At 42.9% G+C, this 60,948-nt stretch overlaps 1 protein-coding gene across 1 annotated transcript; it reads right to left on the minus strand.

Moving 5' to 3' along the window:
- Positions 1 to 33,743: 33,743 nt before the first annotated feature.
- CDK5RAP1 (CDK5 regulatory subunit associated protein 1) lies at positions 33,744 to 59,216 on the minus strand. The gene is made up of 14 exons (XM_063456237.1): positions 59,160 to 59,216; positions 55,580 to 55,837; positions 51,257 to 51,360; positions 41,682 to 41,716; positions 40,703 to 40,803; positions 40,330 to 40,540; positions 39,809 to 39,929; positions 38,825 to 39,055; positions 38,347 to 38,444; positions 37,322 to 37,377; positions 36,512 to 36,642; positions 36,257 to 36,406; positions 34,422 to 34,547; positions 33,744 to 34,003 (listed from the first exon to the last, which is right to left on the minus strand). The coding sequence occupies exons 2-14, from the start codon at positions 55,830 to 55,832 to the stop codon at positions 33,917 to 33,919; spliced, it is 1,704 nt and encodes a 567-aa protein (XP_063312307.1). The 5' UTR covers positions 55,833 to 55,837; positions 59,160 to 59,216; the 3' UTR covers positions 33,744 to 33,916.
- Positions 59,217 to 60,948: the final 1,732 nt, after the last annotated feature.

Raw genomic sequence — 60,948 nt, forward strand, 5'->3', positions numbered from 1 at the left:
CAGAAGATAATGGTTTCTTACCATTCAGTGGGAGTTTATAAACAGATTTTGAAATGTTTACTGCTTGCCATTTTCAATGTCTGAAATGTCATTAAGAAATAGAAGTTAATAAGAGATGTTGAAGTAAAAGCATGATCTGGTAAATTAAGAAAAATCTCCAACGCAATTTTTTGCAGTAATTGAAAGAACTCATAGGTCGATATCTTGCTAGCATCGGAGTCGTGAGATGGTGGAGCACTCTGCAGTGATGCTTGCACAAACAGGAATTGTTTATGGACACAATCTTGCGATCTCATCACAAAACTCAACATCTGAAGTATGCAACACGACACAGATAAACAAAAAGGTATTCTCATACCAAGTGTTGTGGTTTAATGAAGTAAAAATGTAGTTCTTTTGCAACAATCATGAAAGGTACAATTGGCCAACAGTTAAGCTTAAGGTTGATCAGTTGGGACATTAAATAATATAAACACAGAATGAATAATATATTCTACTAATATTAACAACTCCTGGAAAAGTTTTCCACAATCAATGAAGAAACTTAAGGTGTTGGAAAACAAGACAATGATCCAAAATATACCTCAAACCAACGAGGAACTACTTCATTAAATTTGGAATGGTCTCCACAGCTCACAGACTATTATATATTAATATTACTATATCTGAGTTTATCTAAAATATACAGTTGCTGTAGCGAAAGCCACTTCGCCACTGTGTTTTGGAGGGGGCTGCTTGCCCGCCTCTTACCCTGTGACTACGGTCCCTGGGCGATTTGGCCCTTTATGCACGGTATTTGGGCATATTTGGGCTGCCCCAGGATTATGGGCCCTCTCATCAGCCCATACGAAACTTAAACCCCATGGCGTTTGAACTGTGTTTGTGGCATCTGAGCGCTGTTTGGATATGTTGAGCGCTCAGATCCAAGCCATCTGGGGATGGGTTGAATGTGGGGGTTCTGTTTAGGAGTTATGTATTTTTATGTCTTTTGGTGGTTGCTGGTAACATGTGCTTAATGGAGGCTGTGTTTGTCCCTGGATATAATTAAATCAGCTTCTCCATTGTCTCCAGGATAGAGGATTCTGGGGAACTAGTTTGAGCTGGAAAAACCATGCTTCCAGAAGGTCAAATGCACATTTGTACTAACTTTTGAACCCCTGGTCTGACCCATGTCATTTTTTAATATGTTGTTCCCCTGAATGGATTGATTGTGGATATGTAATTTTGTGTGAATGTGATGTATGGTTTTGAAGTTATAAATATTGTGTAAAAAGTATATTTTAAACTATATGAATAATGGGATTATGTGTCACACTAAGGGGAGGGGATGTGTGGGAGGTAACATCTATGTCATTGGTTATTTTATGTCTCCCCCTGGGTGTGGCCTGTATGTGTACTCTTGTAATAAAAGCCAGGCTGGATGTGCCAGTCCAGAGTTCCTGTTTTACCCTCAAAGTGAAGTGTCGTCTCATTATTGGGGGAGGATTTATTGTATGCTGTTCCAGTTTGACTGCTAGGATTGAAAACCTATTCGTATGGTTCCTATTCAACTGTCTACAGCATTCAGAGGCTTGAGAGGATTCATATGCTTCTCTGGTTTGGTGATTGTGGTGTCGGCTAGAGTGCTTGGAGGCCTCAGGAAGCGCTAGGAGCATCCTTTAACGGAGGTGCCCAGTTGGGGTGCCAGGCGATCCGTTACAGTTGCATAACAGATAACCTACAAATATTTCTGAACCTTGATGTATTTTGTAATGAGACAAACCTTCTATAGAAAGAAAACAAAGATTGTTAAACACCAAAAAGGTAAAAGAAAACAAAACATTTTGAGAATATCATAATAAGATAAAATGTTTATGAAATGCTTATAAAGGCTTTGTTAGAATTTCATTGAACCTCTAACGGTTGATAGAGATCATAAGGCAAAATAGGAACTGTCCTATCTAATCTGACAAAAGCTGTCAGATCTATCAATGGCCGCGCGAATAAGAGATAATATCTATAGAGGCTCCCATGGTGTCGCAAGATCCTTCATAGACATCGGTCTTGTACTTAAGCACTTGTGTGAAGACTGAAGATGGTAGCACATGTTTGGGACAGAATCAGGTAAGTCTAAGTCAGGAAGTGACAATGTAACATTGGGAGTCTTTGCAAAATATGCAAAGAACTCAGGAGGTGACAAAGTTACTTTAAGAGGCTACAAGAATTTGGATGCTATGATTTTTGCAAAAGTCCTAAACCTTTACTCATGCTACATTTGCCGTTTTATATTTTTCAATCAGGTACAATTATCAATTAAATAGTAGCTATTAGTGTTGTCGCGAACCCGGAATTTTCGGTTCGCGAATGGCGAACGTGAACTTCCGCAAATGTTCGCGAACCGGCGAACCGCGCGAACCGCCATTGACTTCAATGGGCAGGCGAATTTTAAAAACAACAGGGACTCTTTCTGGCCACAATAGTGATGGAAAAGTTGTTTCAAGGGGACTAACACCTGGACTGTGGCATGCCAGAGGGGGATCCATGGCAAAACTCCCATGGAAAATTGCACAGTTGATGCAGAGTCTGCTTTTAATCCATAAAGGGCAGAAATCACCTAACATTGACACCTGTCCTCAAAGCCCAGCCCTGAAACACACTGACACAGAGCAGAATAGAGACTGTTCCCCCTACATAGGGTCACTTGGCAGATATGGATTGACACCTGTCCTCAAAACCCCTGATACACACTGACACAGAGCAGAATAGGGACTGTTCCCCCTACATAGGGTCACTTGGCAGATATGGATTGACACCTGTCCTCAAAACCCCTGATACACACTGACACAGAGCAGAATAGGGACTGTTCCCCCTACATAGGGTCACTTGGCAGATATGGATTGACACCTGTCCTCAAAACCCCTGATACACACTGACACAGAGCAGAATAGAGACTGTTCACCGTCCACAGAGACCATGATACACACTGACAAAGCACGCTGGCACAGGTCTGCAGAGCACACGCTGAAGTAGGCCTGACACCAAGATGCTTGCAGACAACTAACTGATCTTCTATTACAGTGAAAAAAAATTATTTCTTTTAAATCTAAAGCTTAACCAATTGTTAAAACAGATATGAGTGGTGGCACTGGGCAAATAGGCACAGTATCCAATGTGAACCTCACACAGAAGCTGGCAGGCAGGCAACTGCTCTTCTATTACAGTGGAAACAAAATTTTGGTTGTAAAAGCACGCTATAGAGACACCAGATATGATTGGCAACTGTCAAAGCCCGCTGGCACAGGTCTGCAGAGCACACGCTGAAGTAGGCCTGAAACACAGACGCTTGCAGACAATTAACTGCTCTTCTATTACAGTGAAAAAAAAATATTTATTTTAAATGTAAAGCTTAACCTATTGTTAAAACAGATATGAGTGGTGGCACTGGGCAAATAGGCACAGTATCCAATGTGAACCTCACACAGAAGCTGGCAGGCAGGCAACTGCTCTTCTATTACAGTGAAAAAAAAAAATTTATTTTAAATGTAAAGCTTAACCTATTGTTAAAACAGATATGAGTGGTGGCACTGGGCAAATAGGCACAGTATCCAATGTGAACCTCACACAGAAGCTGGCAGGCAGGCAACTGCTCTTCTATTACAGTGAAAAAATTTTTTTATTTTAAATGTAAAGCTTAACCCCTTAACGCCGTTACGACGTGCTATGCCGTCACGGATTAAGTGGGCTTTAAAGCCGTTGTGACGGCATAGCACGCCGTAACGGCTGAAGCCCCTGGAGCGCCCGGTATACTCACCTTACCGGCGCTCCGCTTCGGGAGGACTGCCTCACAGCCCAGGCAGCCCTCCCACTGCAAATCAGGCCCCCAGGGGCCATGTGATCGCTCTCAAAGAGCGATCACATGGCCCCCTATAGCTGGCTGTGGATCTGCCAGCAGGGGGACCGTCTAAAATATTAGACAGTCCCCCTGCTGGTAGGAGGTGTAAAAAAAAAAAAATAGAGAGTTTATAAAATAAATTAAATGCATTTATATATATAATATATGTATATTGTGGCGGAACCCACCTCGCCACTGGACATTGGAGGGGCCTGGCTGCCTGCCTCTTACCCGCTGACTATGGCCCCTGGAGAACTGGTACATTTAAAGATTTATATTTGGGCTTGTTATACTGTATATTCCTGCTACTGGCCCTTTTAACAGCATCTATGGACACATTGGGACTTTTGGGACTACTGTCCCTTTAAGACTGTGAAGCATATTCGAGTGTACTGCCTGTAATATTATATATGTATTTATAGATGTGTTAAGTTTATCCTGGGTGATTTGTATGCAGCATTCATTTGATTGTTCGGTAGAATCACTCCATTCAGTATATTGAGTGAAACTACCGAACAACCAGAGTGTGCCTCCAATTACCATTTGCAACAATGTTGCAAACAGGTAATTGGCAATCAGTGCAGTGTGGTCTGTGTCCTCTGGGTGGCCGCCATTCGGGAGCCGAACACGTGGCGGCGGCCATCTTAAACTACCGAACAGCGGTGTTTTGCCGTCGAGCGTCTGGAACTAAAATCGGACACTCGACTAGGCAAACACCGCTGAGACCTCCAGACTTCCAGGATTTCGTATAGAAACTACCGAATGGCCCGCCGTTCGGTAGAAAGAACCCCTCAAACAAGGGAATTCATTCAAACCCTCTCCAGGCTCTATAACACAGGCAATTCGCCTGTTTTCATTCCCTTGTTTGTGACCGACCGACCGCAGGGCCAAAATGCATGGAACTGTTTTCGGATACTTTACCCATGCGGTCGGTCAAAACTTGGCCTGCTCATGACTCCCGAACCCCTGGTCCGATCTGGGTGATTTTTGAGTATGTTGCTCACCCAGATCAGGGCTATCAGGGGATACCTGTTTTAGGGGTGTATCATATGTATTTGGGGTACATCCAGGAATTGGGGAAAAGTGTGTACTGTATAATTGGATTAAGTGTTAATCTAAGGGGAGGAAAGGTGTGGGAGGTACATCCATGTGATTGGTCAATTTCATCCTCCCCCTGGGAGTGTCCTGTATGTACCTGTTTGTGAATAAAAGCCGGGCTGGATGAGCCAGTCCAGAGTTCCTGTTTTACCCTCAAAGTGATGTGTCGTCTCATTATTGGGGGAAGGATTTATTGCATGCTGTTCCAGTTGACTGCTAGGAGTACAAGCCTATTCGTATGGTTCCTATTCAATGGTATACAGCATTCATATGCTTGGGAGAATTTAAAAGGTTTCTCGGATTCGGTGATTGTGGTGTCTGCCAGAGTGCTTGGAGTCCTCAGGAAGCACTAGGAGCATCCATTAACGGAGGTACCAAGTCGGGGTGCCAGGTGATCCGTTACATATATATATATATATATTATATATATATATAATATATATGTATATTATATATATTTAACGTCATACAAAGTGTATTTTAATACTAATATAAGTATATATATTAGTATTAAAATACACTTAGAATGACGTTACATATATATATAATATACATATATTATATATATAATAGATATATACACATATATTATATATAAATACGTATAATTACAATAATAATAAATAAATAAATAAAATAATAAAATTAATAAATAAAATATTGAAACAAAATTTTATATAAATTATATATACATATGTAATTTCATTCTAACTGTATTTTGTTATTAATATATATATATATATTGGTAACAAAATACACTTAGAATGACATATATATATCTATCTATATATAAAATGCAAATAACCGCAAATATATATATATAGATAAATACATATAATTACATAAAAGATTACATTAGTATACACGTAGAATTTAAATACCGATAAATGCATATATATTAAAATTCTACGTGTATATTTAAGTAATCTTTTAACATAATTAGGTGATTTGATTAATTAAAATTTGATTGACATACCTGACAACACAGGGAGAAAGTGCTGAGAATTTAATTTGCAAGCACTATATTTGACCCTGTAACTCTCCAAAACAACATAAAACCTGTACATGGGGGGTACTGTTTTACTCGGGAGACTTCGCTGAACTCAAATATTAGTGTTTCAAATTGGTAAATTGTATTACAACGATGATATTTTAAGTAAAAGTGAAATTTTTTGCATTTTTTACAAACGAACGGCACTTTTATGGACTATATTATTGTTGTAATATGTTTTACTGTTTTAAAAACACTAATATTTGTGTTTAGTGAAGTCTCCCGAAAATAACAGTACCCCCCATGTACAGGTTTCATGGTGTTTTGGAAAGTTAGAGAGTCACATATAAGGCTTGCATTTCATTTTTTTGACATTGAAATTTGCCAGATTGGTTATGTTGCCTTTGAGAGCGTATGGTAGCCCAGGAATGAGAATTACCCCCATGATGGCATACCATTTGCAAAAGTAGACAACCAGAGGTATTGCAAGTGGGGTATGTCCAGTCTTTCTTAGTAGCCACTTAGTCACAAACACTGGCCAAATATTCGTTTTTTTGCTTTTTTAACACAAAAACAAATATGAACGCTAACTTTGGCCAGTGTTTGTGGCTAAGTGGCTACTAAAAAAGACTAAACATACCCCACTTTCAATACCTTTGGTTGTCTACTTTTTCAAATGGTATGCCATTATGGGGGTAATTCTCATTGTTGGGCTACCACACCGTCTCAAAGGTAACATTACCAATCTGGCAAATTTCTATTTGAAAATGGAACGTTCTATATTTGACCCTGTAACTTTCCAAAACACCATAAAACCTGTTAATGGGGGGTGCTGTTGTACTCGTGAGACTTTGCTGATTACAAATAAGTGCATTTTTTTGCAGTAAAAGCTAACAGTATTATGACATTCACAGCTAAAATGTCAGACGGAAATACAAATTTTAAAAAATATCTTATTTTCTCACATATTTTTTAAATTTTATTCATAATGAATTATGTTCCATATATGAATAGTTAATGATAAATTAAAGCCCTGTTTCTCCTGAACAAAATGATATATAATAAGTGTGGGTGCATATAATATGAAAGAGGGGAACTACGGGTGAACAGACATATAGCGCAAATTCCAGTTTTTGTTTACGTTTTGTTTTGATCAGAACGTGCACTATTGACTCCGTCCTGAAGGGGTTAACCTATTGTTAAAACAGATATGAGTGGTGGCACTGGGCAAATAGGCACAGTATCCAGGGCCGGATTAAGAGCACAGTGGGCCTGGTGCTGACAATTATGATGGGCCTAACTACGGAATCTTATCGACCAAAAACACTAAAACAGTCATACCTCCCAAGCGTCATGTATCTGATGGAGATGGTGCTATAAGAAAACACATACTCTATGCTAATCTCTCGCTAATTTATGTTTTCATCTGTCAAGTAAATCCATAACCCCTAACAGCAGTGTCCAGTGAAGCAGGAAGTCAATGGGTGGGGTAAAAGGGTGGGCCACTGGTGCGAATCACGTAACCTGCCAAAAGGGGAGAACATGCCCAAAAAGGGGGCATGTCTGTCCAAAGAATTGGAAGGCCAGCCTGGCATGAATGCATGTCAGGCTACCTGCCAATCCTGCAGGCTGTCCAACTAAGGGCATACTATGCAAGCAGCACCCTGAGCTTGACATAAATGCGTCTAAAGATGCGCTCACTCCATGCTTTCTAAGGACTGTCCCCTAGCACTCGCTGGTCCACTTGTCTCCTCACCTTCTTACTAGCAGGCAGAAGTTCCTGGTCTAATGATGCGCTCACTCCAGGCTTTCTAAGGACTGTCCCCTAGCACCCGCTGGTCCTCTCGCTGGTCCACCTGTCTCTGAGACAGAGAAAAGGTGTATGTAGTGAGTGTAGAAGAAAGGGGACATGCCACAGTGTTAGAGAGACCAACGTCTGCATTACCTAAACTAATTTTATTGTCAGCCAGTCCACACATGTTTTGTTCCCATACATCCCTCATCACCAGAACAACTACAGCTTATTGTTTTTGTTCTGGTAAGTAGAATCATTCCATTCAGGCTTTTTGCAGTAAACACTGTCTTTTCAGAGAAAATAACTCCACTGGCCACTCCTTAGATGGCTGCTAGAGGTGCTTCCTGGGGCAGTACTGCCTAATGTGCAGCACTGCCATTCTGTGTTTCCACCCTCTGCATGCAGACACTGAACTTTCCTCATAGAGATGCGTTGATTCAATTTATCTTTATGAGGAGATGCTGATTGGCCAGGGCTATATTGGACTTGTGCTGGCTCTGCCCCTGATCTGCCTAGTTGACAGTCTCAGCCAATCCTATGGGGAAGTATTGTAATTTGCTCAGACCACCACTTCTGATGATGTCAGCAGACAGTCAGTTCAGAGGCAGAGCCAGCAGCTGCAGACTTGAATACAAGTAATATTTTACTATATGTAGGGAGGCAAGAAGGGGCCAGGGTGGTGGTTTTAACATAATAGGGTCAGAAATACATGATTGTGTTCCTGACCCTATAGGGCTCCTTTAAGCAAGATTATGTGAAGAGTAGTTAGGGTTGCCACCTTTCTTGGAAAAAAATACCAGTCTTAATCATTTTTATAATTAATTAGTTATGCGTGACATCACATGATGTAAATCACAAGGAGTGATATCAGAGAAAATTCTGTAAAATCACCAACAAACTACTCACAGTTTGATTCTGCTGTATAGATGGTTTGCTCCCAGTGTCTCCCTGTGTCTCAGTCTTGCAAGTCACCCAGTGTCTCAGTGTCAGTGTCCCCATGTCGCCCAGTCCCTAGTCTCCCAGTGTCTCAGTGTCGCCATTTCTCCCAGTGTCCCAATGTCTCAGTGTGTCCCCATGTCACTAGGATACTGGGGACACAGTGAGACATGGGGACACTGAGAGACATGGGGACACTGAGAGACATGGGGACACTGAGAGACATGGGGACACTGAGAGACATGGGGACACTGAGAGACATGGGGACACTGAGAGAAATGGGGACATTGAGAGACCCGGGGACACAGAGACATGAGGACACAGAGACATGAGGACACAGAGAAATGGGGACACAGAGACATGGGGACACAGAGACATGGGGACACAGAGACATGGGGACACAGAGACATGGGGACACTGAAACATTTGGGGACACTGAAACATTTGGGGACACAGACACTAGGGACACAGAGACATGGGAACACAGACACTGGGAGACTAGGGGACATAGACATGGGGACACTGGGACATATAGGGACACATGGGGACACTAGGCACACTGAGAGACATGGGACACAGACACTGGGGACACTGGGAGACATGGGGACATAGTGTCTCCGTGTCCCAATGTCTCAGTGTCTCCCAATGTCCCTATGTCTCACAGCGTCCCCATGTGTCTCAGTGTTCCCAGGTCTCCCAGTGTCTGTGTCCCAATGTGTGTCTGTGTCCCCATGTGTCCCCTAGTGTCTGTGTCCCCTAGTGTCTCAGTGTTCCCATATGTTCCCTAGTGTCTCAGTGTCCCTGCTGCCTTTCCCCACATCACTCTCTTACCTGAGCTGTAGAGCTGCTGTCTGGACTCTGTGCTGTGTTGCTGCTCCCCCACGGATCAGTGAGTAGTAGAGAGAGGCAGGGATTTGCTGTGTAACTTCCTATCCCTGCCTCTCTCCACACACAGTGACCCCTACTGGCTGGTGCTGGTATTGCAGAGTAATCTCCATTTATTCTGAGAAAAAAACCTGCATTTGTATTGCCGGTATTACTGCAATACCGGCATGGCCAGGCAGCCTCAAATACCAGCTGTGCCAGTAAAATACCAGTCAGGTGGCAAACTAAGAGTAGTATGTAAAAAAAAAAAATTATTATAATTTTTTTTTTTTTTTTTTTTAAATGGGCCTATTCCATGGGCCTGGGCCTGGAGCTGCAGCTCCATCAGCCCCTATGTTAATCCGGCCCTGACAGTATCCAATGTGAACCTCACACAGAAGCTGGCAGGCAGGCAACTGCTCTTCTATTACAGTGAAAAAAAAATATTTATTTTAAATGTAAAGCTTAACCTATTGTTAAAACAGATATGAGTGGTGGCACTGGGCAAATAGGCACAGTATCCAATGTGAACCTCACACAGAAGCTGGCAGGCAGGCACCTGCAATTACATTACACAGGGAAAAAAAAAAAAAAAAGCAGCCTGATGTTATAGCCCTAAAAAGGGCTTTTTGGGGTGCTGTCCTTACAGCAGAGATCAGATGAGTCCTTCAGGATTGTAGTGGACACTGAATACCCTAGCCTAGCTATCAATTTCCCTATCTAATCAGCAGCAGCTAAACTTTCCCTCCTCTCACTAAGCATGCATCTTCCGAATGAATCGAAAATGGATGCTGGGAGGGAGGTTGGAGGGTGTGGAAGGGAGGGAGTGCTGCTGATTGGCTGGAATGTGTCTGCTGACCGAGAGGCACAGGGTCAAAGTTTGCCCAATGATGACGAATAGGGGGCGGATCGAACTGCGCATGTGTCCGCCCGCCGCGGCGAACGCGAACACGCTAAGTTCGCCGGCGGACAGTTCGGTACATCACTAGTAGCTATGCGTTATATGTTTAGCTGTTTTTTCATTGGAAAGTGAGAGAGTTAACTTCTTATATTCACTTACAGAATAGACACAACATATTTTGTCAAGGTATTTTATCACATTTTCAATGCTTTTTATACCAATCAGTAAAGTCTGATACAAACAGGAAGATTAAAAAAAAATGAACATGCATTTCTAAGCAGTGGTGCTGCTGTTAAGACTAAAATCTATGCAAAGACCAGATTCATCTTGGGGCTGAGCATCCCACCCATAATTATGGGCACCACTTTGGAGGTGACCACTGGAAAGCATTACATTGAGGAGTCTCTGGAAACAGTACAAGCTGTAAGTATTTCAAGTGGGGTACTGTGACGTAGTGGTGGGCTTAACACAATATGGCCATATGGTGGAACTTAAAGCACAAACATCTGAACCTCTGAAGGTTTCATTATTACAGTGGAACCCCGGTTCTGGAACGCTCCCGTACTCAAACAATTTGATATTCAAACGAAATGTTTGAGAAAAAAAAATGTCTCGGTACAAGAACAAAACTCGGTATTAGAACAAAATCACACAGCCTTAACCTCAATGGTACCACTTTGGAACCTCGTTGGTGAGACGCACCGGCCTCCTCGCACTAGACAAAGTTAACAGAGCTCCATTCTGTCAGCGAACAGAGCTCCATTCTGTCAGCGAACAGAGCTCCATTCTGTCAGCAAACAGAGCTGACAGGTAAAGTGAAGTTACATTTTCCCTTCATTTACATTGTGTTTATATGTTTTCTGTATGATTTTATTTAGGGTATTATTAAATTGTAAAATGTGTGTTAAAATGCTGTAATTTGGGGGGTCTGGAACGGATTAATCTAATTGACATTAATTCTTGTGGAAATTCTTGATTTGGTTTTCGAACAACTCGGTTCTCAAACAGCCTTCTGGAATGGATTAAGTTCAAGTTCCGAGGTTCCACTGTACTTGCAGCAAAAATTAATATGTGTGTTCTTTCTTCAACCAGGAAATGCCAAGATCACTCAGCCAATCAAGCTCTTCTAATGAAAGTAAGGGGCAATTCATTTCAGGTAAGAGCAATAGAATTCATATAATAATTATATTGCCAATGTTTTCACTATTTCAGCAGCATTTAAGTTGGTTTTAAATACATTGTTACACAATAATGTAACAGCTAGAAAACAATAGACCACCCATATTACTGCATTTAACCCGGATCTTTGTCCCCAAAACAATGAGAACACCTGCATGTTTGTTTATTTTAGACATCGCGGTGCAGGTTTGAGATTGTGAGGTTAGGGATCTGTGCTGTCCTAAATTACTCAGATTTGGACTATCCGATCTTGCTGCAACGGGAATATAAATACAACATGGGCTACTGGTGGCCCTTGAGCACTGGTTTGAGAAAAAAAACACAAGTTAATCAATCCATTATTCTCCAAAGAAGGCAACTCAAACTCTGCTCCTTCAGATGTTTCGAACTACAACCTCTCTGAATAAAGAATTCTGGGAGTTGAAGGTCATGAATATATTGGAGGGAGGGCACATGTGGTGGTAGAGTTTGAGACCCCTTCTCTGATGCTTCTTTGTAACAGAAATGTCTCACCTGGATCTGTTTGACAGTTCCTGAAGATCTCAGTATTCCAGAGCTTCATTCCTTGGCAGCAACTGAAAACAGGATTGAGAAATACCCCCTATTTATACACTTCAACTTCAAGTTAGCATATTGATCAATCCCCCTGGGGCCTTTTGTGCATCAACACAAGCTAATGGGTCAAGTCATTTACAGTTCAGTGCAGTATTTATGAATTTCCTCCGTAACGAATGGACGTTTGCAGAGATGGATGTAGAAAGGAGCAAAACCATAGCCGATATTTACATCATGATATAAACCAATTTGCAGCATTTACGTAAAAAGTGATGTACAGTTATGTCATTATTTATTTATTTTATCAGTTCTGCCATTAAACATTTATTCAATTATTCCCTATAAATGAATAAGCCTTCATCTAATTTAAGTCAAGAGGGACACTTTCATTTTAGGTATGTTGATGGGGTTGTGGCCTGGAGTGGGGCTATTCAAAGACATTTTAGGAGACTGCATAACCAACTTATCAACTTTTATGGAACTAATAATGTGATTTAGAACAATAACAATTTATCTTATTTACTAAACACATTTATTGTAGTTTAAAGACACATTACTGGGAGTATTATTGCTGTGGAGCTCTGTTATACACACAGACACATTAATGGGAGTATTATTACTGTGGAGCTCTGTTATACACTCAGAAACATTACTGGGAGTATTATTGATGTGGAGCTCTGTTATACACTCAGAAACATTACTGGGAGTATTATTGATGTGGAGCTCTGTTATACACTCAGACACATTACTGGGAGTATTATTGATGTGGAGCTCTGTTATACACTCAGACACATTACTGGGAGTATTATTGCGGAGGAGCTCTGTCATACACTCAGACACACCAACAATACGGAGCTCCTAGTACACAGGGAGGTTAGGATAGAAAAGAGGGACAGTGGTATGTGAGCACAAATAAGGACTGTCGTTCGTAAATAGGGACACTTTGGAAGTTTTGCCATCATAGGAAATAATGCCTTAACACACAAAATACAAAGCAAGCTGCCCGTGTTTCATTATGTTATAAAATCACACGTTCTAAAGTCTCTATTTCCAAGAATTCTGGAGTAAGCCATCAAAACCTGGTGGCGAGAGTTTTAGATCCAGGATCTAAAGAACAGCTGTTATAATTCGTACATTTGATATACAAATGTTTAGACAGCAATTGAATGAATACTGCAAAAACATAATATTCAAGGATATAATGTTTAATTAGTGGGGTAATAGCTTCTTGATCCAAGGAGATATATGACTGCCATTCTGGGGTCAAGAAGAAAGTTTTTCTGAGTTTGTTGCAAAATTGGAAGTGCTTAAGACTGTTTTTTTTTGTAGGTGGGTGGGGAGGGGGGGGGGGGGGGGTTTGATCAATAGCAAAAACAAATGTGAGAAAGGCTGGACTTGAATGAACTATGTCTTTTTTCAGACTGCAATTATGTAACTTAATTCTGCATAATTATTGGGTATATAAGTCTTTGCACAATGGAAAGAGCTTACACTTCCATACTGATTTTTGGTATAACTTTAGATCAGCCAATATGTTTACAATACTTGGTATGGCATCATTATATTGTCCACACCACACAATGATTGACAGCGAGCTAAGATAAGAAGAGGTAGGTGGTGAAATAGGACTTCCATGTTAGGAGGTGGGTTTGGAAGCCTGTTAGCACAAGGGAAGCTTTAAATCATAAATTGGGACATTGGAACAAAAAATTACCCTTTTTCTAGTATAAATGGTTTACTGGTGTCAGGATGTACGAAAATGGGACCAGTAGCAAGTGATGATTTAAGATGTTCAAAAGCTTTATTGCCTCTTGAGGTCACACTTGATTGTTCACACCCTTACGTGTATTATTAAGAAAACCCCTTGATAAATCCATGGTAGTAGTTTGCGAACGCAATAAACCTCTGAATAGCTTTTAAACTGTTGGGTAGTGGCAATTGTAAGACAACTTCACCTTTATGTAGGTCCACCTTGAACCCAGATGCAGAAATAATGTATCCCAAGAACTGCACCTCTGTTTGATCAAACAAACATTTTCCCAGTTTATTATATAAAAGGTTCCTGATTTATGTTTGTAGAACTTGCTTGACATGTATATGCTGTGTGGTCAAATCCGGTGAGTATATCGTCAAGATATACAGAAATATAGAGTATATTTAGTATCTTAAAACATAATTTATGAGTTCCTGGAAAACAGCTGTAGCATTGCAGAACCCAAATGGCATAACTAAATATTCATAGTGGCCACTTCTGGTGTTAAACATTGTTTTCCACTCATGCCCTTCCTTGATTCTTACTAAATGATAAGCGCTCCTCAGGTCAAGTTCTGTAAGTACCATAGCACCTTGTAGTCTGTCAAATTATTCTGAAATAAGTAGTATCAGGTAAGAATTTCTTAGGGTGATTTTGTTAAGAAAGCTGTAATCAATACAATCACCCTCTTTTTAGACACAAAGTAAAATCCAGCTGAAACTGGAGAGGACGGTCTGTGTATGTGACCCTTGGATAGAGCATCCTGTATGTACTCCTCTATAATTTTGCTCTCCTGAGGAGATACAATGTACACTCTACAATTAGGAGGCATCGTACCAGGCAATAGTTCTATGGCACAACCATATGATCTGTGTGGAGGCAAAGTATCAGAATGAACTTTAATGAAAACCTCTTTAAGTCCCATATATTGAGAAGTAGTAGATAGAGGAGGAGGTACATATGTAAAGTAAGCAGTGGGTACATTAATTGTGCCCAATTGTTTTGTAATTGGTAAAAGACAATCTTGTCTACACTTCTCTCCCCATGCCAATATCTCCCCTTTCTCACAATCTATAAGAGCATTGTATTTCACCAACCAACAAAAAACTTGAGTAATCAGACAAGGAGGTGAGGAAATAACCTGGAAAGTGATGAGTTCCTTGTGTAAAGCTCCTACAGACAAAAAATAAATAGATAGGAAATGTCTCCTATGTAATACGAGGCTTCTGAAGAGGTCTACCAATGATGGCCTTACGAGGTATTTAAAGTAATGTTTGATGTACAAATCGAGTGGTAACATAATATTCTGCAGTTCTTGAATCAACTATAAGTGACGTAATCATATAACACTTCGTGTAATTCCATGGCTGCTGTCTCATCCAAAAGAGCTTTAAATAACACCTCAGAAAATGTAGACACTTAATGAACTATTGGTCTAGTCGTCTTCAGATACAAGAGTACAAAACACATTAATTGGACACAGAACGACTGCCTTGCTTAATGCACATCAATGCCTTAGCTGCTGCTATTTTCTCTTTACCCAGGGGTTCAAAGGGTCTCTTGAACTCAGTGAGAAATTAGGTGTAGTTATAAGCAATAGATCCTCTGTTCTTCCATAACGGATTGACCCAAGCTAGACCTTTTCCTGTTAATTGGTTCACCACGTAACCAAATTTTAGCCCTATCAGAAGGTAAGGACTCATGAGAAGCATCAAAATAATATTCTATTAGATGAATAAATGCCAATTTAACGCATCATCTCCAAAACGACGAGGAGGTGACAAGGTTGTGAACAACAGGTATAGAACATGCAATAATATGTTGAGGGTTAACTGATTGACGGGTTTCAGGTTACAATTGAATAGTGCAACAGAGTTTGAGCGAACTGATCCATCCATCCAATCATGTTAGTGTGTGTGTGTCTGTCAGTGAGTGTGTGTCTGTTAGTGAGTGTTAGGACATACTTGAAAATTAGAGAAATCTCAATGTATCTTTCCTGGTAAAATGTTTTAAACCTTCTGACATCTATCACATTCCTACACAATCACATTAATCTCATCCTGAAATTGGCAATGCCACCTCTGCCAGGCAGCCAATTAATGTATGTCCTGTAAAAAAAAATACATTTAATAGCAATATTCTATGGTTCAACAATGAATTATATGCCCTGGGCGTGACATTTACTAAGAGAATACTGATTTTGATGGATATTTGCACTATTTTTTTTTTTGGTTGATAATTTTAAATAAAATAAATAAAAATATAATGGAATATACACATGTAAAAAAATGAAAAACTCAAGCTTTTATTAAATCCATATTAAATTAGTATATCAGTAAAAAATGCAATTTTGAATCTTTTTCCTGTTTTTCATTTGCATCCACAATATAAATGGTTTCAATCCCAAACCTAGAGAGAGCTGGAGATATCTGTCTAAGATCAGTTGCTTTTTGGGGGGTAGAAGTTGCACAATGTTTCCAGAGGCAATGAGTAGTGTACATCTGCTATCACTGACAAGATAAAGGAATTTTCTTTAACAAATACCTGCAGTCTGCCCCCTTCTCCACCCCTCTCTCTCTGGACTTGTTACATTGTCTGCATCTCCCAGCCAATCCAATGAGTGTTTGAAAAGGTGATCCCAGTAAATAAATGGTTTTAAGCAGTCAGTCCGACTGAGAATAGAGAGAGAGAGTACAGAGAAAGAGAGAAAAATTATTGCCAACAACATATAGCGGAGTAAGCGTCTGGGTAAGTCACAAAAATGAATAATTAAAGTAAATTGCTTAATTGTTGGAGGTGATACGTTCATGCTTGTTTAAGGTATGCTTACACTACATACATTTAAGCAGCTCTGTCACCGCCTGAGGTCACTGCTCGGTGTCCAATGGCCGTCTGCAGAGAAAACTGAGTTTTTCTTTCCTGAACCTGATTAACATAGGGGCTGATGGAGCCGAAGCTGCAGGCCCATTGATAATGCCATAGTATTACCATTGATAATACCGTAGTCTTCCTGTTGTATTATTACTATTTATAAAGCGCCAACAGGTTCCACAGCGCTGTACATTGTACACTTGTCGCATGTGAGAGATTATTGAGATCTCATGGAGGTCAATGTGCGCATTTCCTAAAAAAATATATTTTTTTCTTTATGAATTAATCATTTTGTGGTGGAGAGGGGGGTGGGTAAGGGGGTAACAGAGTTACTTCTAGTACAGATCAATGCAGGAACAGCTTCATTGTTCCATTAACTCATTACTCAGTTGAAAACATGTCAGAGGACATAATTAATGTATGTAATCAAGGTAAAGGCATACAAAGAAGGATCTTCTGTAGAGGGACAACGTTACTAAGTACCATGCCCACGGAGTATTCAGATGTTTTGGTTTTGTATGTTGTGTCCCCAATCTGTATTCTCATGATTTTCCCTTGTTGAGTGTGTTTTTTCCCATGTATTGGTTATGTATTTCGTGTGATTTCCCTATATGTTTGGGATGTATATTTAATAGTTTATGTTTTATGTTTTATGATCTGCAACTCTAGTGCCTGGGGGTTAATTGGGTTAAGCAAATGTCTCTTTTTGATATGGCATTGCATCAAGGGTTTCCTGTTTCTAGAGGGCCTGATCATTACCATATCATGTTAGTGTGACTTCCCACACTTTACAGAATAGCTCTGCTGGAGTCCAAGCTTCAAAGAGGGATTGGGGTTGGAAGCCTGGACATTCCATGCAATCCAATTAACCCATCTTGAAATTGGAAATGTACCTTTGAGGAGTTTATGTGTTTTAATGTGGGTACCTGTATGTGCTCTTGGTATCCCCCAGAGTGGGAGATGGTTATGTCACGGCTTACCTTGGTTGGGAGTCTGTAGCACAGATATATGCTCACCCAATTAAACACAGGCCACGGTGGTCAGGGAAGAACTCACCTGGCCTGTGAGTCTGTGCACGGGGGCTGTGCAGGATGATGCTCCAAATCGCAGTACAGATACGGACATAAACAGGAGAATTGTCGTGGGTAACCCAAAAGGTCAGTGGGTGCCAGAAATCAGGATAAACGAGTAGAGAGCCGAGGTCAGAGGATGCCAGAAGTCAGGATACACGAAATAACAAGCCAAGGTCAGGAATCAACAGGAGAACATTGGAACACGAAACAGTAATACAGGAACCAGAGTCAATGAACTGACCCTGCCCTCAGGGAGAGGCAGTGTCTTATACCTGTCTAATCAGTGATCAGACACAGGTGAACCACGAGTGACAGGAGCAGTCTCAGGTAAATTCCAACCCCCAGTGCTGGATACAAGGCAAGATCCAAACTTCAGGCTATTACGTGAGCTGTATGGTGGCTCAGAGGAGAAACAGCAGGCCCGGGACCGCAAAGTTCCCAGGTTCAAATCCTTTATTGGCCACTTTAGGGGTAACCTCGTCTGCATGTCGTGGTGAGAACTGTGACAGGTTATCTGTAACCCAGCCCCCTCCTGCCTGGGATTGTGTTGTACTGAGTGGAGACCCCCTGTGGGGGTCTGGGCATAAAAGAAGACTGTGTTCAATAAAGATGATCAGAAGACAATGTGGCTGAGTCTGGTGCTTAAACCTCCAGAAGTGTGTGTCGTCCTTTTACTGGAGGGAGGGAAGATTTAACACCTGTGTCTGCTGTTCCAGCTTGCAGGGGATTTAGAAGATTTACCCCTGTGTCTGCTGTTCTAGCTTGCAGGGGATGTGTCAGGGTACCTGAAGTCTCTACCTCTGAGAGAGGTAGAGACTTAGAAGTTTATCCGTCCGGACGGCATGTCTCCTCGGTCCCTCGCGGTTCACCCGGTCTTGCAAACGCCGGCCGCGAGGGAGTCACCTCCTTTTCTAGCATGACGTCCGGAAGCCGACGTCATGACGCCAACCCGGAACGACCTGTCACTCAATTCTTTGGAAACGAATCAGGACTCGTCAGAGGCGTGTCCTCTCCCCCAAACCAGGGTATTTAACAGTGTTTCTCTCATTTACTCATTGCCCTGTCGTGGTTCTAGCCAGTCTAGTCTCGCAGTGCTCTTGTATTCTTGTTATCCTTTTGGTTTTGACCCGGCTTGTTTGTACTATTCTGATTTATCTGTATTCCTTTGACCCGGCTTGTTCCTCGCTTACCTGTCTTCTCGTTCCCCCGACCTCGGCTTGTCTCTGACCATTCTCTACTCTTTCTGTGCGTTAGTCCGGCCATTCTAAGGTCCGGTATACGTACCTTTCTACTGTTTGTACTCTGCGTGTTGGATCCCTGTCCCGATCCTGACATTACGACAGGGCCAATGGATCCTGCAGGTACAAGCAGTCAGCTTGGTCCTTCCAATCCTAGGTTTGACGCCATGGAACACAGAATGGACCAGATGGCCTTAGCACTACAGGCATTATTGTCTCGTGCCAATAACCCACCAGAGGAGACACGTACTACTACTATTTCTCCGGTGACTTCGGGGTTAGAGGTAGCCACTGTAGGTGCCTCTTCCCGTATTACCCCACCAGTACGTTATGCTGGCTCCCCAGAGAAGTGTCGTGGTTTTTTAAACCAGATCAGTATTCACTTCGAATTACAACCCCGCTCCTATCCTACTGATAGGGCGAAGGTTGGATTTATTATTACATTACTCATTGAGAAGGCTCTGAGATGGGCCAATCCCTTATGGGAGAATGATAACCCGTTGGTATATAATTATAATGCCTTTGTAGCTGCCTTTAGAAGAACTTTTGACCCTCCTGGTAGAAAGGTCAATGCAGCCAGATTACTATTGCGCCTGAGACAGGAGAACCGAACACTGGTGGATTATGCACTAGAGTTCAGGTCTCTGGCGGCAGAAGTCAAGTGGAATGAGCAGGCTTATATAGATGTATTTTTGAACAGGTTATCAGATGTAATCCTTGACGAGGTTGCTACTAGAGAGCTCCCTGAGAATTTGGAGGATTTAATTTCGTTCATTTCCCGTATTGATGAGCGTTTAAGAGAGAGACAGAACACTCGAGAGAGGAACCTTAGACCTGCCTTTAATAAAGCTCCTGCATTTCAAAGTCCTGAGTCCAATACCTCACTATTTCCTGAACCTATGCAGATAGGCAATACTCGCCTCTCAGAAGAGGAGAGACAGTACAGGAGAAGGGAGGGATTATGTATGTATTGTGGAGTTCGAGGTCACTTACGCCTGAGTTGCCCTAATCGCTCGGGAAACGCTCGCACCTAAGTTTCTCTAGAGGACAGGCCTTGGGTGTTTCTATTTTGTCCTCTACTCATAATTATAAAGATCACAGGCTTCTGCTACCAGTTTCTTTAACTTGGGAGAAGGGAGTAGTAAAGACCATGGCCTTGATAGATTCCGGAGCTGCTGAGAATTTTATCGATCAAGCCTTTGCTACTGAACACACTATCCCATCCCAGTTAAGGGAGACACCCTTAGCCGTTGAGGCCATAGATGGTAGACCTTTACTTGAGCCTGTCATTTCTCGTGAGACTATACCCATTAACTTAACTGTTGGTATCCTACACGAGGAAAGATTATCACTTATGCTCATTTCGTCTCCTTCTGTTCTCATAGTCCTGGGGTACCCATGGTTAAAGAGACATAACCCTATTATCGATTGGGAGTTAGGGGAGATACTCTCATGGGGTCAGGGTTGTCAGGAGAGGTGTTTACGCAGGGTTTCTCCATTGGCTGTAATTAACACACCAGGTAGTTCTGCCCAGTCTACAGAGATACAGATACCCCCTCTGTACCTGGACTTAAAGGCAGTGTTCGACAAGAAGAACACTGATACACTACCCCCACACAGGACCTTTGATTGTAAAATTAATCTACTGCCTGGCACCATGCCTCCCAGGGGCAATGTATATCCTCTATCCACTAAAGAGAATTCTGTTCTGGAGGAGTATATTCGGGAGAATTTAGACAAGGGATTCATTAGGAGATCTTCTTCTCCTGCCGGGGCTGGATTTTTTTTTGTTAAAAAGAAATATGGTTCACTAAGACCTTGTATTGATTATCGAGGTTTGAATAAAATAACCATCAGAAATGCCTATCCGATCCCCTTGATTACCGAGCTCTTTGATCGGCTAAAGGGCTCTAAAATTTTCACCAAGTTGGACCTCAGAGGGGCATATAACTTGGTGAGAATCCAGCAAGGACACGAGTGGAAGACTGCGTTCAATGCCCATTATGGGCATTATGAGTACACAGTCATGCCTTTTGGTCTTTGTAACGCCCCGGCAGTATTTCAGGATTTGATTAATGAGGTTCTTAGGGAATTTCAACATGATTGTGTTATTGTGTACCTGGATGACATACTCATACACTCTAGAGAGATTGAGACCCACCATAGACAAGTCAGAAAAGTATTACACAAACTTCTGCAACATGGTTTATACTGTAAATTGGAGAAATGCAGTTTTGACCAGACCCAGATAGACTTTCTTGGGTATGTGATTTCTGGGGAGGGCTTTAAGATGGATCCTGACAAACTCCAGTCTATTTTGGATTGGCCATTACCTAAGGGACTCAAGGCTATTCAGAGGTTTATTGGTTTCTCCAATTATTATAAGCGCTTCATTAAGGGTTACTCTTCTATTATTGCGCCCATTACTAGTATGACCAAACAGGGTGCCGACACTAAGACTTGGTCTACTGAAGCTCTCATTGCTTTCAAGAATCTCAAAGAACGTTTTGCTTCTGCCCCAATTTTAGTCCACCCTGACACGACTCTGCCGTTCCTACTCGAGGTCGATGCCTCTGAGACAGGAGTAGGTGCTGTTCTGTCACAAAGGTTAGGGGTGGATAAACCGTTACATCCTTGTGGTTTTTTTTCTAAGAAACTTTCTGGGCCTGAAAGCAGATATGACATCGGGGACAGGGAACTGTTAGCGGTCATTATGGCCTTAAAGGAGTGGAGACATTTATTGGAGGGGACCTTACATCCTGTTGCTATTTTGACGGATCACAAAAACTTGTCCTATATTGGGGAGGCTAAGCGTTTGTCCTCCAGGCAAGCCCGTTGGTCCTTATTCCTTACTCACTTCAATTATGTGCTTACTTACAGACCTGGTTCCAAGAACTCTAAGGCCGATGCTTTGTCTCGCCAATATGAGCCGTCTACTATATCTGAACCGGTTCTTTCTTCTATAGTTCCGAAATGCAATATTATTGCTAATACGAATCTCAGGATTCATTCTCCGTTACTGGCCAAGATCATAAAGATGCAACATCTAGCACCTAAACAGACTCCTGGGGGTCGATATTACGTTCCTCCTGCTCTTCAACTGGAGTTATTACAGTGTTTCCACAACAGCAAGGTGGCGGGCCATCCTGGTATTCGCAAGACGTATGCTTTGATCTCTAAAGACTTCTGGTGGTCTGCTTTACGTAGGGAGACTAAAGATTTCATCGCTGCGTGTGAGGTTTGTACTAAGACCAAGCAACCTCATACGCTTCCATGTGGATTTCTGCATCCCCTAGAGGTTCCAGAGAAGCCATGGTCCTGTTTGGCTATGGACTTTATTGTCGATCTACCTACCTATCTATCTCTAAAAAACAGACTGTTATCCTCACCGTGGTTGACAGATTCACCAAGATGGCTCACTTCATTCCTCTGCCTAAACTTCCATCTTCTCCCGAATTGGCAGAGATATTCGCAAGGGAGATTTTTTGTTTACATGGGATACCCTCCCAAATTGTATCTGACAGAGGTTCCCAATTTGTTTCCCGTTTTTGGAGGTCCTTCTGCTCTCAACTGGGTATCAAATTAAATTTTTCTTCTGCCTATCATCCTCAGTCTAACGGAGCTGCTGAACGTACCAACCAAAAGATTGAACAGTATTTACGCTGTTTTGTTTCCGAACACCAGGACGATTGGTGGGCGGGGGGCGGGGTAAGGCTTATAAAGCCATGCCCCACCCTGCAATTAGGCTAAGAACACTCTGATTGGTTGGTTTAAGCCAATCAGTGTGCTCTTTTTCATAACACTCTGATTGGTTGGCTTGAAATCTAACCAATAAGAGTATTATGAGTCAAATTAAATTTTTTAACCCCCCTACCGACTCCACTACATCTAACTGACCCCTTAGTCACCCCCAAATGCCCCTAAGCCCCCCATATTACCTATTTTTAAATCTTTATTTTCTGCCCCGATATATATATATATTCTGGGCACCGCCATCTTTGTGTGGGTAGATGTAGTCACTGTGGGACACGTCATCTGCCCACACTAGATAGCGCTGTGAGATTCCTGCACATGCCCAGATAAACACCTGGGCATGTGAACGGGAATTTCATCTATTCATTCATTCGTCAGAAAGACGAATGAATGACTGGAAATTTCAGACGAACAAACAAACACCAAATATCAGTGTTCGTTTGTTCGTTCAGTTTATTACAAGGAGGGAGCTACCGGCGCGCAGCTCCCTCCTTGTAATGTGTAAAGATAGAAGTGGCAGGGATCAGTGCTCCCCGCCACTTCCTAAGCCCCCCATGTTCTCCCTCACTCTATGGGGGTCAACATGACCCCCATAATAGCATAAGGGAGATTAAAATCTCCCGAATGCCCAACTCGCTATACCGCGAGTAGGGGCATGTCTACTAAACAGTGAGCAGCATGTGGCTGCTCACTGTAAAAAAAAAACAAAGCCCTGTAATCCCCCCGGCTCCCACCCCTGCATCGCGGGTGGGGGCCATTAATAACAATAAGGGATTAAGCACAACAGTTCCCTAATTTGGTATGCTTAAATATGGTAATCCCAATTAGGGGTAAGAATTTGATGTATTTACAAGAATGAATTAATGAACGAATTTGCGCATGCAACCACCAACTTAGTACTTCTAGTAAACATATTCATGACATACCTAAAATGTGCTATTCTGGTACTTTTGGCTTTTTGGGACCAGGCGCCATCTTGGTATTCCCAGAGAATTACTTCTTTAGACTTCTAGAAAGTGCCATCTTGATAAGAACCTTCTTGGGATATTGACATGATTCTCCCTCATGTAAACCCATTGCAAACTCTCTGTGAATACCCCTCTCAGAGTCGATGTCAAGCACTTCTTGTTTAACCACTTGGCACATTAAAAGGAGTCAACAAGAAGTCATCCACAGAAAGCTGTGGATAAACATTTTGGCCACCTATGGCCTTAACCCATTGGCTGTCAAATCACGATAGGAGTTGTAGTACCACCACATCTGTAGATCTGTTTTTATGGTAATCCCTGTCTTAATCCCTATTGACCCCTGCATTCCAGTTAGCCCTCATTCAACCTCTTCACAATCTGACTACCATTTAATTTTACTCAGCTAGAGTAACAGGGTTTCACTAAACATCAGATTTTATATAGATGGACAGAACCTGATGAAAATGCCAACATGATACTTTGTATAGGATTCTGATTCGTAAGCACCAATTTTAATTCGGACACAGAATGCATCCGGGCAATGGCTGCAGATTTGCTCGGGGAGACCGAATTCTGTTTGCATTTGGCTTTAATAAATGTGAGAACAGCCAATGTGATCAGAATTCGGTCTAACTGAGTTTGGACCAAGTTACGGTTTGGAGGAATCGCAAAGCACCAATTTTAACCAAATTTGTGACTGAATGCATCTGGCAGGATGCATGTTTGCAAATTATAATTCACTTGCTTTCATGTAGGTGAATGATAATATGAAGAACTATTGGCCCGTGAGCATCAATTATGTGGTGGCTGGCCAGCGCTTGCTAGGCAGCCAACACATTAAGAAAGTAAAAAAATAAATACAATTAATAAATTAAAAGCGACCCCCATATCACTGCAAGGGAGGCTTTAAACCACCATATGCCTGTGACAGGTGGAAGCATATCTAGTAAGCTGTTAAAACTATAGAATGGGATGGGGCACAGGGAATTTTAAAAAAGAAATGGGGGTGGACAAATTACTGTCCACCCCACTGCTCCCCTACCCGTAGTATAGGTGGGGGCTTGTGGCAGAACACGCCCCGCCACTTGTGCCTGGAGAGGACTGCTTGCCAGCCTCTTGCCCTGTGACTATGGCCCTGGGATGTATTGCCCTTCTAGGAACTGATTTGGGCATATTGTATTTTATTATGCTGCTGCTGGCCCTTTAAGAACCCTCTGGGGACATACTGTGGAGTTACTGGGTGGCCACCATTTCATGTATCAGAGGCACATGGTGAGAACAATGGATGAAGCACATGGTGAGAACAATGGATGGTGGCCATTTTAACTCACGGACACTGTTTGGACTTTTCTACACGGTGCCATCTCGCCGGTATTTGGTGTACAAAGATCATGCAGTAGTTTTAAACTATCCAACAGGGGACACATTATACAGTAATTATTTTTCATATAATCTGCATTAAACTGTACCTTCCAAACTACTAAACGGATCTGGGTGAATTTTGGATATGTGGTTCACCCAGATTCCCCGGTTCTGAGGATATACTTTTTATGGGGTTATTGCATGTTTTGGGGTCCCTGCCTGTGATATTATATAACCCATTGTGTTCAGTAATCATATCACAGGCAGAGGGGAGGATTTTGTGTGGGAGTATCTGTGTGTATTGTACGGATTGATTGGTTGTATTTCAAAACCCTGTGGGCAGTACTATGTTTGTGGATTGTGAATAAAAGAGGCTGTATGTGCCAGTACAGTCAGTTCTGCTTGACCTCAAAACGAACTGTCGTCTCGTTTTTGGGGAAATTTGATTGTATGCTGATTGCCAGGAGTGTAAGCTGATTGCATGCTTTTCCTGTTCAGCTGTTTACAGCATTCAATGCTTGAGAGCATTCGTATGCTTCTCCGGTTCGGTGGTTGTGGTGTCTGCTGCAGTGCTTGGAGTCCTCAGGAAGCGCTAGGAGCATCCTTCAATGGAGGTACCCAGTCGGGGTGCCAGGTGATCCGTTACAGGGCTATTATACATTTCAGTATCCAGTGGTCCCCCTGGTAACCACCCATTGGTAGTGGATGAGGGCCCTTATAATACTATTAAGGTGGGATTACCTAATATAATGAGTGGTGGCCAGGTTGGAGGACTTTAGGACCTCCCACTTTAATAGTAATATTAAGGTCTACCCCCATCACCAATGGGTGGGTACCAGGGGGACCACTAGGTACTGAATATTATAATAGCCCACACCCTCTAACCACGGTTGGGGGCAGGGTGGACATAAGGTTGTCTCCCTCCTTAATTTATCAAAAATTCACCCACTGGCCATTTCTTATTTGTTTTGTTTTTTGTTTTTTTTTGTTTATTTTTTTCTTTTTTTTAGTGTGTGGAGCTATTCAAACTTGAATACATTACCTGGAGATTGATAGAAGCAATTTCAGTACGGATGGTGTATTCTAAGCCCTGGCATCTCCTGTCATTAAATAACCAGGAAAGTCCATTTTATAACATGATCACTAAAGGTCTGATTGTTATGGAGATATAGACTGCTGTTGGTTTTGTTAATAACTATATTACCAAAGAGCACTTACATTTAATTTTGGTCCGCTGGGACCAAACTCTGAAAGTGCTAAGTATCCCTGGCTGATCGGAATAAAGCATATTTTACAGACTAATAACACCATGTGTACTGAAAAGCTATTAAACATAAAGTAGATAGACATCATTTAACAGTGTGGCAATAAATAAGATAAAACACGGATTCCTCTCCCATTATGCTTAGTATGCTGTGTCCATCACGCAGAATTCCTTTAAGTGCTTTTCACGTTATCCTGCTCCGCGTGAGCAACAGAAACCACTTCATTAAACCCTTTGATAGGTTAACCCATTAAGGGACACATGGTACTCTTTGCATTCAGGCGTAATAAACTATAGAAATTTAACGTTTGAAAATAGTGGCCTAAATTTCGGAATTCAATATGAGATTACTTTAGCGAATAGAGAAACAAGTATATTCCTGTTTACAATTAGGGATTTGCTGATATGTTACGCCAGCATTTTTCATCCTCTGCATTTTATATGGGGTCTGTTCATAATATGTTACATTATTGAACATTATATAATGCTTTATGAATCGCTCACAAGGTGACAATATGGCTGCATACTATGTTAGTGCCTCCTGTGGCCAAATGTGGAATTGCACACAGGACTGGGTCTCCCATTAGGTAGAGTAGACATCTGTGCATGGCCCGTTATCAGACTGAACACAGCGATCTGTGCATGGCCCCACCCCCTTAGACTGAACACAGCGATCTGTGCATGGCCCCACCCCCTCAGACTGAACACAGCGATCTGTGCATAGCACCGCCCCCTCAGACTTAACACAGCGATCTGTCCATGGCCCTGCCCCCTCAGACTGAACACAGCGATCTGTGTCTGGCCCAACCCCTTCAGACTGAACACAGTGATCTGTGCCTGACCCCGCCCCCTCAGACTGAACACAGCGATCTGTGCCTGGCCCCACCCCTTCAGACGGAACACAGCGATCTGTGCATGGCCCCACTCCCTCAGACTGAACACAGTGATCTGTGCATGGCCCTGCCCCCTCAGACTGAACACAGTGATCTGTGCATGGCCCCGCCCCCTTAGACTGAACATAGTGATCTGTGCATGGCCCCGCCCCTTAGACAGAACACAGTGATCTGTGCATGGCCCCGCCCCCTCAGACTGAACATAGTGATCTGTGCATGGCTCCGCCCCCTCAGACTGCACACACTGATCTCCTGGAAGGATAGGACAGACCAGGAGAAGGGAAAACAAACTCAGAAATGACCGGAAATGACCGGTATACAAGCTCTCTATGCACCCTTACTGTTGCCTGTACCCGTACTGCTATCCCGCTTTTGCAGGACTTCGTGCGGTTGCCTCCCCCTATCCGACTCCTGCCTACCAATAAATCCTTAAAAAATTCCTAAAACATGCACTTCTTCAGAATGGCCTATGCATTCCAAGGGTAACCTCCTTTACTCTTCTTAATGAGTGAGTCCATTCTCCGCTTCACCCTCACCTTCCAGCTCTGCTACTGTTTCATGCTATCACTTGGTTCCATTCTGTCCCGCTGACTTCCTATTGTGTTTTTATACCTCACTTCCTCTAGATGTAAACTTGTTTGGGAAGGGTCTTCATCAGTATATTGTTCCTGACAAAATCTGTAATAGTTTATCTCATTTGTTGTTAAAGACCCTTTAATAATATTGTAAAGCTCTGCAAAATATGTTGACGCTATATAATTGCAAAAGATAATACTATAACCCAGACTGTGCACACATACACAAACACACACACACACACACAAACATACATACTGTTACCCACACTGATACAAACACATACTGGTATGTACACAGTGGCAAAACTAAGGTAGAGAGGGAATTGTTGTGCTCCCCTCTCTCGCCCCTAATGCAAGAGTGGGCAAAAATTAGATTCCCATCTGTTGTACATTTCCCACGATGCATTGCCAGACAGGGATCTACCATTTATCAACCCTTGCAGATTTTTTGTTTGTGGGCAGTGTTTGTATGCTAGTATGGTTTTTGTATGGAGTATGCATGTGTGAGTGTAGGGTTCTATCCGTGTGTAGTGTTGGCATTTGAATGCAGCTGTGTGTTTGGATGTAATGTTGCCATTTAAAAGCAGTGACATACTTGTGTGTAGTGTATTGGAATGCAGGGGTGTGTTTGTATGTAGTGTCGATGTTTGCAACATATTTGCATGTATTGTTAGTGTTTGATTGCATGTAGTATTAACGTTTGATTGGAGGGGTGTTTTTGTATGTATTGTTGATGTCTGAGTGTGAATGTTGGGATCTACAAACATATATACATATGCAGCCACTCACATACAGATACACATATACCCATACTGACACACATACACACACACACAGATACACATATCCCCATACTGACACACACCCACAGATACACATATACCCATACTGACACACACAGATACCCATATACTCACACTGACACACACAGATACACACATATACCCAAACTGACACGCACACACAGATACACACATATACCCATACTGACACACACACACACACAGATACACACATATACCCATACTGACACACACAGATACCCATATACTCACACTGACACACACAGTTACACACTAAGGATGATGGGAGGCTGTCTGCAGTGCTCTCCCTTCTCCTCTCTGTGCCTCATCTGTCCTACGAGTCCACATGGTCTGTAAGCTGTGAGGAAGAAACAGGTAATCACTTCCTCATAACACTGGTTGCTAATATTAAAGGGCATGCTGCTAGAGGGCCACAGCATCTAACTAGACCCCTGATCTGGCCGCCCTGTCTTTCAGGTTTGCCCTAAGTGCAATCACTTTTTTTTTTTTTTTTATAGCTATGGGACAATTTCCCTGTCCATGAAATACTAGCCTTCCTATGCTACCATATTCAACTCTATCTTGATGATAAATTTACAGCTTTAACGTTTTGAAGTTAAAACCACTAGATATCTCTCAAATAACTGAGACAATTCCTATGTCTTCCAGGGTTTCACCATGAGGACAGACAGTGTGATCATCCAATACACGGTCTTCGCGTTACAGATCGTCACTTGTGTCGTTGGACTATTGGGTAATACGGCTGTCATATGCGTCAGCAGCTGTATATTGAAGAAAACAAAATCTAAGATTTGGTTCCTGAATTTGGCCGTAGCAGATCTAATCTTTCTCTTGTTCCTACCACTAAATACGGTTACATTGTTTAACGGAAACTGGTCTTTTGGGCTCCATTTATGTAAAATACATAACTTTATTTCTATGTGTAATTTGTATGCCAGTATTTTCATCATTACAGCCCTAAATATCGACCGGACCCTGTCGGTGGCCAAACCCATTTGGCATCACAAGTTTATCACCAAAAACATTCATTACACTGTGTGTGCTCTCATTTGGACAGTGACAATACTAGCCAGTCTTCCTGTAATATTTGTTAGCGTTGAATATAATAACGAAGGGAAAACTGAATGTAGACTGTACGATATCGGACATTTTAATAGTAATGACATTAGACAAACACAGAGCACATTTAATGTAAGTGATAGATTTAACCCAAATTTATGGATTCTGGTAAAAAATGTCACCGAACCGGGCCTGAGTCAGACAATGAACCCAAATATAACCAAGGATAATAATTTCCTATATGAAGATTTGCCAGAAACACATTTTAAAATGGAAGAAAGCTGGTTTAAGGAAAATTATTCATCAGTTTCTATTCTTTCAAACCGCTCTTATATTGTCATCCCACAAATGCCGTATTACAATGCACCATCTATTCTCATTGGTTATTTGATGGTCAATGAGACACTCGAGTTATGGAATAAGATGATACATTTGACGGAGAGCATTATTATCCCACTCCTTATAATTGGTTACATTGTCCCACTGAGCGTCATCCTATGTTCCAATGTAATTATCATTCTGAGTGTTAGAAAATCGCAAGCAGTGAAGACTTTGAGAATGTACAGAATTATTGTTACAGTGGTTGTGGTTTATTTTCTAACTTGGACTCCGCTAGTTGTAGGAAAAGTTATTATATTGATATCTGCTCGTAAAATGAACTTTGAGCTAATGAAGAATGTGATTGACACTTTACCTCTCCTGTACACTATAGCCTACACGAACAGCTGTTTAAACCCCATTATTTACGTGTTGGTGGGCACCAGGGTACGGGAAACAGTGACAGAATTCTTTAGCACTATCAGGCAGACCATGTCACGTTTTTTATTAAGTATTCCAAAACGCCATGTAAACAATAACAAATATACAGGCTCATCACGCACAGAATAAAACATTTATTTGACTGTCTGACAGTCTGTGTGCTGGTGTGAAACATTTTTGTTTATAGACTTTTGGACATTTCCTCCATAATTCTCAAGCGCCAGTTACCATCCTCACAATACCATGCTCATGCAGGCTCAAGGCACAATGGGATATCCGTGATAAGAGGTGAACCTAGATTACATGTCACCTGGGGCATAAATGTAGTTTGGCACCCTCCAGAACTTTATGTTGTGTATCACTATGCAACCCTCCTCCAACCCCCTTTTGTTTGGGAAATCACATGCAGATACTCATTCATACTCACACATACTGACATTCATATACACATAAACATAGACTCATACACTAACAACCATTCGTACACAAAGACACCCACAAACATAGGTTCATACACAGAGGGGTAACTAGAAACCACCGGGTTCCGGTGCAAAAATTACCCATGTGTCTCATTCTCCCCCCTCCCCCACCCCCCAGCTCCTCCATATGTCTCTTTTCCCCAAGCTTCTCCATGTCTTATTCCCGGATGTGTCTATTGTCCCGTTAGCACTTCCATGTGTCAAAGTCTCCCCCCCTCAGTTCCTCCATGTGTCTCACACTCCCCAGCTCCTCCATGTGTCTCATTCTTCACTTCCAGCTCCCCCATGTGCCTCATTCCCGCTAGGCGCCTCCATATGTCTCCCTTTTCTCCCCCAACCCCTCCATGTGTCTATATCCACCCAGCCCCTCCAAGTGTCACATTTGTTCCCCACAGCCCCCCCAATGTCCATCCTTGCCCCAATGTGTTTCCTTTCCTCCCCCAGTGCCTCCAGCGTTGTGCACTGTGGAACCCCCTGACGTCTGTCACCCTGTCCGGATTGCCTGCCAGAACTCCAGTAAGTACACTACTTTCAGTGATTTACATAAGATGCCATCCTTTCTACTTGAATGCCTCTCAGATACCTTATGACCTTATTGGGCCAATCCTCTAGACATCACTTGTTGGTAAACAGTGTAGTTTTGCACAACTCAGAAAGCAACTTAAAGTAAAAATATATATATATATTCTGCTTTAGTACTCTATCCCACCATTTTTGGACTGTGTTGTCTAGACCAGTGGTTCCCAACCCAGTCCTCAAGTACCCCCTAACTGTTCAGGATTTAGGGATTACCCTGTTGTGTCTAAAGTGATTTCCCCCCCTTTCTTTCTAAAAACACCTTAGACACAACTGGGTAATCCCTAAATCCGGGAGAGTTAGGGGGTACTTGAGGACTGCGTTGGGAACCCCTGGTCTAGATGGTTATTCGAACTATCAATATATATATATATATTTTTTTTTTTAGATAATCTTTAGTTTAACACCACACACAAAAAATACCAAAACTCAACACACAGGCCCTTACATTCTTTAATAATATATATATATATATATATTTTCACATTTTTCCAAACCCCCCCTTTTTAAAAGTTTCACTCTACTAGGAAAGTGCAAGAGGGTCAGACTCCAGCTGCCTCCAATGATAAGGCTACTATTGATCGTAGTTCTTTTCAGCCTTTGCAAGTACTTCTATCGATATGTCCGATTCACCACCTTGTAGGCCAATCTCTTGGTCTCTGCCTTTTCTGGTGCACTGGTGAAATAATTCAGTCAATGGTAGCAAGCAGTAGTGCAGCAAGCCCAGCACCACTAGAAGTTTCTGTGGGAAACCTGCAGGGTCCTTTTAGGGTAGCACTAGGGCTACTTAAAAGACCACTAGTAGCCCAGTGACTAAGAAAAAGCAAGGTGTGCCCCCAGTTTCTTCCCCTACCACTAGTAGCACCCTCTCTTCATTTCTCCCTGAAGAAAGGGAAATTGAAGGTGCCAAAGAGAGCAAGTTTGACACAAAAGATAATCAGCAGTGTTTGGACAGGAAATCGACCTCCTGGGCAGCAACTTTCTTTACACAAAGGCGGTTTGCTGATCCCAGAGACTACAATCTGCATGATCACTGCTACCACCACCCCTAGTTTAGCCAAGATAATCCATAGTACCACTAAGAGCAGGGTATCATTGGTTAAAACACAGGAGTTGTTGCCGTTCTTATAGGCACCCTAAAAAGGAACTCGGAGAGAGCAGGTAGAAGAACTGCAACAGCAGATTCAGTCAACGTAGTTTCTCGGTCATCTTTGTCAGAAGCTACCGAGGTAGAGCAGACAAGTGCTACTGTTTTAGAAGCCTCACCATTGTTTGTTCTTGGTGATATATCTGTGCTAACACCTCCAGTCAAGTCTGATAAGTTAATAAAATAAAGAATGGGTGGAAATTCATATAGAACAAATCGAGTGATCTCAAAAAGATATGAATAAAAGCAATGGCACAGATTGTCTTAGATTTACTGCCTTTTAGGGGTTAGGGGGGTTAAGTAAAACGTTTCATCTGTGAGCATTAGAGAGATCAACAAACCAATCTGCGTCTTGCACAGTAGGATGCTGGGAGCTGCTCTACAAATCGCAGACTCTGATTGGCTGTGGATGCTCATTGCAACATTGTAACAAAGTTACGGTCACCACAATGAAACATGGTCAAATCTTCGAGGGATAGTTACAGCTAGACATGCTATGACCAGGTTACATGAAAATCACACTAAGGAGTTAGGGGTCGTGTGGTGTATTCTGGAAGACAGATTTTGGTGATCGTGCCTGCGTAAGTTCTCAGAGGAACTTTGAAAATGATTTGTACAATTCGTGAAAGATAACCAACGCAGCCAATACATTGTAAGAAGTGTAGTGTGCGATACTTTCAAATCCTCAGCAGCAGCAAGATTAAAAATTTTACCATTCCTGGACTAGGTCATACATCTGGTCAGCCAGAATATCGGCTTTCTTTTCATCATTTCATACCAACAGTCTTCAGCTTATTGGTATTTTCTTAAATATGGGTCTAGATTCTAGAACCAAGATTGCCAGACCCCCTGATGCCCAAATAATCCAATATATTTCACATATATGCATACAATATACGTGGACAAAACTTCATGATTGGCTTTTTAAAAAGTTTATGACATCTTTATTGTTATTGAGGAGACTACAGATCCCACCCCGAAAGGCAATAAGTTAATATATTTCACAGCAGGTAGATTTAAATAATATTAATATACAGATTTTTTTTTAAACTAAAGACCTGGATTGTTATAACTTCTCCCAGACAGTTCAAAGACAAAAAAAAACCAAAAAAAAAAAACACAAAGTATATCAGAGTTCAGAATAAGCTGGAGAGTACTGGAGAGTGGTGGGGCCAAGCAACCGTCCTTTCAGACTCTGGGAGCTCGAAGACGTGATCTGAAAGTAAGCACACACAAACGTTACATTCTTCAAGATATTATGCAGACTATATAACGCTCACTAAACTCATATTTCTGTGTTTATTGAGTAATCATGCAGATCTGATCTGCAATGAAAAACAACTAAAACAATATACATAAAGGCTATATTATTTGTAATCTTGATAATCAAGGAGAGAAAATTTGAGAATTTAATGGTCTCAAATATGAAAGCATCAATGCATGATTTACAGAAGTGTTAAATACCCGATACTATATTTATAAAAGGTGTTAAACTCAGCACAGCACGTGAGACAGCAACTTAGAGAAACATGCGATGTACCAGTTCTCTACTTGTGGACTTATAGCAGAACAAACAAGGTAGAAAAAATAAAATAAGAAATTAATAGTGTTTTCACAAAGAGTTTCTTTATAACCTTCACTAAGCAGTAGTCTCCGGGCTGGACCTGAGCTCCATGATCTAGCGAAGGGGAATTGGCAAAAATCACTTTCGTGTTCCCATCATTTCGGCCACAGAGCTCGAGGGGTGAACGCTTACTGGGCTGGAATACAAACGGTTATTCCAAATACGGTATGCAGTGATCAGCAGAAGCATTTGTTTATAAAACTCACACAGAAATAATGTAAAATTATTCGCTAATTAACATATTGCGCATGCTGACTTAATATCCTTGGTGGTGCTTTCATTGAGGTTATTCTACTAAACAATGAGATTTTTTTTTGTATTTAGGTATCAGAGTGTCCCTTTAAACCAGTCTTAACACTTTTCTTGATTGATGAATCTTGGGTTCTAAGACTGGTTTAAGTTAAAGGGTTACTCCAACCAATAAAATAAAAACACTGTTTCTGGTTAGCATAACCTTAGCTGGTATACACCCCCACACCAATGCAAAGCACTCCACAGCCAAGTACTCCACTGGAGATGTCACACCACCTCACTGCAGGGGCTGGAAAGTCAGGGAGGTCAAGCTGGGGGGAGGAGAAAGACTTGGCAACAGGGAGGAGGAATGCCGTGTTGCCAGCAGTGTCTGCTCACTCAGGGGGTATCATTGGGTGGCCCATGAACTTAGGGCTACCCGATGGCAAAGTTTTTTCAGGGACCCGTTTGTGCTACGCAGCCCTTTAACAGCGCAACCGGGACCCTTTAAACTCGGCAGAGCTGGGAGGGAGTGAGAGTCTGTCACTTCCTCCCACATAACACCAAGCCACACCAGAGTAAAAGGCAGAGAGAAGGGGGCCCAGAGTGGGAGAGTCTATGGGAAGACACCCTCCTGCACCCAAAAGGTTGAAAATAGGAAGGTGGCTTAAAATGTGTACATTTTGCATGTATGTCTGTGTATCTATGTGTCAGCGTATGTATCTGCACGTATGTCATTGTATGTGTCTGCGAATCTGTGTGTGTGTGTGTATCTGTGTGTCTGGATGGGGGGTGGAGATCGGCGGTGGAGGCAACTATGTGTGCAGCAAACTTCTGACACAATACTTCAGCAGAACGCATTGTCTAAAATGCAACCTTAATCTCAGGAATAATCTTTTTGGGTTTCTGCTTTCCCCCCCCTGTAACCTTAAGGAATTCTCATTGCTGTTATCTTTATGGATCTTTCTGGATTTTGACGACACTTTAACAGATATCACTAATTAAACTGATAAAAAAACAAAAAAAACAATGGCGATATACATTCCTACACTCTAAGGAGTCAATTATATTGTTATCAAACAGCTGTGATGTACATTCATTAATACACACATATTAGATATTTTTCATCTAAAGATTTCTTGATCAAAACACCTTTCACTTTACTCATCTTCATTGTAATCACCCATCACACAGTCTCTAACCACGTCTGCCAGAGTTCACTCCAAGGACACTCAATCTCCAGGTATGTCATCACATTAGCTCTTATCACCTTCTGGAAGGCCATTGAATGCCCAACCATTCCAGTAAAGGAAGAAAACAAACAATGCGAGTCTCTTCTACACGCATACTGTGTGCAAGTAGATACTGGAACTGAGCACCATGCTGAGCAGTACAGAACAAGGGATCAACGTGGACATGAGATGGGGTTAAGGGATAAAGATCCATTCAGCAATAGTTTTGCTAAAACATGAGAAATTAAGAGAGTTGTCATGAGGACTATTAGAAATCTGCCCCATAATTTATCTTTGAAACTCAGAAACTCAGTATTTCAGATTTTGGGAAAAATACTCATGTAAATGCTCTACGTATAGCTCTGCCGGTCTACGTTCTTACCCCTTCCACCAGCACCAGCTGAGTGCTCCCTACAGCTAGTCGGTTCACCCGGTCAGCCTCCTCTCTATACACGGAGATCAGCTCCTCCAGCCGCCTCTTCTTAACTTCTGCTGGAACATCGTCCTGCAGCCTGTGGAACGCTCTTGTTTTCTAATTTAAATATAATAAATTAAACGTAAGTTGACCATTTCTCCGTTAGATCTTTACCTTTATTTCAGGTGGTGTAGAACTCCTAAGGTCTTCTCTGGAAGTTACCTTTCTCATGCTGTAAGCAAACAGGAAAGCCGAGTTGTAGGAAACTTCTCGTAACAACGAGATCGTCTGTTGGTGATCATCCTCCGTCTCCTGGCAAAACCCAGCGATAAAATCACTGCTGAGACTAACACCTGCAACGGTCACACAGCTTGTCGTAGCATTGCCATTGCTAAAGTTGCCAAAAGGTCTGGAGCAGAGGTTTAACCTGGGGACCATTCAACTATTCTTGGGCCCAAAATCCCACAATGATCTATCAGTGACATGTTTGGGGACTTTAGGGTGACTAGCAGAAAAGTGGGCATACCTGTCCATTTAAGATTTTACAACTAGACCACAGAAATCTCCTAAGTGGGAACTGTCACTTGTCTGGCAATTCCATAACTGCTTTAAAAAAAAAAAAAAAAAATCACTTATAACTTGTGTTATGCTTTCTCTCCCCCCGCCATGTTTTTCCCTTTTGCTTTTAAATATTTGGCAAATAGTACAAACCAGTCCGGTCCACACAAAAATCAGGGTGCAAATTGCAAATGAAAAAAAGAAATGGAAACCTAGTTTATTTTTTCCTCCCCTCTGTATGCATTGGACAGAGCTTATAACAATGATTGACAGGGATCCAAGATGGAGGCGCCCTGTCCCAAGATAAAGAGGTATATATTTCTACATTTACATTTATTTCTCACACTTCACAAATCTTTGCTTTACATAAACATAGAATGATATATTTTGGGAAGTGGCAGATCCCCTTTAAACCATCAGGATTCCAAACATCAGTGTGCTACTGTACTTGATTTTGGCTGGCCGATAACCTACCAGGTATACATTGCCTGATATTCTGCACCAGCTCCAGGTATGCTTCCCTGCTGTATCTACATGTTTGGGGATAAAATGTATTAAGAAGCATTCATTCACACATTGTTACCGGTAATTCTTATTAAAACATCAGAAGCCTTGTTTATCAGTGCATCTTTCACTTACATAACCATAGTAAGCATAGTAAAAAGTGGTTGGGGCTAGTACAGAAAAAGATCTAATAAATAATAAGAGCGACAGAAATTAAAGGCTTCTTGGACCTGCTACTGTTTTCATAGTTTATTGCAGTTTCAACATTTTTTTGGCCTATCTCGCCTGACTCACCACACATCTGTGAACTTAGAAAAAGCTTAAAGGGACACTATAGTCACCTGAACAACTTTAGCTTAATGAAGCAGTTTTGGTGTATAGAACATGCCCCTGTAGCCTCACTGCTCAATCCTCTGCCATTTAGGAGTTAAATCCCTTTGTTTATGAACCCTAGTCACACCTCCCTGCATGTGACTTGCACAGCCTTCCATAAACACTTCCTGTAAAGAGAGCCCGATTTAGGCTTTCTCTATTGCAAGTTCTGTTTAATTAAGACTTTCTTATCCCCTGCTATGTTAATAGCTTGCTAGACCCTGCAAGAGCCTCCTGTATGTGATTAAAGTTCAATTTAGAGATTGAGATACAATTATTTAAGGTAAATCACATCTGTTTGAAAGTGAAACCAGTTTTTTTTTCATGCAGGCTCTGTCAATCATAGCCAGGGGAGGTGTGGCTAGGGCTGCATAAACAGAAACAAAGTGATTTAACTCATAAATGACAATGAATGGAGCAGGGAAATTGCAGGGGAATAATCTATACACTAAAACTGCTTTATTTAGCTAAAGTAATTTCTGTGACTATAGTGTTCCTTTAACAGCTCCGCATTCACTGTTAGAATATTGATCAGGTATTTTTGCTCATTTTAAAGCAGTAAGTTAACAAAACTAGTGAAGTTTGGAAAATATTTACAAATAATGAAATAACAATAATCTCACCCTCTACGCATAGTCTCTAAAACTCTGGTACTTCCGCTCTGAGCTGGAATGTGGATTTGTTTGCAAACGTTCGGTCGATCACAAATTAACTGAAGAACCTGTAAAATACAGATACAATCATCATCGGGACTAGTGATTTCAGGGTTTCAGAAGAAGATATTCCTTCCCCATGATGAAGAGGCTGAAGGAAGAATTACAAAAACAAAAAAACAAAACAAAAAAAAAAGTATTTGCAAAATAAACAACGCCCTGAGCATGGAACCAAAGTACAAATATGCAACTGATTTATAAAATTAACATTTGAATCTGTGTTTTTCATAAAAGGTTACATCAAGTACCATAACCACTACAATTTGCTGTAGACGTTATGATGCCAGGAGTATCCTGGCCTGGTTCACCATATATGGGGAAACCTTTTAGCAATAGTTCCATATATAAAAACATTTGATGCATATGTTATAATCTCAAAATTCAGTACCTCATCAGGAAAATCTTTGGGATGTGGAGATGTGAACCGGATTCTCATTTCTGGGTTGATTCTGGAGACCTGATCAAGCAGATCGACAAACCGAAGGCCTCCTTGTTTTTGCCTGTAGATGGTGCTAAATCCGCGGCTCAGGCGAGGTGTTCCTGCCCCAGAACCCTGAGCCGTCGTACTGTCCAGGTAACTGTTAACATTCTGACCCAGTAACGTAACTTCCTTAATGCCCTGCAGAAATATACACTGACAGTACATCACAGTCCTTACAGAAATACACTCTAACAACCGATATAGCCAACGGGAAAACACAGCTTTCAGAGATTTCTCTTTTTTCTTAGGAATGGAAATAAACTATTTCGTGGAATCGTTTAGGTTTTATTAATTTCCTCAAAATTTTATGTTTAAATGTGTTTTCTATGCAGTGCAAAAAATGAGGACCCCCTTTTACAGACCTTGTCAGACCACTCTGGGCACCAAAACTACTTCACTACAATAAAACGGATATGGGGTGCCAGACGCCATCTTACCTCAAGAGGTTTAACCAGTAAGAAAAAGTACCCTTTTTACTCTTTTTTGAATAGGGAGCCAGTGATGGGCTGAGAGACACCAGCACTATTGTTTTCTGTATGGTGGTCTTGCAGACTGCTGGGGGTTAAACCTTTCATTCACAGTTTAACCCCATGAGGTAAGGTGGCACCTGTGACCTCCTAGAACCATAACAACTTCAGTGCTATTTTTTTTTTCACCAATAGATAGCGCTTTCATATGATAGCATACATTTTTTAAAACAAGTAAGATTAAAATAGAAGACGTTTTCACACAAGTAGTGCAGCCAACATATTTTTTGTCCTGAAGTTTGCATGTTCACTGTGGTCAAATGAAGAAAAAGACCAGCTGCGAGAGGATTTTGCAGGCATCCACTCATGCCCTACATGCATCTTCGTAATACAGTTAGGTACAAGGTAGCATGATCTCCCTTACTTGATCAGAAAGCATTCGGACTTCCTCCAAGACAGAGAACACTGGGCGGCTCCTCTCCCGTCCGCGGGTAAAGGGAACAATGCAGTAAGTGCACATGTTATCACAGCCCCGCATGATGGACCTACAGAGAGAACACACAGGACAACTTTGAGAATCCCCTCAGTTTTCACTTTAAAACATCTATTATGGAGCCAAAGGCTAGAAGGTAACTACCTAGAACACACAAACATGTCAAACCCAACATGGCACCGCGAGATAACAGATTGATTAATGGGATTTGCATAATAAAAGAAAATGAGTTCTTCCCTTTCAAATTATTATAATTTTTTTATTTTTTTATTCTACCATTTCATTGACTGATGCCTTTAGCAAGACATTGAATTATTACAATCCAGGAGATTTAAATGGTCAGCTGATCCCACCCCAATACCATACAGAGAAACACAAGATTTTGACATTGACCTTTTCACAAGTTGCAGACAATGCTAGTCAACAACTGGAAAAAGAAATGCTTCACTTACACAAATGCAGTGACGTTATTTGAAGATGTCTGTACTGGCATGATATCAGCATAGGTTTCGTCTAAGGAGAGAAGCACATTTGCCACTTGACGCCCAGTTTCTGCCACCATTAGAAGTCGCGGTAAATCTCGATAGGCATCTGGTCCGGCCACAAGGTCCACAAGCTTTTCCCTCTGTAGGATCTCATCTTTTAATCTTTCTGCCATGCACCCTGTTCAGCAAAGGAAAGGAATACTGTAACTATCAATACCACAAAACTCGTCCTGGTCCAAATTCCTTCAACTTATAACACGGGTAATATGGCTGCTGCTGCTGGTGTTTACTAGTAAATCGAAAAGCTTGTTTGCAGTATTATAGACATGTGGAACATTACCCAATATGCCTATTGTCAGACGACCTTTCGATCGGCTGCGTTTTCGCTTCAGAGCGCCGAGTTGCTGCAGGCGGTTCCAGATGGCCTGTTCTGCTTTCTCCCTGTTTGTAACATAATTGTGTTAATTTTCCCACTGGAATGTATGCATTTCTTATATAAATTTTGATATTTGTATATGCGTGTTTTTATAGACCTATAATAAAATGTAACAAAAAATTTAACAAAAATAGCCCAGGTTTTCCATGATAGAATGGTAGCGATGGAATCAAATGGTTATAACCCTCCCCCTCCCCCCACACCAAAAAAAAACGCAACCATAGAATTTAATGGTAAATTAGGAAACATGAACTTAATATCATAAAAAAAAATTATAATAATAATTAAAAAAAAGAAGAGCCTTCATCCTTGAATTTGTTGTGGGTGGCACCGTGGCACGTGCTGTGACAATATTTACTCACTCTGTATTTAGTGTACAATCTCTAATCTAATGTACTTCTCCTAGAATTTCTCAAACGACAGCATCAATGCAGATTCAGATAAAGTGACATGTCCGAACAAGCTAAACTTCACACCTATTCTTTTAAAGAAATGTATCATACACCAAAATATGGAAAACGCTACATCTCCATTTAAACTTTTTACGATTAATGTTTTACAAAACGTAATTCACCAAGGTGAGAAATTAAAATATATGTATTACAATTTGCAAATACTTCAGTGATCCTTATGTTCCCCCTTTTTCTGTTATTTTAGAAACAGATTTTTTCTATTTCCTATCATCGCGTTTGATTAAGGTGTGAAAGGAGGAATGTGTTCTGCGATTTCAAATACCAGGCAGATAAAATTCGGCACGCACGTTAAAATGTATATGCTTTCTATTTCAGAATTTAAAAGGTTATTTTAAAACTACTTCTGTTTCAGTGGCTCTTCAAATAGAGACAATTGCATTAAAAAATAAAATAACACAATTTAGACTTACCTGACGGAGCAAGTAACAAGAAGAATCACATCAGCCTATTAACAAAGAAGAAGAAGAAAACAAAATGATATATTCCAACACAAGCAATGTGTAAAGGAAACATTTATGGAATCTGAAATGTTAGAACAGTTTAACCCGAGTGCATGATTCAGAATAGAAGAAAAATAAAGATACGATTAAATTTAAAAACGAAAAAAAATTCTAAAGGTGTCTGTAGCGGAGAGCCGATCTTGCACAGCTATTCTCCACTAGAGATCCCAGTGAGGCTCAGGAACAAGGTGATGTTAAGTCCACAGGCAAGGTTTCCAGCAGGTAAAGTAATACAGCAGTATCCCCATCGCAATCCCAATAACTGGACGACACACAGTTTCAGGAGTAGAACTGACAAGCTTTATTCCACAGTTCCTTATAAAGCCCTCTCCCATGCAAGGGAGGAGGTTCTATCACTTAAGACATTATCCAATCTCTAAGTAGTAACCTCCCACAGATCTCCTCCCCTCCTCTAGCATCATAATCCCCTTATCGTGTACACAGTTTTCCCCGAGTTTTGGATGTACCCTAAATACTTGGGGTACATCCACAAATCCAACATCCCCAGATAGCTCTATTCTGGGGGACCAACATACTTAAAAATTAGCCCATTCGGATGAAGCGTTCGGGAGTTATGGGACTTTGAAGTTTGGACCGACCACAGAGGTAAAGTATCCGAAAACAGTTCCATGTATTCTGGCCCTGCGGTCGGTCACAAACAGGCGAATGCAAAGGGGTGAAATATTACTGCTAAGTGGCCTGACTGGGATTCGGATGAATCCCCTAGTTTGTGGGGTTCTTTCTACCGAACGGCGGGCCGTTCGGTAGTTTCCCCACGAAGTATTAGGAGTCTGGAGGTCTCAGCGGTGTTTGCCTAGTCAAGTGTCCGATTTTGGTTCCAGACACTCGACGGCAAAACACCGCTGTTCGGCAGTTTAAGATGGCCGCCGCCACGTGTTCGCATCCCGAATGGCGGCCACCCAGAGAACAAAGACCACACTGCAGGAATAGGTAATTACCCGTTTGCAACATTGTTGCAAACGGTAATTGAAGGCACACTTTACACGGGGTGGTCTGGTTGTTCGGTAGTTTCATTCCCTTGTTTTATTTGAATGATTCTACCGAACAACTAGAGGAATACAATTCTTTACATACATTTAACTGTCATTATAACCGGATACCATGATTTCTATACATGTTCATACACATTAAACCAGCCATATGACCAAATACACTTATTCTCATACATGTCGTGGGACAGCCCGGTACCAATCCGCTACACTGCTCCCCCTTGCCCACAAGCCGGCATACACAGTCTGATCCAACACGGATCGGCTTGGGGATGTCCGGGGGCTCACGGATCATTTCTCTAAGTCAGTTTGTCTTGACAACCCGTCAGCATTTCCATTCTGCTTACCCGGCCGGTACTGGATATTAAAGTCAAAAGGCTGTAGCGCCAAACTCCAGCGCAGCAGCCTGGCGTTGTCTCCAGCCACCCGGTTCAGCCAGACTAACGGGTTGTGATCCGTGAGCAAGGAAAAGGGCTGTCCATATAAATAGGGTTGTAGCTTCTTTAGGGCCCACACCACAGCCAGGCATTCCTTTTCGATGGCGGCGTAGCTTACTTCTCGAGGTAACAGTTTGCGACTGATGTAAGCCACTGGATGTTCTCCGCCATCGGCCCCGACTTGACTCAGTACTGCCCCCAATCCAAACATAGAAGCGTCTGTGTGAACAAGAAAACGTTTAGTTGGATTGGGAGCTGCCAAGACAGGGGCATTTATCAGTGCATTTTTCAATTGTTGGAATGCCTGCTCACACTCCGGGGTCCAGTTTACTTGGCGGGGAAGGTTCTTACGGGTCAGGTCAGTGAGGGGCTTGGCCAGGGCGCTATAATTGGGAACAAACTTCCTGTAATACCCTGCTGTCCCTAGAAACGCTAAAACCTGGGTCTTAGTCCTAGGGGTGGGCCACTGGGCTACAGCCTCTACTTTGGCGGGTTCGGGTTTCTGTTTACCGCACCCTACTCTATGTCCCAGGTATTGTACCTCAGCCATGCCGATACTACACTTGGCCGGCTTCAAGGTCAGACCTGCTTCCCTTATCCTATCTAGTACAGCTCCGATGTGAGCTAAGTGTTCCTGCCACGTATTGCTAAAAATAGCAATATCGTCCAGGTAGGCACATGTATAGTCCTGGAATCCATCTAGGAGTCGATCCACCATCCTTTGGAAGGTGGCTGGGGCGTTTTTCATCCCAAATGGCATGACCTTAAACTGGTACAAGCCAAATGGGGTGACAAAGGCCGACTTCGGGATGGCGTCTGGGGCCAGGGGGATTTGCCAATACCCTTTACACAAGTCAATAGTGGTGAGGTATTGGCCCCTGGCCATTCTGTCCAGTAACTCGTCTATCCGGGGCATCGGATAGGCGTCAGATACAGTCTTCTCGTTCAATCTCCTATAGTCCACGCAGAAGCGGGTCGTACCGTCTCGCTTTGGTACGAGGACTACAGGAGATGCCCAAGGACTGTCTGAGGGTTCAATCACCCCCAGTTGGAGCATTTCGTCGATCTCCTTACGCATGTTTGCCCGTACCGCTTCTGGAATGCGGTATGGCGTCTGGCGCATGGGTAGTTGCCCTGGGGTCTCGACCCGGTGAGTTGCCAGAGGCGTGTATCCAGGTACATTAGAGAACGTGTCGCGTTTCTCTTCCAATAGTTGCTGTACCTCGATCCGCTCCTGTGGGCTCAGCCGATCTCCCAGCGCAACCTCCCCTAAATCCCCGGACAGCTGCCCATCCCCCAGCAAATCGGGGAGGGGTAAGCTGTCAAACTCTTCTGTGTTAGGGGCACAGATGGCGGTTACCTCCTCAGTACGCTCGTGGTAGGGCTTCAGCATGTTCACATGGAGCATGCGTCGCCCCCCAGTCCCTGTGCAGGGGCCGATAATATAGGTGGTATCGCATCTTTGCTCCACCACCTTATATGGGCCCTGCCAGGCGGCCTGTAACTTATCATGTCGGACAGGTTTTAAAATTAGTACCTTCTGCCCGACCTGAAAGCTACGGTCCCTGGCTCCCCGATCATACCATGTACGCTGGCGGGTCTGGGCCTCCTGAAGGTTTTCCCTTACCGTCTTGGTCAACGCTTCTAGGCGGTCCCTGGTAGGATGGGAGTGCCATCTGTGCTCCGGTCTCCCTCCCAATGCTCTCTAATAAGATCCAATGGGCCTCGGACCCTCCTTCCAAACAATAATTCAAACGGGGAGAACCCTGTGGATTCCTGCGGCACCTCCCGGTATGCGAATAGGAGGTGCGGCAGGAATCGTTCCCAGTCCTTGTGGGTCTCTGCGAAGGTTCGGAGCATCTGCTTCAAGGTACCATTGAATCGTTCGCAGAGCCCGTTCGTCTGGGGGTGGTAAGGGGCACTGATAATAGGCTTAATGCCACAGATCCTCCAGAGGTGTTGGGTGAATTCTGCGGTAAACTGGGTACCCTGATCCGAGATAATCTCCCTGGGTAATCCCATCCGGGAGAATATCCGCATGAGGGCATCCGCGACCGTCTCAGCGTGGATGTTGGTCAGAGCCACTGCTTCTGGATACCTGGTGGCATAATCTACGACCGTTAAAATATACCGTTTTCCTGACGGGCTAACTTTATTGAGGGGGCCTATCAGATCCACCGCTATTCGGCTAAAAGGTTCCTCTATTATGGGTAAGGGGTGAAGTTTAGCCTTCCTGCGATCCCCCCTTTTTCCCACTCTCTGGCAGGTATCGCAAGTCGTGCAATATCTGCGTACTTCCTGGCTAATCCCTGGCCAGAAGAAACTCTGGGTTAGTCTGTACCTGGTGCGACTAACCCCTAGATGTCCGGATAGCGGAATATCATGCGCTATCCGGAGTAATTCAGCCCGGTACCGCTGCGGTACCACTAATTGTCTCCTCGCTATCGGGTCTAACCCCGTAATCTGTTTGGTTGTTTCCCTGTACAAAAGCTGTTTATCCCAGATAAACTTCTCTCCCTCCGCCCCGGGGGAACCCGTGCCAACCTTGTCCCTATACACCTGAAGCGTGGGGTCTGTTGCGACTTCAGCTACAAATTCATTAGGTGGAGCCCAGGGAACACATTCTAGAGGGGGGGTAGGGTTGCTTACCTGGACCTCCGGCAGTGTGTTGTGGTCCTGGGTGCGGGCCTGTTGTCGGGTGACTACAGGGTTGACCTCCCCTGTGGTGGGCGACTGGGGCTCAAAAGCAGAAGTGAGCCTCCCCAGATCGTTCCCCAATAAAACCTCCGCCGGTAAATGCGGCATCAACCCCACCTCCACTTCCCCTGCCCCCGCTCCCCAATGTAAATGTACCCTTGCTGTAGGTAGCCGGTACACTGCTCCCCCAGCTACCCGGACGGCAACAGTTTTGTTCAGTTTTGCCTGATCTGAAATCAGGTGGCTCTGTACCAAAGTGATGGTGGCTCCCGAATCTCGTAATCCCCGGACTGCTGTACCATTCAGATATACCGTCTGTCGATGGTGCCGTAGATTATCCACATTGGCCTGGACCGGATCTGCCTCGTGCAGTACCTCCCATTGTTCCACAGTAGTAATGGGGACTGCGGAACCATACGGGGTGGTGACTAGGTCCTGGTAGTGGTGGGCTGCGGCCGCCCTGGGTGGAGGTGGGCCTGGACGAATCCAGGTGGAACGGTCCCGTAGCTGTGGGCATTCCCTTTTATAATGTCCCCACTTCTGGCAGTGATGACAGGGGCCAGCGGTGGGTTGTCGGAACCGGGGCTGTGCAGCGGGTGGTGGTGGTGGTGGTAGTGGTCTCGGTGGAGCTGGGGTGTAGGTGTTTCCCCCGAATGTTTTAAAGGTTGCTTTTGGAGCTGCAGGTTTTTGTGACCTGCGTGCATCCAGGTAGTCATCCGCTTTCCTAGCAGCCTCGGTAAGGGAAGTAGGGTTTCTGTCCCTTACCCATTCCTGGACCTCATTGGTTACTCCCTCATAGAACTGCTCCATCAGCAACATCTGTATTACATCCTCCATAGAACGTGCCTTGCTAGCTTGCACCCACCCGAGCGCTGCCCCCTGTAATCGGCATGCCCACTCTGCGTGCGAGTCCTTCTCTGTTTTCTTTAGATCCCGGAACCTCCGCCGGTATGCCTCGGGTGTTATAGCATACCTGGCGAGTATAATTTCTTTCACTTTACTGTAATTCCTTATTTCGTCATTAGGTACAGTCCGATATGCCTCTGCTGCCCTCCCGGTTAACCTTCCGGCCAAAATAGGTACCCAGTCCTCTGCGTTAATTTTATGCAGTGCACACAGTCTTTCAAAGTCTTGCAGGAAAGCGTCTATATCTTCCTCTGCCTCCACATATGTTTTAAAAGCCTGGTATGGTATTTTAGGCTTACCTTCCTGTGGCACATTAATTGCAGAGCTTTGTTCTGGTGCCTGTGTCCTTAGGATGAATTCTTGTACCTCGGCCATTGTCCTGGTAACAATTTCTGTTGGGGGGTTTTCCCCATAAAAGGATAGCCTGAACTGAACCTGCCTCTGGAATTCCGATCCTTGTGGTGTTCCTCCCGGCTCCCTCTGTGCCGGAACTGAATCGCCCTCCATTCTGTACTCTGCCATGAGTTCTGTAACAAGTACTGCTTTCTTCTTATTGCTGGCTTGTATACCCCTTGCCTCTAGGAGGTCCTTTAGCGTGGAGCGTTTTAGCGCAGAAAAATCAATCTCCATCCGTACTCCATTTACGCTTGTTCCTCTGTGAGTTTGGATCCCAGCGCTGCCAACCAATGTAGCGGAGAGCCGATCTTGCACAGCTATTCTCCACTAGAGATCCCAGTGAGGCTCAGGAACAAGGTGATGTTAAGTCCACAGGCAAGGTTTCCAGCAGGTAAAGTAATACAGCAGTATCTCCATCGCGATCCCAATAACTGGACGACACACAGTTTCAGGAGTAGAACTGACAAGCTTTATTCCACAGTTCCTTATAAAGCCCTCTCCCATGCAAGGGAGGAGGTTCTATCACTTAAGACATTATCCAATCTCTAAGTAGTAACCTCCCACAGATCTCCTCCCCTCCTCTAGCATCATAATCCCCTTATCGTGTACACAGTTTTCCCCGAGTTTTGGATGTACCCTAAATACTTGGGGTACATCCACAAATCCAACATCCCCAGATAGCTCTATTCTGGGGGACCAACATACTTAAAAATTAGCCCATTCGGATGAAGCGTTCGGGAGTTATGGGACTTTGAAGTTTGGACCGACCGCAGAGGTAAAGTATCCGAAAACAGTTCCATGTATTCTGGCCCTGCGGTCGGTCACAAACAGGCGAATGCAAAGGGGTGAAATATTACTGCTAAGTGGCCTGACTGGGATTCGGATGAATCCCCTAGTTTGTGGGGTTCTTTCTACCGAACGGCGGGCCGTTCGGTAGTTTCCCCACGAAGTATTAGGAGTCTGGAGGTCTCAGCGGTGTTTGCCTAGTCAAGTGTCCGATTTTGGTTCCAGACACTCGACGGCAAAACACCGCTGTTCGGCAGTTTAAGATGGCCGCCGCCACGTGTTCGCATCCCGAATGGCGGCCACCCAGAGAACAAAGACCACACTGCAGGAATAGGTAATTACCCGTTTGCAACAATTGAAGGCACACTTTACACGGGGTGGTCTGGTTGTTCGGTAGTTTCATTCCCTTGTTTTATTTGAATGATTCTACCGAACAACTAGAGGAATACAATTCTTTACATACATTTAACTGTCATTATAACCGGATACCATGATTTCTATACATGTTCATACACATTAAACCAGCCATATGACCAAATACACTTATTCTCATACATGTCGTGGGACAGCCCGGTACCAATCCGCTACAGTGTCATTGTTTGGGAATTCATTATACAACTATACAAATCTATATCTATCTATCTACAACTCCAAAAGGTCTTGCACTCAGGAGCCAAAAATAATCACTATGCCTCAGGGCCGGACTGGGATAAAAATTCGGCCCGGGCATTTTTTTATGACAGCGGCCCACTAAGAAGGGGGCGGGGCAGAGAGAGTGTGTTTTGTCATCACTAACGACAAACACGCCCCCTTCTCAAAGTGCAGGCCAGGGCAGGCCATGCGCAGAGCTCTGCTAAAGAGCTCTAGCATGAGAAAAAAGCCCTGTATTTGTTCTGCACAGCGCAAGAAAATTTAATAACATGCTTGCACTGTGTTTTCTTGCAACTTGTCTCTGGTGTCTCTATAAATGGATACCAGGAGACAAAAATGCCAGGAAAGAGTATTGTGCATGTGTTTGGAGCCTGCTTGTGGGATTGTGTGTGTGTATAGAGTGAGCTGATTGTGGTGTGGTATTGTGTAATAAGGTCGGTTTTAGTCGTGTTGTGTTTGTGGTGTAATGTAATGCATATGTGGCTAGGGGCTGTAGAGAATGTGTGTATAGGGGATGTAGCAAGAGTGTGTGTGTGTGTATAGGTGATGTAGTGTTTGTAGAGAGTATGTGTTTAGGGGTGTAGTATATGTTTGCTTACAAGGAATCTAGTGTGTGTATAGGGGATCCAGAGTGTGTATGTCAGGAATGCAGTGTGTGTGTGTGTGTGTGTGTATGTGTATATATATATATATATATATATATACACACACACATACATATATTATATATATATATACATATGTTTGGAAGTATTGTGTATGTGTGTGGTGCAGTGTGTTGGGGAGGTTCTGTGTGTATGATGGCTGCTGTGTGTGATGTGTGTGAGGGTGCGGTATGAGGGTGCTGTGGGTGAGGGTGCTGTGTATGATGTGTTTTGTGATAGTGCTGAGTGTGATAGTGCTGTGGATGATGTGTGTGAGGGTCCTGTGTGTGAGAGTGCCGAGTGAGATAGTGCTGTGGATGATGTGTGAGAGTGATGTGTGGATAGTGCTGAGTGTGATGTGTGTGAGAGTGCTGTGTGTGATAGTGCTGTGGATGATGTGTGTGAGAGTGCTGAGGGTGATGTGTGTGAGAGAGTGCTGAGTGTGATAGTGCTGTGGATGATGTGTGTGAGAGAGCTGAAGGTGATGTGTGTGAGAGAGTGCTGAGTGTGATAGTGCTGTGGATGATGTGTGTGAGAGTGCTGAGGGTGATGTGTGTGTGAGAGTGCTGAGTGTGATAGTGCTATGGATGATGTGTGTGAGTGCTGAGGGTGATGTGTGTGAGAGAGTGCTGAGTGTGATAGTGCTGTGTATGATGTGTTTTGTGATAGTGCTGAGTGTGATGTGTGTGAGAGAGTGCTGAGTGTGATAGTGCTGTGGATGATGTGTGTGAGTGCTGTGGATGATGTGTGTGAGAGTGCTGTGTGTAAATGTTAGGGATTGTGTGTTGGGGTAAATAAACATATAAAAAAATCTAAGCAGGCATTATATCCCCCCTCCCGTCTTACCTTTAGTCTGGGAGGGGGAACCGGCACGCTGGTACTTGGGAGGTGGGGGGAGAGGCACTTGCACGCCATCCCTGGTGGTCCAGTGGTGAGTGAACTCTAGCCTGCGGGCTAGAGTTCACTCTCGCGAGATCGGGGGTGTTGCCATGGCAAAGCTCCCGATCTCGCGAGAGGAACCCGGCGGAGCTGCAAGATAGAACTCCGCCGGGTCCTCTCCCTCCCTCACCAGCCGCATGTCTATTTAAGTGGGCCGGTGAGGGAGATCTTTGATTAAATAATAAATAATTAAATAATAAAGTGCTTCAAATCATCTTTATTACTCCTGAGGAAGTCTGAGAATACAGACGAAACGCGTAGAGTTGAGCCATTTATTTGTATTTGTATTTTATTTTGTATCTGTTTTCCTGCTGGACATTTCCACGGGGATTACCACACTTCACAGCGATGGGACAAACAGAATTGTACTGATGGGCCTTTTTATACCTTTTATATTGTAAGTGCAATTATTAAAAGCTGATTTATACTTTATTTTGATTTTGATTTATACTGTTATACAACAGTGCTATACTATGCCATTTTTTATCTTTTACATGCAATATTCATCATTCCAATTATGAAGAATGTGTGATAATCTACTCAATTGATGAGCCTAAAAATCACTTCAATTTTGTGAGTGCAATATATTTATAAGGGGCTATTTGTGAATTTACGTTCATGCCCTATGAGCATATTTTCTTTTATTTTTTAGGTTTAGGTATATCCTATTTTGTTTCTATGTGTATTGAGGATTGAGAGGAATCCTTTTGTTATACCTATACCTGACTAAAAGGGAAGTAACTATCCTTTTATTTTTACACACTGCACCTGGGTGGTCTAAATCTGTATTTTGGTACCATATTATTTATATAACGCCATCAGATTCCGTAGCGCTGTACAATGGGCTTATAATGTATTTATGCTGTATGTCAATCCGTTCTCATTGTCTGGATATATAGATAAATAGTACTAGTTGTAAGAAGGAATAAGCGGCAAGTAGAATATAGAATGTGTAAAACAGGCTACATAAAGTAATGGTCTTATTAATGGAGTGAAAAGGACGAGGCAGATTACTTCACCTCTGCGACTGAAGATGTTCTTGTGTATCCGCTGCTCTGTAAAATGGACCAGGCAATGTCGGTGTCATTGACGTTCATCTGACATCCGTAAGTCTCCAAATACACTAAAATAAGAGGAATATATTCTGAGTCACAGAGTAACATACATTCCCAAAAACAAAACAAATCACTCATAGAGTTTGTTTTCAGTTCACCTGCAAATGCCTATATTATAAGGACGCTACCCCACAGCCTTTCTTTAATTCTTGTAAATTAGTGGTTATATATATATATATATTTTTTTTTTAGCTGCGGGGTTGAGGTAGCTTATATTGTTTTTCTCAATTTTAATGGATATCAAGCTTCAAAATTTTATGGACTTTATAGTATAGACTTAAAAAAAGCAAAAAAATAGTCTCTGTATTGGAAGTTCTCACCGTTAGCTGGACAATTTGATAGCAGCCCCAGCATTGGATACAGTAATACCGGCTGGACACATTGATAGCGGCCCCTGTATTGGATACAGTAATACCGGCTGGACACATTGATAGCGGCCCCTGTATAGGATACAGTAATACCGGCTGGACACATTGATAGCGGTCCCTGTATTGGATACAGTAATACCGGCTGGACACATTGATAGCGGTCCCTGTATTGGATACAGTAATACCGGCTGGACACATTGATAGCGGTTCCAGCATTGGATACACTAATACCGGCTGGACACATTGATAGCGGTCCCAGCATTGGATATAGTAATACCATCTGGACACATTGATAGCGGTCCCAGCATTGGATACAGTAATACTGGCTGGACACATTGATAGCGGTCCCAGCATTGGATACAGTAATACCGGCTGGATACATTGATAGCAGCCCCAGCATTAGATACACTAATACCGGCTGGACACATTGATAGACGTCCCAGCATTGGATACAGTAATACCGGCTGGACACATTGATAGCAGCCCCAGCATTGGATATAGTAATACCGGCTGGACACATTGATAGCCGTCCCAGCATTGGATACACTAATACCGGCTGGACACATTAATAGTGGTCCCAGCATTGGATACAGTAATACCGGCTGGACACATTGATAGCGGTTCCAGCATTAGATACAGTAATACCGGCTGGACACATTGATAGCGGTTCCAGCATTAGATACACTAATACCGGCTGGACACATTGATAGCCGTCCCAGCATTGGATACACTAATACCGGCTGGACACATTAATAGTGGTCCCAGCATTGGATACAGTAATACCGTCTGGATACATTGATAGCAGCCCCAGCATTAGATACACTAATACCGGCTGGACACATTGATAGCAGCCCCAGCATTGGATATAGTAATACCGGCTGGACACATTAATAGTGGTCCCAGCATTGGATACAGTAATACCGGCTGGACACATTGATAGCAGCCCCAGCATTAGATACACTAATACCTGCTGGACACATTGATAGCCGTCCCAGCATTGGATACACTAATACCGGCTGGACACATTGATAGCGGTCCCAGCATTGGATACAATAATACCGGCTGGACACATTGATAGCGGTCCCAGCATTGGATACAGTAATACCGGCTGGACACATTGATAGCAGCCCCAGCATTGGATATAGTAATACCGGCTGGACACATTGATAGTGGTCCCAGCATTGGATACACTAATACCGGCTGGACACATTAATAGTGGTCCCAGCATTGGATACACTAATACCGGCTGGACACATTAATAGTGGTCCCAGCATTGGATACAGTAATACCAGCTGGACACATTGATAGCCGTCTCAGCACTGGATATAGTAATACCGGCTGGACACATTGATAGTGGTCCCAGCATTGGATATAGTAATACTGGCTGGACACATTGATAGCCGTCCCAGCATTGGATACACTAATACCGGCTGGACACATTGATAGCGGTTCCATCATTGGATACAGTAATACCGGCTGGACCAATTGATAGTGGTCCCAGCATTGGATACAATAATACCGGCTGGACACATTGATAGCGGTTCCATCATTGGATACAGTAATACCGGCTGGACACATTGATAGCGGTCCCAGCATTGGATACAGTAATACCGGCTGGACACATTGATAGCGGTCCCAGCATTGGATACAGTAATACCGGCTGGACACATTGATAGCAGTCCCTGTATTGGATACAGTAATACCGGCTGGACACATTGATAGCGGTTCCAGCATTGGATACAGTAATCCCGGCTGGACACATTGATAGCAGTCTCAACATTGGATACAGTAATACTGGCTGCACACATTGATAACGGTCCCAGCAATGGATACAATAATACTGTCTGGACACATTGATAGCAGTCCCAGTATTGGATACAGTAATACCAGCTGGACACATTGATAGCAGTCCCAGCATTAGATACAGTAATACTGGCTGCACACATTGATAACGGTCCCAGCATTGGATACAATAATACTGTGGCAAAACTAGCCACTTAAAACTGTATTTGTTTAAATCTGTTTCTATAACTTTAAGGTTGTTAGAACCAAGTGCATTTTTGTACATGTATTTCAGGCGGACAAAAGCATTCGTATGCTGGCGGCATGAAAGCCACCAGCATTCATACAGTAGTTTCACGAACAGTGAGTTTCAACACTGTTCGTGAAACAAACAAACTGCCGAATGGGAGACCACACACAGGAGGTCGTGTGGCTCCCATTAAATATTGAAACATTGTTGCAATCGGTAATTAGAGAGATTCAGGGTGGCCGCCGTTCGGCTACCGACCTTTGTTAGCCCAGCGGTATTTGGTCGTCGAGCGCCTGGAACTAAAAGGAATGCCTTGCCGTGGTGTGGGCCCTCAAGAAACTACAGCCATATTTATACGGACAAACCTTTTCGCTACTTACAGATCACAACCCGTTAGTCTGGCTGAACCGGGTGGCAGGGGACAATGCCAGGCTGCTGCGCTGGAGTTTGGCGCTGCAGCCATTTGACTTTACCATCCAGTACCGCCCGGGAAAGCTAAATGGAAATGCCGACGGGTTTTCCAGACAAACTGAACTTGACAAGTGATCTGTGGGTACTCCTCCGGACATCCCCAAGCCGATCCGTTGGGATCAGACTGTGTATGCCGGCTTGGTTCTGGGGGAGCATTGTGGCAACAGCAGCCACTTTAAAACGATGTTTACTTAAATATGTATGTACCACTTTAAGAACCAAGTGTATGCATGCGTAATATGTGTTTCAGGTATCTATGGTGTTCGTATGCTGGCGGCATAAAAACCTGTCAGCATTCATGCAATTGTTTCACGAACAGTGAATTACAACTCTGTTCGTGAAACTAACAAACTACCGAAGGGAGACCACACACAGGAGGTCGTGTGGCTCCCATTAAGGATTGCAACATTGTTGCAATCGGTAATTAAGAGGATTCAGGGTGGCCGTCGTTCGGCTACCGACCACGCGGCGGTCGACCATCTTGGATCCTTTGTTAGCCCAGCGGCATTTGGTCGTCGGGCGCCTGGAACTAAAATCAGCTACTCGATGGCACGAATACCGCTGGACTTCCAAGCCGTTCTGGAGCCCCGGTCCTTCGGTAGTTTGTTCCCATACGTTCAATCGGTACTTTGAATACAACTTGAAAATAATATGTATTTCGTGCGGTGTTCGGTAAGTTGTGCTGAGCGGTACTTTCACGAAATGTGCGCTCAGACCCCAGCTATCTACCGAACGTCCATTTGTTTAAATATGATGAATAATGTTAAAGTTATGCATTTTCATGTAGAATATTGGTTCTGCTGCACGGAGGGATAATCCACTTAACTGTATATTCTAGTGGGAGTATCCCTCTCGTACAGCAGTGCATGATGGGAGAAATGTCCAGGTTGTTAAGTTCCCCATGTAGTCCCCTACTGTACAACCCTGGTAATGTCAGTAGGGAAACCCCTTGCATGGGGAATCCCATAAATACTGTGACCTGTGATTAAAAGCTCAGTTGACTCCCAGCCTATGTGTTGTCTAGTTCTTGGAAAGGAAGGATTTTTACAATGCTACCGGGATTATCGTATGCTGTATTTATTTGCCTGGATTATTTTATGCTGTTCCTGTTACCCAGCGGAGATACTGTGGATTATACTACCTCTCCGCTACAAATACCGGCTGAACACATTGATAGCAGTCTCAGCATTGGATACAGTAATACTGGCTGCACACATTGATAATGGTCCCAGCATTGGATACAATAATACCGGCTGGACACATTGATAGCGGTCCCAGCATTGGATACAATAATACCGGCTGGACACATTGATAGCAGTCCCTGTACTAAATACACTCCCCACCCGTACAACAGACCTTTATTGTTCAGAGCTGGTGCAGAACTAGCTGCCACGTATGGCGGTGGATCTTCCTCATCGGGGAGTGACAATTCAATTGGTGGAGTCGATTTAGCTAAAAACTCTTTCAGGTGAGGTCCTGCGGCTAGTCTTGCGGTAAATTCTTCTCTTTTCGTATTTTTTACGACATTGGTGATGCCAGAAGAAACATATCTACGACTCATACGAAGGCTAGCGTGGTAAACAAAACTCAACATTTTTAAGCCTTCCATGATATCTACATGAAAGAAAAAAATTATTATATGTATTAGCTGTGGTTTCAAGGGTAAAAGAAAAAAAAAGCAATAATGTGAAAAATAAAATCTCGCAGAATATCAATAACATTTCTCAAAATTGTTTATAAAATTGCAGTATATTTATATTTAACATACACACATTTGTTTATTAAGTAACATTATATGTGCAGGCTGGTGAGAAAGAATAAAACAGATACCTGGCGCTTATTCGCTAAATAGAGATTGATTATTTCCTCTACCAGGAATTATGGACCAGGAAATCGCAACTATTTGGTAAAAGAAGCTGAGCTGGGATTCAAGTTGTGTTGACTTGTTTGATAGCCATTGCAAAATCCAGGTCAAAGTAGCAGGATTGGCGAGGTCTTAAAATTTGGGTATACTGCTCTAAATGTGTGACTACATTTCAGAGTTTAGTGAATAGGCTCCTCTGCTACCCACCTGTAAAGCCTTCCTACCTGTGTAGCACGGGAACCAAAATATAGACCTGTGCACAAATGCGTTTCAGCTGGGATGAAGAAATCCAATGCCCTTGAATCTGCGCCTGACCGAGTCGATCTGTCTGGGATTATGTGTGGAGTCTTATTGGTTGAATAATATGGATTGGTTAGTGCAGACACAGGTTAAAAGGCATTTAGTTCATTTGTCCCAGCTGAAATGCATTTGTGCGCAAGTCTACAAAATAAACAATAGTAAAGACAAAAAGGGAACATGATACAAAATACAGATTAAATTGACACTATAGTCACCAGTACAGCTTATTGTATTTGTCCAGGTGAGTAGAATCATTCCCTTCAGGCTTTTTGCTGTAAACAAGATCTTTTCTGAGAAAATTCAGTGTTTACATTACAGCCTAGGGCAGGCATACGCAACCTTCGGCACTCCAGATGTTTTGGACTACACCTCCCATGATGCTTTGCTAGCATTATGGGTGTAAGAGCATTATAGGGGGTGTAGTCCACAACATCTGCAGTGCTGAAGGTTGCCTACCCCTTGCCTAGGGATATCTCCTGTTGCCACTCCTCAGATGGCTACTACAGGTGCTTCCTGGGGCAGTGCTGCACAGTGTGACTGACATTCAGTGCCTCCACCCTCTGCATGCAGACACTGAACTTTGATTCAATGTATCTCTATGAGGAGATGCTGATTGGCCAGGGCTGTGTTTGACTTGTGCTGGCTCTACCCCTGATCTGCCTCCTTGACAGTCTCAGCCAATACTATGTCAAAGCATTATGATTGGTTCCAGGGGTCAAGTCCTGGGGGAAAAAGTGTGGGAACTCACCCAAGATTCTTCTCCTCCCCCCAAAAAAAGAAAATGCATATAGTGCAGTGCAGGGTGTGTAGAATGAATGTAGTGATTTTGTAGTGAGTGCAGTGTGTGTGCTGGATGATATATGTGTGTTAGGGGGGAAGCTTTTTTTTAAATTTATGTGTGTATAATTTTTATTTTATTCCCCCTTCCCTGCTTCTTACCTTGTCAGGGAGGGGGGAGATCGCCTGGTGGTCCGGTGGCATGGTGGAGGGAGCCAGCCATTGCACACGGGGGCCCAGCACACTCTGTGTTCCCTCTCCAGCTCTGTCTAGCTCTCACGAGACTTGTCTGCGTGCTGTGCGGAGCATTGCCATGGTAACCCGTGGCAACGCTGTGATGGCCGCGGGTCTCGCGAATGTGAGCTGCAGCTGGAGAGGGAACACAGAGTGTGCTGGGCCACCATGTGCAGGTAGCAGGGCAGGTCCTGCAGGAATACTAGCGGGAACGGCGTTCCTGCTTTGAAAAAAGTGCAGGAACGCCGTTCCCATGCGTTCCTGCAGGACTCGAGCCCCTGATTGGCTCAGATAACCACTTCTGATTATGTCAGCCAAGCAGGCAGATCAGGGGCAGAGCAAGCAGCAGCAGACTGGAATAAAATATTTTTCTATATTTAGGGGGACAGTGGGGGTTTTAACACTATAGGGTCAGGAATACATGTTTGTGTTCCTGACCCTATAGTGATCATGTAAGTTACAGCAAACACAGAAACATACATTTAAAATGTCAGAAGGCTACTTAAAATCACCCATTACAGCAAACAAATATGGTTATTCAGTTCCACCATATGGCCATATTTCACAGTAGCCCAGTATCAGTGGGTCCTACACTAATCCAAAACAAGCTAAATGTTTTTTCAATAATTTGTTGAAAAAGCATTGTGAGTATACATATAATGCACAATTAATGTGATCAATTCAATTCAAGAAATGCAGTGTCAAAACTAAACAAAGTGATAATTCTTTGATGTATATACTCACAATGTACATCATGTCTGCTCTATGAAAAATATAATTAAAGTGACATTACTATTCAAAACCTGCTCACATTCATGCTTACATGTGGTCACTTCCAAACCTTTTCATTTATATTTTTCATAGAGCAGATATAATTTGCATTGTGCGTATATACATATGAGCACTATCACTTTAATTGTTTAGTTTTGACACTGTTATTAAAATACACTTATTAGCACATTATTTTAATTTGTCTCCTAAGTTTGTAATCAGTGTAGGACCCACCGATATTGGGGTACTGTGACGTAGTGGTGGGCTCCACACAATATGACCGTATGGTGGAACTGAGTCCCCATATTTGTTTGCAGAGATATGTGATTTTAAGTAGTCTTGTAAAATGTACGTAATGTGCACGCTGTTTCTTATTGTATACAAAATAAACAATGTGATCAACATATCACACACTAAAAGAAAACTTCATTGGAGTTTAGGAAAGTTCTGTTTACTTTCATAGCTGAAAAACACATACATGGCATTTTTTTTCTTTTTCTGTAGCTATCACCATGTCAAAAGACAAGTATAGAAAAACAACCCACTTCAAAGTGGATAAAGAGCACAGTGTGCATCACTGTATAATGCAAACTGCAAAGTGTGTTGTACAAAGCGTTTACTGCTTTTGGGCAGGGCATGAAAAGTGCTGCCCAGCACCTCATGGCAACAGGATGGAAACCAATTCATTTCTCCAGGAGGAATACAGAAAAAGGCATACATTTCTACAGCATATGAATGATATATACTACAGGGTAGCAGGATTCATGTGCTGCCCAACTGTGTTTATTAATGAAAAATAAATAAATAACATGATGGTTCTAGCAACTCTACTTATACATGAAAAGATTAATGGACCATATAGTGCAGTACTGTAAATCTATTTTATTTTAACCCAGTGGGTGCCAGTCAGCCCATTAAAGGGTTACAGAGTGCACTTTATTCCATTATAGAGATATTGAAGAGAGCTGAGATCCAGCATGGGATCCTTACCCAGGGTCAGAGAGATGCAGGATATGGAGCCAGACTGTCCCACTCAATGTCAGCTCAGGGGAAAGGGGAGCGACACAGCCAGCTGCATTGACGGGATACCATCACAGCGCCACCTGCTGGCTGGATGTACAATACTTACTGTAAGCCGGAAATAAATATTGACACATTTAGAACAGTTATAATGTATCACAGAATGTTTACAGTGTATCGTTGTACATACATCATTATACAGGGCTGGACACACAGTGTATCATTGTACAGAGCTGAACACACAGTGTATCATTGTACATAAATCATTGTACAGAGCTGGACACAGTGTATCATTATACAGGGCTGGACACACAGTGTATCATTGTACAGAGCTGAACACACAGTGTATCATTGTACATAAATCATTGTACAGAGCTGGACACAGTGTATCATTATACAGGGCTGGACACACAGTGTATCATTGTACATAAATCATTATACAGGGCTGGACACACAGTGTATCATTGTACAGGGCTGGACACAGTATATGATTGTACAGGGCTGGACACACAGTGTATCATTGTACAGGGCTGGACACACAGTGTATCATTGTACAGAGCTGAACACACAGTGTATCATTGTACATAAATCATTGTACAGAGCTGGACACAGTGTATCATTGTACAGGGCTGGACACACAGTGTATCATTGTACAGAGCTGGACACACAGTGTATCATTGTACAGGGCTGGCCACACAGTGTATCATTGTACAGAGCTGGGCACACAGTGTATCATTGTACAGGGCTGGACACACAGTGTATCATTGTACAGGGCTGGACACAGTGTATCATTGTACAGAGCTGGGCACACAGTGTATCATTGTACAGGGCTGGACACACAGTGTATCATTGTACAGGGCTGGACACAGTGTATCATTGTACAGAGCTGGGCACACAGTGTATCATTGTACAGAGCTGGACACACAGTGTATCATTGTACAGGGCTGGACACACAGTGTATCATTGTACACAGCTGAACACACAGTGTATCATTGTACAGGGCTGGACACACAGTGTATCATTGTACAGAGCTGAACACACAGTGTATCAATGTACATAAATCATTGTACAGAGCTGGACACAGTGTATCATTGTACAGGGCTGGACACACAGTGTATCATTGTACAGAGCTGGACACAGTGTATCATTGTACAGGGCTGGACACAGTGTATCATTGTACAGAGCTGGGCACACAGTGTATCATTGTACAGGGCTGGACACACAGTGTATCATTGTACAGGGCTGGACACAGTGTATCATTGTACAGAGCTGGGCACACAGTGTATCATTGTACAGGGCTGGACACACAGTGTATCATTGTACAGGGCTGGACACACAGTGTATCATTGTACAGGGCTGGACACAGTGTATCATTGTACAGAGCTGGGCACACAGTGTATCATTGTACAGAGCTGGACACACAGTGTATCATTGTACAGGGCTGGACACACAGTGTATCATTGTACACAGCTGAACACACAGTGTATCATTGTACAGGGCTGGACACACAGTGTATCATTGTACAGAGCTGGACACACAGTGTATCATTGTACAGGGCTGGACACACAGTGTATCATTGTACAGGGCTGGACCCGCAGTGTATCATTGTACAGGGCTGGACACACAGTGTATCATTGTACAGAGCTGGACACACAGTGTATCATTGTACAGAGCTGGACACACAGTGTATCATTGTACAGGGCTGGCCACACAGTGTATCATTGTACAGAGCTGGACACACAGTGTATCATTGTACAGG

The sequence above is a fragment of the Pelobates fuscus genome, chromosome 5, assembly GCF_036172605.1.
Source record: "Pelobates fuscus isolate aPelFus1 chromosome 5, aPelFus1.pri, whole genome shotgun sequence".
Classification (NCBI taxonomy): Eukaryota; Metazoa; Chordata; class Amphibia; order Anura; family Pelobatidae; genus Pelobates; species Pelobates fuscus.

Bases quoted from the DNA above. Each gene is read 5' to 3' on its own strand.
- CDK5RAP1 (XM_063456237.1), bottom strand. From the start codon at position 55,832: ATGGAAGGCTTAAAAATGTTGAGTTTTGTTTACCACGCTAGCCTTCGT. The intron at 39,930-40,329 runs GTAAGTGAAGCA...TTCTCTCTGTAG, and splicing joins AATAACGTCACTGCATTTGT to GTCCATCATGCGGGGCTGTG. The intron at 34,548-36,256 runs GTAAGAACGTAG...TTTGTATTCCAG, and splicing joins AGCTGGTGCTGGTGGAAGGG to CCCAGTAAGCGTTCACCCCT.